Genomic DNA, 72,089 nt, shown 5'->3' with positions numbered 1-72,089 from the left:
CCAACTCCCCAACCTAACTAGGTCAATTTTGGTTGGCCAAACAACCTACAACCAAACCGACCAACCCGTGAGCAATCCTAATTTCAACTAAATTAATAGTGTATCCTCTAATAAATAACAATAGCTTAATCTTCTATAATTATTGAAAATTTATAGCAAAAATACACAATTATTGAAAATATATTGATAATGAAAATACAATAAATAACTAATAAAAATACAATAATTACAAAAATACAATAAATACTAAAATATATATTAAATTAGCCAATAAATAGTGTAACCTCAAAAAATAGTTTAATCTCTAATAAATATTAATCAATAAATTATAACAAAAATACAATAAATTAAATTTAAAAAGATAAATAATGGTAGTTTAATCTCCAATAATTATTAAAAATTTTCTTAACAACAAAACAAAAGTATATTTATATATAATTATTGATATATTTATCAAAAAACAATAAATAATTACTGAAAATACAATAAATATTAATTTTCGTATATATAAATATATAATAAATATAGATTAAGATTTTAAAATTATTATTAATAAATATTATTTTTTGAAAGTTATTTTCTAGAATTATTAATTGATATAAGCGAAATTTGTTATTTACAACATTATTTAGTTATTTAAAAATATCATTATTTAAATTTAAAATATTAATTATTTATTGAATTTAACAATCCATAAAATTATAATTTATAACATTATTACATAATTTCGTTATTAATTTTGTAAAATATTAAATTATTATTAATTCGAGTATTATGTTATAATTGTTTTTCTACTATTAAGATTTTTTTTTAAATTTACTACATAATTTCGTTGTTTTAACTATTGAAAATCTAGTAATGTTAAATATTTTGTTATTTAAAATATTTAGTTATTTAAATAATATGTAAAATATTTAAAATTTTTCATTATTTGAATTTTATTTATTTTAAAGTTATTACATAATATTAAATATTTTGTTATATAATTATTTATATCTTCTTAATATTTTTTTATTTAAGATATTTAGTTATTGAAATATTTAAATAATATTTGGTTTTTTAATGTCATTTTTTTATTATTTGAATAGTATTTCCTGTTGAATTTTTTAAAATATAAAATTATTAATAAAATGAATATTATGAAATCTATTATAATTCTTTTTTTGTGTTTTTAATAAATATATTAAGTTATTATATAATTTTGTTAGAATATTTAAATAATTTTTTAATTTTTTAATTTAAACGTTCTTTCAATAGATATAGATAAAAAGTGGGGGTGGGGATAAATAGGAATTATAGCTAATTTGGGAGATAAATTGGAATTAGAGATAATTTAGAAGAAAGTAGGGGAGGTAGTTTAGGAGAAGAGACTATTTTGGTTAGGAAGGTGGGAGAGAGAGAGAGAGAGAGAGAGAGAGAGAGAGAGATTTTAGGTAATTCTGTATGGGAAAGGAGAGCATCTTATTGGTTGTTTAAAAAATGACATGAGATAAAAAATAAAAAAAGAAAAAAAAGAAAAAAAATTTCTAAACTACCTGATTTAATAATTTTATTTTTCATTTAATGTTGATTTATAAAAAATAATTATTGTTAATTGAATATGAACAAATATTTTTTAATAAATTTAGTTTTATTAATAATTTGTTGTAATTTTAATAATTTTTATTCTTTTTATTATTTTTAAATAAAATTTTGATTAATTTTAAATAAATAAAAATAATTATAAAAGCTAACATTTTTATTAATTCCATTAATAAATAACAATTATATATGAACGATAACTGGAGAGGGGGGGTTCAACGCAGGCCATCCCATCCCTTTCCTTGCCCCATAGTCAAGACACTCTACCCCATCCCCACCCCGTCCCTAGTGTCAGGTGGGTTCAAGGCAAGGTAACCACTCAATGTTAGGTGAGTTCAGGGGCAAGGCACCCCATTTCTCATCAAGGATGGAGAATCCTTGAATTTCCCTGCCCCATCCCCAGTATTGGGCGTGTTCAAGTAGAGGTGTAAATTGGGTCATGCTGGGTTGGCACGACACACCCCGAATGTGGCCCGCACAAAGTACAAGTCATGTCGTGTTGGCCCACGAGGCATCCCGAGCTATGCCTCCCTCTAGGATAATTTGGGAGGTTAGTTTGGCACGGCCCACGGCTCGAGCCCGCACGGGCCCGTGTCGTACTATGGGTAAGGCTAGTCCATGGTCCATGGTCCATGGTTTTCCAAAATCTATCAAATATAATAAATTTTCCTAAAATTTCCAAAATATTCTAATTATTTTTAATAATTATTTAATGAATTTTAAATAAACTTTCAAATACTTATATCTTTAATTTTAAAAATGTTATTTTACGAAAATGTACTTTAATGAAAATTTTTCAAAAATTTATTACATTTGTGTAACTATGGGGATTTATTGAAATTTTTTTTAGTTGTTATTAAATATATTTTTGCGATAGTTTACTAACAAAATTACACTAACTTATCTTTTATTTTTCAATATAAATTAATAATTTCATTTTCTAACATTATAATATTTTGTTCCCCCATTTATATTTGGTTATTAATTATAATAATAACAATAACTAAAATGTTAATACTTTTTGATAATTGTTAAATATAATTCTCAATTTTATAGAAATTAGTTAAAGAGTTTTCAATTTCTATAAAATGTTGTTAATGAGTTAATTAATAACAATATTTATTAATTTTTTGTAATAACACTATTTAATACTCATTGAATATGAGAAGGATTAAATATTAACCGTATCTAACTATTTATTAATTAATATGAATATTTTAAATGATAGAGAGTGGATATAGATTGAGGGGATGCATTTTAGGAATTAATTAGGGAGTGGGGCAACATGATACTTTCCTATTGCTTTAAATGAAATATCTTAGGAGAGAGATTATAGGAATATTTTTAGGTAGTTGGGTGACATGGCTTAATGGGAGTTGTGGGAAGGGGAGAGGAGAGAAAGTTAAAGAGAATGCAGAGTGGGGATAATGGAGCAAGGAGAGGCATGGTGATGGGGACCCGTGCTTTGTTAAGTGAAACTTAAACAATAGACCCAAAATCAATACAACCCGAGTTGGTAGGTTTTTGCTAATGGTAAATCGGTTTTGATAGACAAACTACGAACTTTGATCAGATCGATTTGGTTAGCGAAACAACCTGCAACTAAACTGGACCAATCATTGAACATTCCTAATTTCAACTAAATTTATAGTCTAATCTCTAATAAATAACAATAGTTTAATATCCAATAATTATTGAAAATTTATAGCAAACATACACAATCATTGAAAATAAGTTTATAATGAAAATACAATAGATATATAATAAAAATATAATAAATACTGAAAATATACTAAATTAGTCAATAAATAGTGTAATCTTAAATAATAGTTTAATCTCTAATACGTATTAATCTATAAATTATGAAAAATATATAATTACTAAAACTAAATTTATAACAAAAATACAATAAATACGATCAATTAAATTTCAAAAGTTAAATAATACTTGTTTTATCTCCAATAATTATTGATAATTTTATATTAAAAAATAAATAAATTTATAAAAAAATTATTGAAAAATATTTATAAAAAACAATAAATAATTACTGAAAATAAAATAAATATTAATTATAGTATATATAAATATATAATGAATATACACTATTATTGTAAAATTATTACTAATAAATATAATTTTGCTGATAGTTATTTTCTATAATTATTAATTGATATAAGTGAAATTAGTTATTTACAATATTATTTAGTTATTGAAATAAAATTGTTATTTAAATTCTTAAAATATTAATTATTTATTGAATTTAATAACAAATAAAATTATAACTATACTATAATTACATAATTCGTTATTAATTTTGTAAAATATTAAGTTATGATTAGTATGAATATTATGAATTCTATTATAATTATTTTTCTACTTTTAAGATTTTTTTTAATTTATTACATAATTTCTTTATTTTAACTATTTAAAATTTTTCCATTTTAAATATTTAAATAATATGTAAAATATTTAAAAATTTTCATTATTTGAATTTTATTTATTTTAATGTTATTGCATAATATTAAATATTTTATTATATTAATTAGCTATTTTAATGTTTTTTATTTAAGATTTTTTGTTATTGAAATATTTAAATAATGTTTTGTTTTTTAATATTAAGTTTTTATTATTTGAATAACATTTAAATTGAATAGTTCATGAAATTAAGTTATATCGTTACTACATAGTTCATATTTCTTGATGAATTTTGTAAAATATTGAATTATTAATAATATGAATATTATTAAATCTATTAATTTTTTTTGTTTTGAATAAATATTTTAAATTTAATATATAATTTAGTTATAACATTTAAATAGTTCTGAATTTTTTTTTAATTGAAACTTTCTTTAGATAGATATAGATAAAAAGTGGGGGAGAGGATAAATAGGAATTAGAGATAGTTTAGGAGATGATCTCTCTACTAAATTAGAGATAATTTAAGATAAATAGGAGTTAGATGAATGTATCCCCTTTAAGGATAAATTTAAATGATAAACTGAATGGATGTATCTCCCCATTTTTAATAAAAATGTGATCATATTTATAAAAATCCTCCAAATTTGAACCTAAATAGGGGTGTAGTATGTTATAGGATTTGACTATTTTGTTTTATTGGGATACACAATCAATTTAGAATCCAAAATAAGAGTTCACCCAACAAATTAGTTAGTTTATTATTATTTTTTATTTTGTCTAAAATTTTAAATTTTGATTTAACTTGCACTGTCTTTTGGTTTCTCTTTTATGCTTATTTTTTTGGTTAGTTTGTTTTGGGTGTATAGCAGTTTATATGAAGAGAAAGGTGATTATAAAACCCTATAACTTGCAACTGAGATAGTGGTTCGACTCTTCACTTTTAAACAGCCTTGGGAATACTACTATTTCTGTTTTGACATGGTCATTTTGGGCCAATCTATAAGGAATGCTTTCGGATGGAAGGAACACCGCTATTAAATTTATAGATCAAACAAGAAAACAAGAGGAAGAGTTTATTTTATTTTTTTTTTTGTAACAAAGAGGAATTTAAATTAGAGAATGATCCAAAATATTTGAACTTACATTTTCCATTTGTGTTATTCTTTTCATGCTCAATTGTTAGGTGGTGCTGCTGAGTCATTTTCGTTATGTTCATTTGCTAGCTTAGTAGCTTTGATTGATTACTGTTCAAATAATGATTATAACGCTAAAGTTTGATTATAAATTCATAGTGAATTTAGTCATTATTATCGTTGACGGGTTGTTTTTGTGTATTAGTTTTTTTGGTACTTGAAAATCAATTCTTTTTTTCTTTTAAATCACTTCAATTCAAATATGTTATTTTGACTAGCTAGGGGTGTTGATTGTACGGTTCAAATCACAAAATTGAACCAAACCAAACCGAGTTTGTGGTTTGGTTTAGTTTGAGAATTTTCTAAATTACGATTTACAGTTTTGGTTTGTTTTATAAATAAAAGTTTTTTAGTTTTACATTTTAGGGGAGCTATTTGGGCTTTTCTAATTGGATTAAGGCCAAAAAGAACATAGAATGGTCCAAAGTCTCCATACCGTATTAGAAACCGCACCAAATTGTAATAAAACAGTTTGGTTTGGTTTCAATACCAAAACGGTTTGATTCAATTTAGAAAATTCTCAAACTATAATTTACCAATTTGGTCTGAGATTTTCTCTAAATCGCACTGAATTGGACCATGAATACCCTAATTTTGGCAACTGAAACATACACGTGCAACGTACATGCACCCCCACTAGTATATAGTAAAAATAGATTTGGGATCTGCAATGTATTTTGGTCAGTTATACTTTACATCACCGATATTCCTGATGTATGGCTAGATGAGTGGCCAGCAATGTATTGCAGTCAACAGATCCAGATTCGTAAGAATAAGCATTCATGTGATGTGACTAGTAAACAATGGGTTACGTCAATGCATCCATGTGGAGCATCTACCTACCTTATTATCACCCAACAATTGTGGTGAAAGGAATGAAGGATAATCAGTGTTGAGTTATGGAAAAGTGATTTTAAAATATACTTTGGCAATGTTGAAATTAAGCAAAATTCTACAAATCAGCTAGCCACAAACAAGCAAAATATCACAACGTATCGGTTCATATTGGTCGATAGATATCGTTTTGAAAAGAACCCGATATGCAGAACGTGTATAAATCATTTGTTTCGTTTCTTTTCGTATGTATTGGCCAATATGAGCTCCTATTGAGCTGTTTCGGATCTGTATCGACCGATACGGGCTTGAAATAGTCTGATACAGTTCGGATATGTATCCTTAATCTATATTTAATACCAAATCTCTCATTAATGTCATTTATTTAAGTCTAATTTCTCTTTCATTAATTAGCAAATTACTCAATGGGAAATCTAATATATATATAGGTTTTCAGGCTACAACCCCCCACCATTCAGACACGTGGCTTTTTCAAATTTAGGCACATTGCATTTTTTGAGAAGTTGCTGTTAAAACCCACAACCCACTACCACCATTCAAACAAGTAGCTTTCTCATTTTCTAGAAAGCTAGACATGTTGCAATTTTTGAGAAATTCTTGCTAAAGCCCACAACCCACTACCAAGCTACAACCCCCCACCATTCAGGCACATGGCCTTCTCATTTTTCTAGAAAGCTAGATACGTGGCATTTTCTGAGGAGTTGCAACACCCACAACTCACTACCACCATTTTCAATCCATTCCTAAAAAATGCAAAAAATGCAAAAGTGGTTGTTAAAATATTAATAAATTTAATATTATTGATTCCATAATGTAAATTTAATATTATTGATTCCTAATACTTAGTATGGGGTCATTCATTAGTTTAAATTTAAATTTGAATTTTAGCGCCTAATTCAAATTCTCTCATTAATTCTTGTAATTAATGATCCCCTATCATTAATTTCGTTTTGTTAGTGTAAAAGCTACAAATTTTAGCTATAGCAAGATTTGAACCTTAGGTGGCGTTTGATAAATCTGAAATCTGAAAAGTTAAAAAGAGGCATTGATTTTACTATTTTACACCTAGAATAGACTGTTTGGTGAATTTGAGCTCAATTTGTACTATTTCATATAAATAAATTATTAAATTCAAAAATAATATAAAAAATATGAATAAATTATAAAAATAAAAAATAATCTATTAAAGTAAGAATAAAATTGAAAAATACATATAAACTTATAAATTAAAAATAAATAGTTAAAAATTAAAATAAAAATTAAAATATTTAATAATTAATAATTAATACAAATAAAAATTATAAAAAATAATAAATAATTTATTAAAATAAGAATAAAATTAGAAAGTATGTATAAATTTATAAATTAAAAATAAATTATTAAGAATTAAAATAATAATAAAATTAGTAATAAAGTCTATGAAACAATTTAAAAATATTTAATAATTAGAAAATTAATATCTTAAAAACTATTAAAATATTTAATAATTACTTAAAATTAAAATAATTAATAATTAATTTTACATATTTTGGCTTACATTAGTTGTAGAGGTAGTGAATGGGGCGGAGAAAATAGTGGTTGGGAGTGGAGAAGAGATGGAGAGGGAGAGAGAGAGAGAGAGAGAGAGAGGGAGGGAGGGTGTTAACCGCCGTTGCTAAGAGTTGCAATGGCCGTGGTGGGATTTCATAGCGAGGCCTCTTGCAATAGAGATCGATGGTGAACTCGAACCCAAATGGGGAGGAGAAGACAGAGGTCGGGAGTGGAGAAGAGATGGAGAGGGAGAGAGAGAGAGAGAGAGGGAGGGAGGGTGTTAACTGCCGCTGCTGAGAGTTACAGCGGCGGTGGTGGGATTTCACAGCAAGGCCTCTTGCATTAGAGATTGACGGCGAACTCGAAGCCAAATGGGGCAAAGAACTCAAAGCAAACTCGAAGGCATCAAAGTCAAATTTCCCCCAGAGATCGACGACAAAGAACATTCCAACAGAGGTGGAGATCGATGACTTTTTTCTCTGTACCAGAGAAACTTCAATAGAAATGATCGTGAAGGACTGGAACCCTTTCTTTGAGTTCTCAGAGAAATTTGAACAGAGGCGGAGATTGAAGCTACCGAAACCCCTTTCTTCGAGTTCTCAAAGAGAGAGAGAGAGAGGGAGAGAGAGGGAGGGAAGAATGGGATTTGAGAGATTTCCGGTGACATCTCCATGGTAGGGTTTCTTCAAGTTCTCCATTGTCGTCTCCCTTCTAGTTCGATGGCAATAAAATATGAAGGATATGATTTGCCATTATTAAAAATATAAAGGATATTTTAGACTTTTGGCCAGGTCTAAAATGCATCTGACCACATTCAGTGCCTGGCCTTGGTCTTAAAGTTTAAGATCTGAAAGTGGCATTCAAATCAACTTTTAAGACATGACCCCAAACACTTATTACCTCTAAAAAGTAATTTTTTGAGAGTTAAGAGGCAAATTCAGCGTTATCAAACATGGCCTTAGCCACTTGATTTTAGCAACTACAAGTTCGCCAATGAGTCACACATATTTGTTACTATGATTATATGTATTTTTAATTTTAAGTAAATTTTCACTTTTCTTAATGAGTGACAAAGTTTTTATTAATAAATGCTAGAATTAATTATTAAAATTTATATACTAATAAATATTAAGATTAATTATATTGATTTTTGAAAATTGACATTCACATTTTAATTTTTTTTGTTTTTTTTACATTTTAGTTATACCATCATTTTTCAATGGTTACTAACTGTGTCCCGATATGTCACACTTTGTATAAACCATTATATTATGGTTTTTTTAGATTTAAATGACTTATTTACAATTATATAAAATATGTAAATATAGCTAGTAATATATTTTTAAGATTTATTTAAAATTTTTATCATATTTATGCGTATCTTGATTTTTCGTCCATATTCATACATTTAAAAATGTATTCTGATATGTCTCTTAAAATTGTCTTTCCGATACTTTAAACCTTGACCAATTTTCTCAATTTCATAAGTTCAAGATAACTTGTATGATGCATGAAAGATATCGGAAGAACTTTAGACCAATTGGTATCATAGTGGGTCAAAATTCAAAAGACAGAGGTGGTTCTCAAGGAAGTATTTTCAATGAAAATCATGTTGTTTTCATAATCTGGTTTCAGAATTCTTCAATTGCTGTGGAAGTTTTATTGTTGTTGCTTCCACTGTATATAAAATCCGAACAGGCACAATCATATTGATATGGACGCTGCACCATAACACCACATCAACCCCTCTTGGTGATCTTAAATCTTCATGAGAATAAAAATCTATTCAGGACAGGACTGGATCTAGTAGGCACATCAAATTAAGCACGTTAAATGAGCATTTGATAAATATTTTGACAACTATCAAAAGTGGGTATAAATCTTTTTCAAGGGTGGGGTGAGGGTATTTTAAGGGACATGTGTCAAAAAAATTTTCAAGTGCTCATTGAACGTGCCTACAACTTCGTGCCTACCTCATCTCAGCCCAATTCTAACTACCAATTCCCATTCTTGAGGGAATGGGATTGATTCCCCATATGGGGGAATGACCATTCCAAGACAACCTAGGGAGTCAGATTCCAATTCCTTTGTCAAGAACTCATGGCAAAAACTCCCAAACCTAATAATAATAATAATAATAATAAACATTGATATTAATTTTTAAATATAATAAAATATAATACAATTAAAGTAATAATAATACAATATTAATAACTAAAATATTAATTATTAAATAATAATAAATTAATTTTAAAATAAAAATAATAATAGAATACTAATAAAATATAATAATAGTGTTGCTGCCAAGGATGGGCCGAGGGCAACAAGGTAAATCCGCTTACTTAGCCAAGGCCGATGTGTCCAAACTGAGAACAAGAGATCACACATCAGAGGCTCTAGGTGTTATCCCAGGGGTGGAGACTCTGACAATCAAGTTAGTCAAGTGTGTAAGAGGGGTTGGACGAGGTCACTCGAGAGCAAGAGAGCTAGAGGGCATGAGTGAGTACGATGGTTTACTTGGAGGGGGACATTGTTATTAATACTTGACCTTAACTTGGGAGTGGTTGGAGGTGGTTGGTAGTGGACGACCAGGATTGCATCCAGCTGATGCCAAGTAGCGCCATCTTGGGCCTTTCCACATGCGCCTACATCAAATAGAAATATTAATAGTGATAATAAAATAATAATATATTAATAAAATCTTCATAAATTAGTTATAAATATTAAGATATTAATTTTTAAACACTAATAAAATAATAAAAAATACTAAAAATTAAAGATATATTTATAAAATATTAATAAGATAATAAATAGACTAATACAAAATTAAAAAATTTCAATTGATTTTAATTCCAATTTCAAATGAACCAAACAATTAATAATAATTGAAATATGATTCTAATTTTAGACCAAATCAAATATTTGATAAGAATAAATGATTCGATTCCGATTCAGATTCCAATTCTATATGCGAACGACGAACCAAATTGATCCCAAGTCATCCCTTCTTTGGATTGAGATACACCAAATGACAAATTAAACCAAACAATGTTTGATAATGGTTATTGTTATTGCTTGGAATGGGTCGAGGGCAACAATGTTAGTTTACATCTGAGACGGGGGCTGGCTGGAGAGTCTGAGGGCTGGTAAAGCCAAAGGCCTATAAGTACGACCTATGAAGGAAGAAATACGTCAGAGGCCCCAGGTGTTATTCAAGGGGCGGGGACTCCGACGATCAACTTAAAAAAGGTGTAGTGCAAAAGGCAAGACGAGACTAAGTAAGATAATTCAAACGAGGTCATTAGAAAGATAGAGGGCTGAGAGAAATAAATATCAAAACAGCTTACTTAGGGAATGACGCCACTTATTTATATTTGAGCCTGTATGGCCATTTGAAAATGCCACGTGTCGGCATATCATTAAGCCTGCCATGTGCGCCTTGATCAGCTATAATCAGGTGCCGTATATCATACGTTGAACTAAAGCATGATAGCCGTCTTTCCATAATTAGAGATTACAGGTCTGTCGTTCCAGCAATCAAGTCAAATAAACATCTTTTCTTATCCAAAGGCAAATTATCTCCGTTGAACGAGTGGCTTTTGAGTTTTGATTTGACCATTATCTTATCCAGCAATCAAGTCACATTGTAAATGCATGCGTTCCAGACGGAGAGAAAGAATACTCGTGATAAAGATACAAAAAGAAATCCAGGATCTAAACAACTATAGATATGGATATGCATGTAGTTCTATAAACTTGGATTTTTCATTAATTAGCATTAATTAATACAAATGCAAGTTGGAGAATTTGTTATTCCTTATTTTCAATATTTTGATGTGTTCAATTGTGGTGTTGAAGCTTTTTAGATGATGTTTGGCATTGATAATATATATATATATATATATATATATATATATATATATATATATTAGGGATTCGTCTCATGCATTAACTTTTTTAAGTGAAAGTTAAATAATAGAAATACATAATAAGTATATAATTATTTTATATTTTAATTTTTAATAATTAAATTGATCAAATTTAATCCGAGTTGGTCCGTTTTCTAGTATTTTTATTAGTTTTGGTTTAGTAATTTTCTATATTTCTTACTATAAAATATTTTATATCATAAATTTAATCTTTTTAAATAATACCACCATAATTTATTAAATTTACATTTAATTGTTAAGTTTAAATCTTTTGAACAAACAAACCAAACAGAAAATAGACCCAAACTGATACGACCTGAGTTGGTAGGTTTTCGATAATGGTCAATTGTTTCGGATGACAAACTTCCAACCTAACCAAGTCAAGTAGGTTGGCAAAATAGCCTACAACCAAATTGAACCAATCTTTGAACACTCCTAATTTCGACTAAATTAATAGTCTAATCTCTAATAAATAACAATAGTTTAGATTCCTATAATTACTAAAAATTTATAGAAAAACTATACAATTATTGAAAATAAATTTATAACAAAAATACAACAGATATAGAATAAAAATACAATAATTACAATAATACAATAAATACTGACAACATATTAAATTAGTCAATAAATAGTGTAATATAAAATAATAGTTTAATCAATAAATTATAAAAAATACATAAATACTAAAAATAAATTTATAACAAAAATACAATAGATACGATAAATTAAATTTCAAAATTTAAATAATAGTTGTTTAATCTCCAATAATTAATGACAATTTACTGTTAAATAACAAAACAAAAATGGATTTATAAATAATTATGAAAACATATTTATCAAAAATACAATAAATAATTACTGAAAATAAAATAACCATTAATTTTAGTATGTATATATGTATAATGAATGTACACCATTATTGTAAAATTATTATTAATAATTATTATTTTTTTGAAAGTTATTTTCTATAATTATTAATTGATATAAGTGAAATTAATTATTTACAATATTATTTAGTTATTTAAATTTTTAAAATATTAATTATTTATTAAATTTAATCATCCATAAAATTATAATTAGTACTATTATTACATAATTCATCATTAATTTTGTAAAATAGTAAATCATTATTAATATTAGTATTATGAAATATATTATAACTATTTTTCTACTTTTAGAATTTTTTTTAATTTATTACATAATTTTGTCATTTTAACTATTTAAAAATTAGTCATGTTATATTTTTATTTAAATATTTAAATAATATGTAAAATATTTAAAATTTTTCATTATTTGATTTTTTTTTCTATTTTAATGTTATTAAGTAATATTAAATATTTTGTTATATAATTATTTATCTATTTTTAGTGTTTTTTATTTAAGATATTTAGTTATTAAAAATAATGTTTTATTTTTTAGTGTTATTTTTATTATTTGAATAACATTTAAATTGAATAATTCATAAAATCATAATTTATATTGTTACTACATAATTTCATGATGAATTTTGTAAAAATATAGAATTATCAATAATAGGAAAATTATTAAATCTATTATAATTATTTTTTGTGTTTTGAATAAATATTTTAAATTTATTATATAATTTTGTTATAATATTTAAATAATTCTGAAATTTTTTAATTGAAACTAGGGCTGTTCACGGGTCGGGTTGGGTCGGTTTACTAGTATTTTTTCAACAGACCTGACCTGGTCGGGTTACCTATAGATCAAATCGAAACCGACCCTCTATTAAGTAAAACGGACTTGGTCGGTTTGAATCGGTTTGGGTTTCAACCAACTCCAAGCTTGCACAATGCACATGAAGTCAAAGTGCTAATAATATATATAATATTTCAAGATATATTTTTTGGAAATATATATTTAAAACCAAAACATATATACAAATATATCAAAATATATATTTTCTAATTTCTAGAAATATATATTTTGGAAATATATATCTGATATATTTCAGAATATATATTTTTTTAGATATATATTTATTATTTAAAACTAAAATAGCTATATTTAACAGATATTTTTTCACATAACTCGGTTTGGTTTCGGTTTTCACATATGAAAACCGAAACCAAACCAAATTATCGGTTTCGTTTATCTTTGCAACCCGAAACCGATCGGTAGTGAAGAAAAACTGGTCAACTCGGGTTGGGTCGGGTCAGGTCGGTTGGTTTGGATTTATTTGTGAAAAACCCTAATTGAAACTTTCTTTAGATAGATATAGATAAAAAATGGGAGAGAGGATAAATTGGAATTAGAGATAGTTTAGGAGAGAATCTCTCTACTAAATTAGAGATAATTTAAGAGATAAATAGGAGTTAGAGATAATTTAGGAGAATAATGGGAATTAGAGTCAATTTAGGAGAAAGTGGGGAAAATTGGTGCCACTCGACTAAACATTAGAAAAGCAAATCCCTGTTTCTTTATAGTTGTTAGAAATAGTTAAGTCTATATGATTTTTTTATTGGATTAATGGATAATTATATAAAATTAAAAAAATAGAAAATTCAAAGAAAAAAACAAAAAAATTAAGAAAGAGGATCGTGGATTGTAGTGATATATATACCGGAGGATGTGGGGCTTAAGACATATCTGGCAAATGGCAATACAATAGCCACAATCAGGCTTTATTATATTTGTTTCTGGGTATGCCATGCACCACTTGGGGCTTTGAGATATAAATTGGTAACTAAGTTTTGTCAGATATTGTCAGATACTTTTTTGGGCATATTGTCAGATACATTGGATGCATTCTAAAGGATTAATAAACTGAAGAAATAGCGCAAATTCTCAACTAGGAGTGTCGGATACAAATCCTAATCAGTTGTATATTGTGGACCTCCTAACTAGAGCTGGCTATATCAACCAAGCAGGTGATTGGGTAATTGTTTTTATAGGGGCAAAAAATAAAATAAAATAAAATTTCTTGGTCGGATAAGTAGGGAGCTTCCCAGTTCCCACTAGGGCTTGAAGATATAATTGATAGCTAATGCATGTTAGATGCATTGGATACATGATAATGGACAATTGGAAATGGCAATTCTTCAACAGTATTCCAATCAATGAACTGGGCCAGCCCTAATTAGCTGTTGATATATGGATTTCAACAGTTTAAGTTTACTACTTGGTGGGTGTCATTTTAGACGGATTGAACAGACTAATAAGACATTAAAGTGTACCATTCCAAACTTGATGGTCGAAAGTATTTTTTGAATTAGATTAGACATGGTAAGTTTCTAATGAATTTATATCGGATTAAATCAATATGTGATCCATTGATAAAAGAAAAGAATAGGATGTCAATGGATCATATTTGGGTTAACATCAATCTAAATTAAAACCAAATTGAAACAGATTAGATGTTTCATATATTAAATTGGACTGGTCCAAAATGATCCAGAGTATTTGTCGGATTGGATTGGACCTAATCTATATGAGTATATGATACTCCTACAGCTGGGTTCCCTTAATTACTGTCTTGATATTCAGTTGGGAGAGTCCGGATGTAGTAGGCATGTTAGGTAAGTACAATGAATGAACACGTAATAGCTGTGTGATACATGTTCTAGTTAATGCGCCTTTCATCCAAATGTTTTTACTCTGTTAAACAGAAATTATCCATTATTTTATTATCTTTGTCAAAATAATTAAAAATAAAAAACAATGAAAAGGGAATACGTAAATGAGTCCCAACTCCCAATACGTTTAAGTTTTCCTTTTTCATTGCTTTTATTTTTAATTATTTTAACAAAAATAATAAAATAATGAATAATTTCTGTCTAACGGAACAAAAGCGTCTGAATGAAAGGCACATTAATTGGGATATATATCACGTAGCTATTACATGTTCACTCATTGTGCTTACCTAACGTGCCTACTACATCTGGACCCCTCGGTTGGACTATATAAAATAGAGTCAAGAAAAACCCTAATTATTGTCTTATACTCGGTTGGGCTATATAAAATATAGCCAAGGAAAACTCCAAAGTTATGGTTTTGTGGAAATTAAAGAGGTGTTGGTCTTTCATTTTCTACTGATCACTGATTAGATGGAGATTGGAAGTGTAGGATGTATCTCACTTTCCATTATTTCCAGTTCCCAAAATCCAAAAACAGCCTAAACATGACTGTGGGAAGAAGAACATCTAACAAAATCACCTGCAAATAATTAAACACCAGAAAAATCAAGAATAAGATTTATTTTCCTATTATAAATATCGTTTTCTAACAAAATCATTCATTTTTGTCAACCAAAAGCAGCCTCACAAAAATGTTTTAAAAAATCCAAAGGCGAGGCATGCATGAATTTTAATGTCTTGTTCTTTAATTTGAGATTCAAAATAGAGAAGAGGCGGCATTCAAAGGTGCAAAGGTTGATGTTAATAGGATATGTACAACCTATGACCTATCCCATTGAATAAATCCCATATATCTAGAGATTGCAGCCCAAAATGGGCCCCATGATTTCCCACGTCACCAGCTACCCATGTGTCAAGTTGCACCCAATAATCCTCTACTATTTGTCAGCAAAAAAAAAATGATGGTTCACAATTTATCGATTCAGAAATTGATGGAAAATCCAAGGATGCCATCGTAGGAAGTTAGCGACACTCAAATTACATGGTGCAGTGGTGGAATACTGATTAAGAATGGGACACCTTGCAAGCCTAGAGGGCCCCCTCCAATCAGACGGCCTAGATTTGCCATATCAGTCCTTTACGTGTGGCAGAAACAGAAACAGATTTCATTAAATGGAATGCCACCAAAAGCTTACATAATGGAACGTGTGGACGAGTCTTGTTGGCCACCGCCCTGCCCTGGTAATGGACAAACCTTCTTTCAGACTTCAGATATATATGGTGTGTTGGATGTGTAACAGGACAGAATGCAAGTTGGGCCGGGAGGGGACGACAGGCTGCACAGTTTGCCAGTTGGACTATTTAGGTGAGATTATATTGGATTCAATTCGAGTTCAAATCAGCCCCCACAACGCCCCACAGCACATCCCCGCCATGTATTGTGAACATCTCCGGATAATGACATCATCATTTCTGGGAGATATTCTTAATACACGGCTTGAATGTGCTGTGGGACGTTGTAGGGGACAATCTTGTGCGGGATTTATTTGCTCAATTCAAATCAATGTTCAGAGAGCCGGACTGGGCATCGACCCAGTAAAGGCAGAGGTTCAGCTATTTTAGCATCACATTATCATTATCACTATTCTAAATTTAATTCCAATTTTCAGCTATTTCAATATCAATATCACCTAAATTCAAAATATGAAATCAATTTATTCAAGTTTAAATTTCAATTTCAAGATTTTAAGAGGGCTTAGGCTAACTTGCAACATTGAACAATTAGTTGTGTATCTTGGCCGAATTTGGTGGATTAAAAGCCTGAAGCAATGATCGAATTCCAAGCCTGAAGCAAAAATCAAACCTGTAACAATACTATCAATAATTGTTTAGGTCATGGCTGAGCTGGTTCAGAGAGACATGGCCGCCCAATCATCACCTGGTCAGCCCACCTGCATCAACATAGCTTGGCTACCTCCGCAGTATGCACTCATTTCGTGGCTTAGGTCGAGCTACACTATTACTGTGGCCCCCCATCTTATCTCCTCAGCCACGCTAGCTACCCATGGCATGGATAAGTGTAACTATGGACAAAGAGTGGGGAAGACAACTCCGTCGGGGTAGGACTCTGCCCCGAATACCTCGGTGGGTAACCTCATCCCAACAACCCCGAAAGCCAATCTGACTAGGAGATGGATTTTCGGCTATAAAAAGGTATTCCATGCTCAAGGTAAGGGATTCCAACTTCTGACACCTATATTGCTATTTTGCTCAGACTAGCATCCCTATAGCTCGGCCCATCCATCCATCACCTCCAACTGACTGGAGCGTCGAAGTACCTACCCGAGGATAACTCCGTAGGCCTCTGACTTTTCCTTTCTTGATCACAGGTCTTGAAGCACGGCCTCGTCCTTATAGCTCGGCACTACCCTATTGACAAGGACTATTTGGTTGCTCTCCTCAATTCGTGCACCACCTTGGATTGAGTAGCATCAGATTGGCACCGCCTATGGGAATCGCACAAAAAGCCTTTTCCGAAAATCTTTCCTTACCTCACAATCAAGAAAGCAATCAAGATGACAAAGAACCAATCCGAACGATCAACAGGCTGATCCCCTCATGCCCCGACGCATACAAAGGATGATCCTTACCTTGAGGACCCCAAAGCATACGGGGTAGACAAGGGTGTAGCGTGGTCCAACCAAGAAAAGCAAGATACAACAAGAAGGTCGGCCCCCTCCGTCCACTCTCATAGCAGGACACACCAAACCACACGAATCCCCACCAAAGAAAGGCTCGGTAGATGAACGCTGCCCCGCATGGTCTTCGTTGCCCAGTCCAGCTTTGTGAAAGACCGCACCAAACGCCCTAAGAAGGAAAGGGCAACGCACACCGCAGCCCCGGACCATAGGGATAACGAGATTCAGGAACTTCGGCAGCGCTTGGGAGAGTTGGAGCGCAACCAAGGCCAGAGAAGCACGACGCCGATTGTAGATCAGCCTGCGCAACCTGTTGCACCAACCGCCAAGGAACCACCTTTCACTCAGGAGATTGTGGACGAGGTGCATCCCATAGGATGGCGGGCACCTCAGCTAGACAAGTACGATGGGAATACTGATCCCGCCGGTCACATCGAGGCACTGAAGGCTCAGCTAATGTTGTACAAATCTTTCGAGGGCCTGATGTGCAAAGCCCTAGTGGCCACCCTCATAGGTCCTACCCTAACCTGGTATTCCTCTCTGCCTCCACATTCCATAGTGTCGTGGGAGTAGTTGGAAAGTTAATTCCATGCGCAGTTCATAGCGAGTCAAAAGCACAAGAAGACCTCGGCCAACCTTATGTAGATACGCCAGAGGAAAGCCAAATCTCTCAAGGACAACCTGGCGAGATTCAACAAAGAGGCACTACAGGTCATAAACCTGAACCAGTCTGTGGCTGTCACCGCTATTCAACATGGCTTCTGCCCATCGCCAATCAATTTCTCCATCTCCAAGAACCCTCCGCAAACCCTGGCCGCACTGATGAGCTATGCGCAGAAATACATCAACATAGAAGAAGCGCAAAAACAACTGCGAGACGAGGATGAGAGGCCTGACAAGAAGATGAGAGATACTGAAGAGTGGAAGTCAGAAAGATCAAACCGAGACCATAAGAGGTAGGACTACCGACCCAATCATAGACCACATACACCTCCGCCGACCTATTGGAACTTCACGCCGCTGAACACGCCGTGGTCTAAGGTTTTGATGCAATTCCATGACCGCAACTATGTCTAGTGGCCTGAGAAGATGAAGACACAAGCCAACAAGAGGAATCGTGACAAGTATTGCGAATTCCACAGGGACCATGGCAATGACACGAATAATTGCTTCGACCTATGCAACCACATCGAGGGCCTAATCAGCCACGGACACCTCGGTGGGTTCGTCGACAAGAACGAGAAGCCTGCACAAGAGGAACATTGTGCAGAGAATGCTCGGCCACCACCCCGAGTCCCTCTTGCTAGTGTGATCCACATCATATCGGGAGGAATCGCCGTAGGAGGGGAGAGCAGCTCGGGGCACAAGAAGTATGCGTGAGTATGAGAAATCGACAACCGCGGGCACAAAAAGAAGCATGACCTGCCTATCACCTTCACTGACAATGATCTCCAGGGAGTCCAAACCCCACACGATGATGCCTTGCTTGTCACAGCCAAGGTTGCCAACTTTGAGATGCAGCGAATCGTGGTTGATACGGGTAGCTCCGTTGATGTACTATTCGATGACACATTTGAGAAGCTCGGCATAGACAAAGAGTGCCTCACCCCCGTCAACACTCCCCTAATGGGCTTTTCAAGGGAGTCCCTCTTGCCCACTGGAAGGATAACCCTTCCCCTCTTAATCGAAGATGGTGACATTACCACAACGACCATGGTAGACTTCATCGTGGTTCGTTGCCCCTCGTCCTACAATGCCATCCTCGGCAGGCCGACCATTAATGCTCTACAGGCCATGGTATCCACATTCCACCTCGCCATGAAGTTCCCCACCGAGTATGGAGTGGGCGTGGTGTGTGGAGACCAAAGAACTACACGGTAATGCTACTTGCTCTCCTATTGAGGACCACACCTAGCTGCAGAAACATTGATGGCCGAAGCCTATGATCTAAGGGATGAGGTAAGAGCACAGCACGGCCAACCTATCAAAGTCCTCATCCAGGTGCCGCTGAACAAAGAAGACCCCGAGAGGATGGTCCAGATTGGCTCTCTCCTAGAAGACCGCCTTTGAGAAGAGCTTGTGCAGCTGTTGAGGGACCACGCTGAAGTGTTCACCTGGTCGGCGGCAGATATGCCCGGGATCAACCCCGAAGTCATCATACACTACCTGAACGCCGACCCTCGCTACTGACCTATCAAGCAGAAGAAGAGGAGCTTCGCAACAGAATGATGGCAAGTGATCACAGACGAAGTACAAAAGTTGCTTGACACAGGCTTCATTCGGGAAGTCAAATACCTTAATTGGCTGGACAACATGGTAATGGTGAAGAAAGCTAATGGGAAGTGAAGGATATGCATCAACTTCACCAAGCTAAACAAAGCCTGCCCCAAAGACAACTTCCCTCTACCAAGGATCGACCAACTCGTTGACACAACGGCAAGCCATGAACTCCTGAGCTTTATGGATGCCTTCTCGGGGTACAACTAGATCCGAATGCACCCTGATGACTGGGAGAAAATAGCTTTCATCACTGACCGTGGCTTATATTGCTACAAGGTGATGCCCTTTGGCCTCAAAAATGCCAGTGCCACTTACCAACGGTTGGTGAATGAAGTGTTCAAGGATCAGTTCGGCCAAAACGTGGAAGCATACGTCGATGACATGCTTGTGAAGAGCAAAAAGGTCGAGCTCCACCTTGCCAACCTAAAAGAAGTCTTCGGTATCCTCAGGAAGTATAAGATGAAGTTGAACCCAACCAAATGCACTTTCGAGGTCGGCTCGGGTAAATTCCTAGGGTTCATGGTGACATAGGGGGATTGAGGCAAATCCAGAGAAAAGACAAGCCATCCTCGACATGTTATTCCCCTAGTCTCACAAAGAAGTGCAACAACTCACGGATAGAGCAGCTGCCCTCAGCAGATTCATGTCCAAATCTGCAGACCGGTGTCTGCCCTTCTTCAAATCCCTCAATAGACCGAAGGACTTCTAGTGGACCGAGGAATGCGAACGGTCCTTTCAAGAGTTGAAGTAGTACTTGAGCTCACCGCCTCTCCTCACCAAACTGAGCCTAGGGAATGAGCTATTGCTCTACCTCTCAACCGAGAATGAGGTCGTCAGCTCAGTGCTAGTTAAGGAGGAAGACCGAGTACAGAGGCTGATCTACTATACTAGCAAAGTCCTCAGCGACGCGGAAATCCGGTACTCCAACTTGGAGAAAATGGCACTGACATTGGTTACCTCGGCCAGGAAGCTCAGGCGATATTTTCAAGCACACAACATCAAAGTGCTCATTGACCAGCCCTAGCCCCTCAAGCAGGTCCTTCAAAGGCCGGAAGCATTTGGCCGCCTAATCAAGTGGAGCGTAGAGCTTAGTGAATTCGACATCGAATATGCACCCCGTCCCGCAATCAAGGCCCAATCTTTCGCAGACTTCATTGCCGGGTGTACCTTTTCTTCCGAAGACCCGACCCTGCCACCACAAGTATGGACTCTACACATGGACGGTTCATCAAATCGGCAAGGCAGCAAGGCCGGCCTCATTCTACGCGGTCCAGATGACACTGTGCTAGAGTACACTCTCAGATTCGAGGCTGAGTATGAGGCCATGATCGCTGGACTTCACTTTTCCCTAGACCTGGGAGCTCAGAGAATAGAAGCATTTAGTGATTCTCAGCTAGTAGTCAACTAGATCCACGGCCAATTCGAGACGCGAATGCCTACCATGGCAAGTTATCTACAAAAGGTGCAAGAGCTTGTCCACCGGCTTGAGCACTTAAACATCCAACAGATCCCTCGAGCAGAAAGCATACGAGCTGATGCACTGTCCAAGCTAGCTAGCTCTCCAAAAATCGACCTTGACACGATAGTATGGTTGGACACACTAGCAAGCTGAGCATCACACCAACGGCCCTCCTCATTCTCTCGGTACAGCATGGTCCATCCTAGATGGACCGCATTACACAGTAACTTCGGGAAGATTGGACAAAAGCAAAGAGGTTACAACATAGAGCATCCCAGTACTGCCTTATCTAAGGTCAGCTCTATTGCCCCTTGCATACTCTCCCATACCTGAAGGTATCTACGGAGACCACCCCGGTGCATGCACCTTGGCACACAAGACACTTTGGCAAGGTTATTTCTGGCCAACGATGAAGCAAGATGCAGCCCAGCTAGTTCGGAATGCGACAGTTGCCAGCAACATTCCAATCTCCATCACCAACCTGCAGTCCCCTTAAAGCCAATCACTAGCCCATGGCCATTCGCATAGTGGGGTATGGATATCCTCGGTCCCTTCCCCACCGTGGTTGCATAGAAGAAGTTCCTCCTGGTAGCATTGGATTACTTCACCAAATGGGTGGAAGCCGAAGCTTTGGCACTCATTACCACACAAAATGCATGGAACTTTTTCTGGCAAGGTATTATTTTTCGTTTCGGTATTCCATGCATCCTCATTATAGACAACATGACACAGTTTACTGACTGAAAGTTTGGAGCTCTCTGCACCGACCTAAGGATTGAACATCGAACCACTGTCGTACATCGACCCTAGAGCAATGGGTAGACCGAGGTAACCAACCGAACCTTGTTACATAGCCTAAAAACTCGGCTGGATCAGGCCAAGGGAAGGTGGGCCGAGGAACTGCCGAGCATACTCTAGGCATACAGGACTACTCCGTACACGGCTACCAGAGAGACACCCTTCAGCGAAGAACAGAAAGCTCGGCACAGTGTTGTCGAGCATCAAAGAGCTCGACACCCTTCCTTGGCACAACACTACCAAGCACTAGAGAGGCCTAGGCTTCGAAGTCCAACTCAACGCCTCGACACCTTCTTTGGCACGGTGTCGCCAAGCATCAAAGAGCTCGACAACCTTCCCTGGCGCAACGTTGGTGAGCATCAGAGAACTCAGTACTTTCCTCAACGTGGCAGAGCCCTTCCTCGACACAACTCTGTCGAGCATCAGAGAACTTGGTACTTTCCTCGACACAGATGAGTCCTTCCTTGGCATCCGGCTGAGCTAAGCTCCCAACTTCGGAGCTCGACACACCATGGTCGAGCATCATAGTGACCTTAGCACCAAAGCTCGGCCTCCACTGGCATCAGAAAGCCCTTCCTTGACACTCGGCCGAGGTAAGCAACCACACAGCATTTTAGCCGAGGAACGAAGAGCCCTTCCTCTGCTCCACCAGGAAGACGAACCTTGAAGCTCATCTCGACACCTCAGCACCCTACTGAGCTACACGGCCCCGCAACACTTTGGCTGAGCACTCCCCCTCCTTGGCTCCAGAACTGGGGGAGTGGTGTTCGGATTTCGAAGTTAGAACTCGTGGAGCTCTATAGCTGACGATTGAAGGACTCCCTGGCCATAGCCTACATTGCACGGACCTCACATTCTGGCAAATACAGAGGAACATCAAGTGGACACGATGCTCAACCAAACTTCAACTAGACTTTGACTTGGAGTTCCTCAACTGAGGAACAAGGTGTCATGCCGCACTACACCTCGGTCAAACACCTCATGCCTCAACTTCAAAACTGGGGGAGTGGTGTTTTGGTCATGGCTGAGCTGGTCCAGAGAGACACATGGCCGCCCAGTCATCGCCCGGTTAGCCCAACTATGCCGACATAGCTCGACCAGCTCCGCAACACTTACTCATTCTATGGCCTAGGCCGAGCTACCCTATTACTGTGGCCCCTCATCTTATCCCCTCAGCCACGTCAGCTACCCGTGGCATGGATAAGCATAACTATGGAGAAAGAGGAGTGGGGAAGACAACTCCACCGAGGATTAGGACTCTGCCCCGAATACCTTGATGGGTAACCTCATCCCAACAACCCCGGAAGCCCAATCCGACTAGGAGACGGATCTTCGGCTATAAAATGGTATTCCATGCGCAAGGTAAGGGATTCCAACTTCTGACACCTATACTGCTATTATGCTCGAACCGACATCCTTATAGCTCGGCCCGGCCATCCATCACCTCCTACCGACTTAAGCGTCGGAGTACCTACCCAGGGATAACTCCTCGGGCCTCTAACTTCTCATTTCTTGATCACAGGTCTTGAAGTGCGGCCTCGTCCTTGTAGTTCGGCACTGCCCCGTTGGCAAGGACTATCTGGTTGCTCTCCTTAGTTCGTGCACCACCTAGGATTGAGCAGCATCAGTAATTAATTAATTTTAAGTTCAAGAATTAAAAAAATAAATAAATGGTTAAATGTTGCAAAAATCATATTCAAACTTAAAGAAAAAGAAATTAGATTCAGGCAGTGGGAGGAGGAGGAGGAGGAGGAAGAGGAGGAAGAGAAGGAAAGAGGGAAGAATACTAGGAGAGGGTGATGAAGAGAGCACCGCCGCCACTGCCATAGAGGAGGAGGAGGAGGAGGAGGAGAAGAAGAAGAAGAAGAAGAAGAAGAAGAAGAAGAAGAAGAAGAAGAAGAAGAAAGACTGAAAGAGGAGGGGATAGACTACCTGGTGTTGGCGGCGAGGTGCTGGTGGTGGTGGTTGGAGTTGTTGGACTTAGGTTAGGTTTGAAGAGGAAGAAGAGAATCAGAGGTCGATCAAAGAGGGTTTATTTTTGGCTAGGATTGGGATTTTTCGATTGGACCTTAGGGGCTGTTTGGCCCAATTTTATGTTTTTGTGTCCTTTTGTACTAAAAGAGAGAATGTTAAAAACTTGCCGGTTATGCAAAATCAGGACCAGTTCGCCGATTCTCTGGTTGAACCAGCCAGGCAAACAATTTTTCATAATTTTTTGAACATACCAGTATTAGGGGTATGTCTGGACCAGCCAGTGATCAGGTCATAGTTTAACTAGTTCAATCAGCCAGTCTAGTCTGGTTTTCAGAACATTGATTCCAACCCATGATAATGGCTCAATTGGTAAATGTCCAAGACTTGGGAGATAAATTTAGGTGAATGCTTTAGCTGTCCAATAGGTTGTGAGATCAATAATAACACTCTGCACCAGTCATAGAATACATGAAGCCTACAATCATTCAACCTTTCAGTGTGGGTCTTATGTATTTTATCACTAGTGTAAAGCGATATAATTGCTTTCATAGCCTGCTATACAGTTAGAGCGTTTAACACGCTAATCTGATTTTGAGACTTGGAGCTTGTTCGTTTGCTCTGAAGTCTGACACCTGAAAGTGCAATAATTACATTATATTGTATTAGTGAACTTTTCTTTCCTCTGAACTCTGAATGCAGAGAATGTTGTTCTGAACTCTGATTTTGAATTCTGAAAATTATCAAATATCCATTTTGACCTTATATATTAGAGTTTTTGTTTGTCTTTTTGGGGGTATCATTGGAAAACAAAAAGTTGTATGATTGCACTTTAAGAGATAAGAGATAAGAGGAAATGAACAACCATTTTTCTCTTAAAGTTAAAAGATTCCTCTTAAGAGATAAAAGTTGAGAGGAAACAAAAAGGCCCTTGGGGTGGTCAAATGACTCAAATCCCACCATCACCAGTGGTTATGGCCTTATGGGTGTGGAGGATGGGTAATTGCGAAATCTAATTTGCTCCTCACACCAACTTCATAGTACATCACTGCCTGTATATATAAAAACATTTTTCTATGAATGGCAAAATCAAATATGGGAGATGTTCTCAATGCAGGACTGAAAGTGCTGTGAGGTTGGTTTAAGGCGCACTCCATGAGTAGCGTATCCAGTGTGGTTGGTCATGTTTGGGAGTAGGTTTTTTCTTGATCCAAATGGGCCAAAGAAAAAGCTCCTTTTGAAATAAGCTTTTTATAAAATTACATTTTTTAGTGTTTGGCTGGTCACTTTTTTTTTTCTTTTCTAAATAGCTTTTTACATATATAAAAAGCTAAATGGAATTTTTTTCTGTTTTTTTAAACAGGCTTTGTTGATACAAAAAGCCCATTTGAGCTTTTTTGCCAAATGATTTTTTTTGTTGGTTTTTTATTTTTTCCAATGTGAAAAACACATAAAAACATTATTGGAGAAACACTCCCAATTCCCAGAGTTGTGATCCCATGCCAATCAAACATGTTCTAACACCCTCCCAACATCATTCGACACTGCAAATTCACCATAATACTGGGAGCCAATTCAAATACATACATATTCTTACAACATATAATGATTAGTGGAATAAGAAAATAAATGAATAATGATAAACTTGTATTATTATTTTTATTTTTATTGAAATTGGTGGAACACCCCATCTCCTGCTAAATGAGATGTTAAGTACAAAAGAAAAGGTGGAATTTTATAAATAAAATTATAAAATCAATAAAAAATTATGAATTGGAGCAAAATATATATTTCTCAAAAGAAAAACAAAAAGTTATAAGTTCTCTTCTCAGGCAAAAGGGTCGTAGCCATCTCCGGTTTATGGAATATGCATGGAATCATTCTTGCAAGTCGGTTGCCGTGGTTGTCTGGTTGTCTGGTTGTGGACCACGTATAAGGTGGACCAGTTGTCTGGTTGCCGTGGTTGAACGTCAACCCATAATATTGTCTCGTGAATCTTGATATACTCTAATAGCATGAAGTATACATATCAAAGCGCTGTCTAATTCACACAACTCTACAAGCTGGGATCCCATATTCCCATTTTAGAATCCTCGTCTTGATTAAACGATGGTGCAGATATCACTGGATAATGATGGGTGAGATTACAACACATTATCAATACTCCTTTACCGTATAGTATCGAGGTCTCTGTACGTCTGGTCTTTTCGTCAGAACAAAAACCGCCGAGGAAAAAGACGTTCGATGGGAAAAGGCCTACTTAGGGGCATTGTTGTCATTCCCACAGTTCTACGCCTTAGAAGCGAGAGATTTCTTGACCCCCGAGTCACCCAACCCAACGCTTTCAGTGGTTTTAAGGTGACCATTGTATCCCTGTTTCGAGAAAAATTCATACTTGTATCCGAAATGTTAAGCAAACACGTGCTGCTGCCCACATTTTTTCCCCACCTAAAGTGTGAGTATACATATAACCTTTTGCTTTCGATCCAACTTTCTTCCAATTTTTTTGTCGGTTCTTTGGAAGATATGATTTTGTTCTCTTTTGGACATTTTTTTTTATTTATCCAAGAGTATATGTATTTTCTTTTACCTCTCTAATTTTCCCGTTTATACAAGAGTAAATTTATTTATAACTTTGATATTACAAAATTAAAACTATACCCCTAAAGCAAGTAATGTGACAAGCCAGAAAGATAGCATTTTACCCAGATTAAAAAAGAAAAAAAAATCTATCTTTTCTAGAAAACTTATATTTATTTATTTACCTTGAGATATGGTTCTTTATTTCTTATTTTTTTGCAATTTTAATATAACTATACCAATACCATACTATACTATAATATAATATAGTATAATTATACAATATTTATAAATCATATATATTATCAAAAGATTCCAATGTGGAAAATTTGTGTGGTGACTGTTCAGTAATGTTTCATTTATAAAAAACAAATTTAAAAGTTGTAAATAGACCTGATCATAGGTCGGGTAGTTTGATGGACCGGTCTCGCTTGACCCATTCTTAATCGAGTTTGGGCGAAGTTTTAGGTCCATCGGTTTGGGCTTGGGCTTGGGCTATTTCAAATAAGCCTAGCCTAATAATAGTATATACAATAAAAAAATATAATATATCATTAATAACATATAATTAATATTTTATTATATCTCTGTCTATATCTGACTTTAGGCTTGGGCGATTGGGTTTTTTCATTTTCTATTAATAAAGAGATAAACCCCGACACGGTTCATGGTGTAATTGTTAGGTATCAAAAATGGATTTAAGGAACTCTTATTCTTACAAGTGGAAACAAATTGTTAACAGGTTGGTCTCTATAGATGATAAAAATGTAATTAAAAGTTTTAAAGGGCTTGCTTTAGAATTTAGTTTCGTACTAATAGGAGTAGAAGAATAGTAATTGTCGCCATATTTTTGGAGAGAGATTGTAATATGCCCAATATTTCTTTCTAGCTAATATATTTTACTGTCTAATGAGAATTGAATGAGGTTAAGCCACTCCTAAAGCAAAGAGAGAGAGAGAGAATGAGGTTGAACCACAAACTATTCCCACATCTCCACCCACAGGACATTATAGTAACGCATTTAGAATATCCCCTTTATTATTTAAGGGTAGGGATGTGGGAACATTTCGTGGGTAACAAATAAATAATGTATCGGATGCATACCCTAAGGTGGTGTTTGATAATACTTTTCATACTTCTGAAGTCTAAAAATGTTGTTTTTCGGACGCTACCAATGTTTGGGTTGAGTCAGAAAATTCATAGTTAAAATGCATTTTTAGATCTGAATTTGTAAGAGGTAGGCCAATGACTTAATGCGCTCAAACATTTTTTGGACCATGTTAAAAGACAAAAATGCCCATCCTCAATTTTCCTCATCCTCTCCCTTTCTCTCCCCTTGTCTTCTAGCCACCGCCGCTGCAACTCTCAGTAGCGATGTTTCCCTCTCTCTCTCTCTCTCTCTCCCTGTACTCTCGCCACCGCTGCTGCAAAGATCTGTAGCAACATTCGATTTCCCACAACCTCTCTCTCTCTCCCCCCTTGTCTTCCCACCACCGCCATTGTAACTCTTAGCAATGGTGTTTCCCTTCCCTCTCCTTCTCCCTCCCTCTCTTTCCCCTTCTATTCTCGCCATTGTCACTGCAAAGAATCGCAACAGTGTTTGATTTCCACACCCTCTCCCCTCTCTCTCTCTCTCTCTCTCTCTCTCTCTCTCTCTCCCTGTATTCTTGCCACCGCCGCTGCAAAGAGTTGTAGCAACATTCGATTTCCCACAACCTCTCTCTCTCCCCCCTTGTCTTCCCACCACCACCATTGCAACTCTTAGCAACGGCGTTTCCCTCTCCTTCTCTTTCCCCTTATATTCTCGACATTGTCACTACAAAGAATTGCAAAAGTGTTTGATTTCCACACCCTCCCCCCCCCTCTCTCTCTCTCTCTCTCTCTCTCTCTCTTTCTCTCTCTCCTGGCTTCCCATCACTGTCACTGCAACTCTCAATAGTAGCATTTGAGTTCCCTTTCTCTCTCCCCCCTGTCTTCCCACCATTGCCGTTGCAAGTCTCAGTAGCGGCGTTCAAATTTTATTCTTAATAATTTATTATTATATTAATTCTCAATAATTTATTTTTGATTTATAAATCTATATGTATTTCCAATTTTATTCCTATTTTAATAAATTATTTTTTATAATCTTTATTTGAATTAATTATTAATTATTTGAATTTTTAATCATTAAATAATTTAATAGGTTTAACTTAATAATTTGATAATTATTAAATATTTTTTGATTGCGTTTTGGACTTGATTACTATTTTCATCATTATTTTAACTTTAATAATTTATTTTTAATTTATATATATATATTTCAATTTTATTCTTATTTTAATATTTTTACAATTTATCATAATTTGTTCATATTTTTCAATATTATATTGAATTTAATAAATTATATTTTATGAAATAATACAAATTGATGAACTCAAAATTACCAAATCGTATGTTCTAGAGGTAAAATGGTAAAATTAAGGAATTTCAGATATCCAATACAAACAACCTTTTCTATTCAGAACCTCTAAAGAGTCGAAAAACATATATGTCTCTTTAAGCCATTAATATCTTTATAACTTTTCACATTTCACAGGTTTCAGATTTATCAAACGACACCTAGGCCTCCGTGGTACCTTTGATCATTTAAAATATATATAAAACTCAAACCCACACGACTTCATGGTTGGAAAGCAGTACATTTGGTTGCATGTCACGATAGCCATGAAATAGAGGGAATGACAGAGAGAAAGGGATGTAAACTGCGCTATTATAAGAAAAGACATATTCGGCCTTGATTGAAAGCGATACATCTCTAACAGCATTTCAGGCATTTTCATGGAAATATAAGGCTTCCTGGATGCGTTTTCCTTGCAACATCGTCCCAAGATATTACTGCTATTTGCGTTATCTCGGGCTCCTGATATCGTTTGAAACTATGTAAATTGCTAATTGGTTTGATGACAATGACAAAGAAGGGTGCAACATGGGTCGGTCCAATCCAAACCGACCGAACTAAAACTACTCCAACATCTCCACGTGCATAGATAACATGTAAGGGATAAGGGATGAGATGTTTCCATGTGTGACTGCTGCTACGTTATGTGGATAGTGTGGGTAGAGATGTTCTCATATATATGTGACTGCAATGTTATGCGAGTAATATGGGTAAAATTGCCGTGGATAGGAATTCCGGATTTCAAAAGTTAAAGGTTGGAGAACACCGATTTGTTACTGAGCTTAGTTGGGCTAGAGTTAATTTGAGTTCGGATCTCACGATTTGTACCAAATTGTACATTAATCAACGAGAATTCATCAAATTTCACATGGGTGGTTTTGATTGGTGAAATTCTCGATCGATGTGAGAGCAGGTGGATATGATAGGAAAGATCAACGTTTTACAGTTTGACCAACCAAGGTGTAAGAGACCGGATTATACCGATTTATCATATGTATGATAACGTGTATTTACTTGTATTAGGGCTGTGAATGGGTCGTGGCTATTCAATCAAACTGAATTAATTATTTCGGTTTTGGTTTTGGAATTTGTTTCAATTAAGCGTTCATTTGATTCGTAGTCGGAATTGGAATCGAAATCTTTTAGAATCGGAATCGGAATGGTCCATTCTCATAGCCTGTTTAGTTCAAATAAAAATGGAATGGGAATTAAAATCAGCAGGAATGGGATTTCATTCCCAAGAGAGGGGTAGGTAATTGCCATTCTGTCAAATGGGGGAATGCCATTCCAGCAGGAATAAGAATGAGATTCCGATCCGTTCAAACAAACAGTTGGAATCGGAATATCCAATTCCAAACCCCTATTCCTGTGAACCAAACGAGGCCTAATTATTGGGTCTGTTATGGTTTTTTCTTGTTTCGAACTGTTTCAGAGTTTAATTGATTATTTCATTAATAATATATAAAGGTTTCTTAGCAAATTTTTTATAATACTTATCATATTTTATGTTCAGAAGGGCAAATTTGATAGACAATATATATAAGAAAATTTTAGTTAAAATACTTGATTTATTAACATATAAATAATTAATTTACTATTTTATTGTCATTTTTATTGATGTTGTATTATTAAAAAATCTATTATTATTATTATTATTATTATTATTATTATTATTATTATTATTATTATCCTTGGGTCTATCAGGTCAAACCCAATTAGCCAAATTATTAATCGAGACGGTTCTAAATTTATGTTTTTGTCCTGATTAATAATCAGTTTAGAATTGAAACAACCTGTCTCGACTTAGACCCAACCCCTTGACAGAACTACATGCATGAAATTATGTATTTTGTGAGGGGGGAATTTTTAGTATGAAATATTTGTGTGTGTGTGTGTATATTTATATTTATATACTTATACTACTTATATATACTACTTATAAAAGTGCAAATGCGGAGGTATTGGCTTTTTGGATTTTTCTTTACTGAAATACCCTTCCTCTTAAATTTAGTTCATCTCCATTGAAAGGGCAGAAAATATAATTAAAAGAATACCATTAAGTACATTCAATTACCTCTCATTAAGCCTCACATTTAGTCATTAAATAAATCACATTCTCTCTTATTGAATCCAACATTTATACTTTTGTTTATCATCATTAAATTCCACTAATAAATCCATACACAATAATTATTAATAGAAGGAAATTGTATATTTTTAAAATAAGCCTAGAAATGAAATCATATTTTCCATCTAGGTCGTGGATAAGTACTTCAACCATTTAGGCCAAATGGATAATTTCATGATGTCATAAATAAATAATACAAATTTAGAAATATAAAAAATATTAAAAAAAAAGAAATTTTGAAAAAAATTGGACATGTTTCTATTATTATATATTTGTCATATTAAAAAATAACTATGATAAAATAGATAAAATTTTATTAATGATGGACATCAAATATACAACATAAAACTGATGGGAAATTAAACCATCTTCCTATCTAAGGGGTGGATTAGTGGTTCAACCTTTCAAGTCAAATAGGTTAACCCATGATGTATAATTAAAAATAATTTTTTTTAAAATAGAATAGTACAAAAAATATGAAACAATTTTGGGCACATCTACAATATTATATATTAATAATATAAACAAAAATAAGTATGATAAATAGTAATTATTTTATCAATGATATAAATGAAATGCAAAATTTAAAACCACTTTGAAAATGAAACCATTTCCATATCTAGATGGTAGGTAGGTAAATGATCTAACATTTTAGATCAAATGGGTCAATCAATGATGTCATAACTAAGTAACGAATATTAGATACATACATACATACATACATACATACATACATACATACATACATACATACATACATACATACATACATACATACATATATATATATATATATATAAACTCAAAGAAAAATATAAGCTTTGTATAAAGCATTTTGATATAATTCTATTGTTATATATTCACCATGTTAAACAAAAATAAATGTGAAAATAAGAATTACTTTTATCGATAATGAAAATGGAATACATGATTTAAAATCACTCGAAAAAGCAAAATGGTTTTTTAATCCAAGTGGTGAGTTAGTGGTTAAACTATCCATGTCAAATGGATGTTATTATTAAATAATAGAATACATAAAATTCTAGAAAAATGTAGAAATTTGTCGATAACTTTGGGTACATTCTATAATATTATATTTTCATCATATAAAAAAGTGTGATTAATGAGAATTATTTTCATTAATGATAGAAATGGGATAAAAGTTAGGATAAAAAATAAAGAACATTAATATCTAACACATGACCCGACTAATCATGTCAAATGGTTTAATAATTTAATTAGCTAGGTCTTCGTAGGCAAGTAGTCTGGTAGAGATGCAAATAGATTAGATCATATTTAAATTAGGGTATATTCAAATCTGATTTGATACAAAGATTCGACCGGATCTCATAAATATTGCTTTAAATCCGAATCCGATCAAGATGTCAAATATTTGAATTTGATACGATCTGGTTTAATGTTTTTAAAAAGTAATAAGTTATTAAAAGAAAATGAAAAATATAACAGTTGAAAGAAAAAACAAAAAATATAAGTATTTTTCAACTATTTCCATCATATAAAAAGTTTACAAAAATGCAATATAAATAACATATTTATAAATAAATAATAAATAGCATATATATTATATATAAATAATTGATTTGACCACAATATTAAAAACCATGTTCAAACAATATATTGGAATTGCATTTCCTCTTGGTAAATAAGTAATTTTTATTATCTCATAAATTAAAAAATAAATAATAAAAATATAGAATTTTTTATAAATTTTTAAAAAATTGGACATACATTAATATTATATATTCCTCATACTAAACAAAAATATGTTTAACAATGAGAATTATTACTAGTAAAGGTAGAAATGGCTAAAATTCAAAGAAAAAATGAATTAATGTCTTAATCCTAGTCCACTTTCCTAGTTAAATAGGTTAACGGTTCAACCAATAAGGTGCTTTGGTTATTGATTATTATCATCATCACCATTTGATACTGTCACGTGCAAAAATAAATGCGAAAATAAGATTTACTTTTATTAATGATGAAAATGTAATATATGATTTAAAATTAACCGTGAAAAGAAAAAATGGTTTCTCCATCCGAGTGATGGGTTAGTGGTTCAACTATCCATGTCAAATGGATCAACACATGCATGATATTATTATTAAATAATAAAATATATAAAATTTTAGAAAATGTAGAAATTTGTAGATAATTTTGGGTACATTCTATAATATTATATATTTATCATATAAAAAAGTGTGATTAATGAGATTTATTTTCATTAATGATAGAAATGGAATAAAAATTAGGGTAAAAAATAAAAAGCATTAATGTCTAACACATGACCCCACTAACCATGTCAAATGGTTCAATGATTTAATTAACTAGGTCATTGTAGGCAAGTGGTTTGGTAGAGATGCAAACAGATCAAATCGGATTTGAATCAGGGTATATTCGAAAGTGATTTGATCCGAAGATCTGGTCGGGTCCCATAAATATTGATTTGAACCTAAATCCGATCAAGATGTTGGATATCCAAATATGATACAATCCGATTTAATTTAAAAATAATAAATTATTAAAAGAAAAGGAAAATATAATAGTTGAAATAAAGAAAAACAAAAATATAAGTATTTTTTCAACTATTTTCATTATATAAGAAGTTTACAAAAATGCAATATAAATAACATATTTATAAATAATAAATAACATATATATTAAATATAAATGATATATATAACTGATTTGACCACAATATTAAAAACCAATCAAACAATATATTGGAATTGCATTTCCTCTTGGTAAATAAGTAATTTTTAATATCTCACAAATTAAATAGTTATTAATAATAAATAAAAATATAGAATTTTTTATAAATTTTATAGAAAAATTTGAACATGCATTAATATTGTATATTCTTCATATTAAACAAAAATAAGAATTATTATTAGTAAAGATAGAAATGGCTAAAATACAAAGAAAAAAATGAATTAATGTTTTAATCATAGTCTATTTTCCTGGTTAAATAGGTTAATAGTTCAACCAGTAAGATCATTTGGTTGCTGATTATTATCATCATTTGAGATTGCCATGTGCAATGTGCATAAATTTTATTAGTATGTATATATGTATGTGTATATATACATACATATATATATGTATATGTATATGAATATGTATATATATATATATATATGTATATGTATATATGTATGTACTTTTTTTAGAAGGCCCCATAGGGCAAATTCTTTCATCAACAAACTCGGTTTACATCTCTTGTACAGTAGTATTGAGGAGGAAATCAGGAGCTTGAGACAAAGTTTTAACTCTTGTACAAGTAATAGCAAATTTAGCCAATTTATGTGCAACCATGTTAACTATTCTAGGAATGTTGTAGTTGTTTGCAGTAGTCTTAACTCTTGAGAAGCAATGCAGTAGTTGTTTGCAGTCAACAACAAAGACGCTAATAGACCACGGTGGATCCAACGAATCCACCAACAAACATCTGATTAAAGTGAGGACGTCGCTCTCAACCAGAATATGGGAAATACCCACCTCTAAAGCCAATTTCAATCCCTCCACCAAAGCCAGAGTTTTAGCAATCAACGGGCTTTCTTTTTGGAAGGGAGTTGCTGTAGCAAAAGGAAGTTCTCCAGCACTGTTGCGAAGAATCATACCGCCACCAGAAGAGATGGTACCTACAGCACCACCAATGTTGAGTTTCACCGCTCTTGCTAGTGGTTTTGACCACCTAGTTGAGTTGACAATCAAAGGGGAGTGAGGCAAGTTGTGAACACTGGATTCATTGAGTGTATTTTGGATAATCATATTTGCAAATATCTGAGCCCGGTTTATTATTGAACCCTTAAAAACCAACTCATTGCGTGCTGTCCAAATGAACCATAACAGTCTTGCACTTCTCAGGAAAATATAATTTTCACCATTTTGTTCCTTGTCCAACTCCATCCATCATTCTATCCAATTAATGAGGTGGCCTACTTCATTTTTTATACAAATATTCAAGCTGGAACCAAACCAAATACAACAGACCATCTCACAACCAAAAAATAAGTGCTGAATTGTTTCCTCTTGTAAATTGCATATGGGGCATAATTTATCTGATATGCGGTGGAGCTTGAAGGGATTAACTTTAGCGGGTAGGAGATTAGAAACATTCTTCCAAATGAAGAGTAGGATATTTGGTGATAGTAACTTGGTCCTCCAAAATGAATTCCAACTTATGTTTTGAGTCAACAAGTCACTAGTAGAAGATGAAGGAAGTTCATTTAGTAAGGATTCCGGTGGAGTAATTACCGCTAGGCGTAGGTAACCAAATTAATTTATCATCAAAATGAGCTTCTGGAGCAGGCAACCAAATTGAGAGAATTGATTGGATTGTGTTGTGGTTAAAGTAATGGGCCAATTTGTTGTGATCCCATGTTCCCCTCTCGTGATTGATGAATTCAGCTACTTTGATCTTGGAGAGATCTTCACTTACTTTGGTCCAATCAGCTTGGATGCCTGGAATCCAGTTATCCACAAAAACATTTACAACCCATCCTGACCCTATTAACCTAATGCCTTGATGTAAGAATTGTTTGCAAGTCATTAAGCTCTTCCAAGTGGTAGAGGTGCTGGCTTTTGATTTTGCTAGCCAAAAATTTTGATTTTCTAAATATTTGGCATTGAGAATTTTTACCCAAAGTGCATTGTTTTCCTTTAGGAACCTCCAACATAATTTCAATACTAATGCCTTGTTCCTCATTTCAGTATCATGAAGACCAATATCCTTGGGTTTCAACAACCATTTCCACTCCTTTAAGTGAACTTTGTTTTTTCCTTCAGTTGAGCCCCCACCAAAAGTCTTTGCAAAGATTATTGATTGATGAGCATGTAGCTTTTGGTAATAAGAGAGTTTGCATATGATAATTTGGAACAACTTCTATGGTTGATTTTATATGCATCATATGACCAGCTTGGGAAATAGTTTAACTTTTCCACCCACTCAATTTCTTTTGGATTTTCTCCATAATAAGGTTCCAATCTTTGAACTTAGAACTGTTGAAAAATAGCGGCCCGCCTAAATAGCGCTCATTTTTGTTCATCTGTCTCACCCCTAGGAATGAAGCCACTCTCAATCGTAGTCTTCTGTGGGTATTGTTACTAAAATAGATAGTTGATTTATGGAAATTTATCATTTGTCCTGACCATCTGCAGAAAATATCAAGAATCTCCTTAAGACGATGTATTTCAGTCCAAGAGGTCTTACCAAACAGAAGCAAATCATCCACGAAACAAAGATGGTTGATCTTGATGCTCGATCTTCCGAATTTAATTCCATGAAGAGTACGATGCTCTAAGTTATCACGAAGGAGAGAGGATAGAGCCTCAATGCACATTATAAATAAATATGGAGGCAATGGACAACCTTAACGGAGTCCTCTCGATGGCCTGAATGTTTGCCCAGAAGTGCCATTGACCAGCACTTCCAAGCTAGGAGTGGAGATGCAAGCTGAGATAAGAGAGCGAAAACTATCCCGAAAACCCAATGACTGCAAAACTTTCAAGAGGAAGGACCATTCAATCCTATCACAGGCCTTAGAGAGGTCCACCTTTAGCATGAAGTACCCTGTTTTGCCCTTCTGTTTCTTCATTGTATGGACAACCTCATGTATTATTATGGTATTATCAATTATTTTCCTCCTAGGAGTGAAAGCACTTTGAAAAAGAGATATGATCCGAGGGAGAATCTTTTTGAGTCTGAGAGTGATGATTTTGGCAATTATTTTATAAGTTACAGAGTCCAATGGGTCTGAAATCATTTGCTTCCTCAACACTATCTGATTTTGGAATTAAACATATTGAAGTTTGATTTACGTTCTGCGATTCGAGAAGGATCTCGGAAACACTCTTGGCTCCATTGGTCCATGACACGAGCTCCATTTTTATTTCAATTCGATGGAGTTCTACGTTTGGAGGGAAGGTCTAGCTATTGTTCAGGTGCAGGGAGGAACTATCAGAGTCTTTGTTGATGAGGAAGGGATTCGTGATCGTGAAGTCTTCCTCCGAAGGTGCCTGGTTCTTTGATTTACAGGTGGCAATCCTTCCTATGAAGAGGTCGAAAGTTGGGCGTTCCTTCATTGGCGAAATCTGCAGAAACCAATGATAAGAAGACTAGAAGGGAATAAGTGGCTTCTAGTATTTGCATCAAAGGAAGAAGCGTGTGGAGCACTTCACTCTCGCCTGTCCATCCTCAACGGCATTTTCTGTTCACTGTCCCGTTGGTCCTAGTTCGGTTGTTCGGAAAGACATAGGTCTGGTTATGATAAGTGGTGGATCAAGATTTTTGGCGTCCCACTTTCAACCTGGTGTCCCGTAGTGTTCGAGGAGAGAGAAATGCAATTGGAGGTTTCATCTGTACAATGGTTGGGACATGAACACGGGGACCCCTGTTTCGTGTCCACACCCACCACCTGGTTTCAATCCATCATCTTCCTTAGTAAAAGGAAGAGTAGCGGGGGCTATTCCTGGTTGTGGTGGTGTTGGTCTCTCTGGGCTTAGACAACCTTCTACTTGGATTTCAGTGAAACGTCGAAGAAGATGGAGGAAGAAGAAAAAGCCAGAGCAGCCACCTGTACAGGTGGATGAAGGAGAGGCAGTTTGTCTCTCAAAGTCCCAGCTCTCTCTAGAGGAAGGGTTTCGGGATGGTCTTCCAATGGTGGTGGGAATGGTGGCACACAGAGTACCGACGGGAGCCTCCGTCTCAGGGCTCTCGAGTACAACAGAAGCCCCTGTTCGCAGATCGATCAAATGAGCGGGAACTTCGAATTTCAAACCTATTTTTCCGCTAGGAGTCATTGGAATCTTTAGGCTCGGAGCTTGCTCGTTTCGGGTTTGGATCGTCTGTTGCATGTAAATCCAATTACTTTCATTGTTATGAAGTGTAGTGCCATGGATCTCAACGGTGGCTTAGGCTATGTTTAGTGAATAAGAGGTTTAGAAAAAGAAGTATTTGTTGTATAAGTACTTTTTAGAAGAATTTCTTTTAATAGGGCTTGAAGGTTATTTGCTGATCCATTTGCCAATCATTTATTGTGTTTTTTAAGCACTTATTGGGGTGGTGATGTTTAGTGACCTTCTTTCCCCACAGGTGCTTATATTGGTTTAAATGATACTTGTAATTTTCACTCCAAACATACTTATAAATAATGTTTTCCATATCATTATAATATACATTTCAATAAAAAATCGCCACATCACTATACCATGACACATGAGAACTCATATAGGCCCACACATGAAGTGCCACATGAATAATAATAAATGCCCAAAAGAGTTTTGGATTTCTCATATGAATACAAAAAATCGAATCAGAGAAATAATCATCCAAACAATCTAAAAAAAAAAAAACAAATATGGAGGGGAGGAGTTTAGGCAAATTCACCTTCTAGTCATTGGTAGTTGGACGATGGGATATCACCATTGAAGTCGCCCAAATACAGATTTGCAACCAGAGAAAAAAAGAGAGTTTAAACTTTAGAAAAATGCAAAAAATAGCCTCAAAATGATGGAATATTATAGAGAAACAAAGATAAGAGCAAACGACAGGTACAACAACCGTTTTTTGCTCATCGTCAAATGGAGGAGGATGATAACCTCATGTAAGGGTAATTTTGCCATTACGAAAGCAGGGACAAGTTCATCCCATTTGGATGAAGAAACACTTCTTCAAAAAGTGTTGAAAAAAAGAAGCCACATCCAGGTCATTTTTTTAAGTACTTCTTGTTTCCCTAATTTTTCACCAAGCATGTAGAAGTACTTAAAATCCACTTTTAATGTGTGATCCCATATCTTAAAAGAAGTACTTGTTGAAAGAAGTATTTTTTAAAAGTAAAATCAAATAGGCCTCAATTTCCTTAATAACTATTTGGTAGAGGTTTGAGTGTTTGACCAAATCAAAGGTACTTCGTCTTGCCAAGGGAAGAGTCACGTATCACCTGCTCCTCCTCAACAACCCGAGCATTGAGCTTCCTATCAAGAAACCAAGCTTGGCAACAAGCCAAGGCGAGCCCAGTCAGGATTTAGTTTTGGCGGGTGAGCTTCCTGTCGAGAGGCCTGAAGAGGAAAGGAAAGTTCAGATGATCAGGTGGACAAAGCAATTCGATTTGGAAATTTGCTTGGGGTTTCGGGGTTAATTTTGGCTGTTGGGGCCCAACAGCATAGGCTCCAGCACGTTTTAGGCAGTTCGTCTATTTAGTTAAAATAAATTAATTTATTCATTCTTGTGGTAATGTAACATTTACAGAAATTCTCTCAACAGCATACTGTTGACCCCCCAACAGCTAAAGTTTTTCCGGGGTTTCCTACCCGGTTGATCACTCTTACGATCCTTCGGCAGTTCCTGTTGGGAGCAGAAAGTCCAAGCGTTTAAGGGACTGCCACGATGTGAAGCCGGCTGATCCCCCTCCCCGATAGTATGTATTTCAGGTCTTTTTTAAGTCGCTTGTTTTTTGCTGTTGGGTGAGAGCTGGTGGCACTCGCATTACCAGTGGGTGCGATGCTTTGTAGTGTGCGAGCTCAGTTTAGCGTTAATTCAGTTTCATCGTTGGGTTGGGTTAGGCAGGGTCGGTTTGGGGTTGACCTCAACTCGAACCACCCAGGCCAAAGTTGTACATCCAAATTGAGATAAATGTAAATCTCAAGCACAAAGGTAACTCATCAATCCACCATTGACAATTTGAAAAGAAGAATGTTGCGCTGACTTGTAACCATCAACGTTTATATTGCAAGGAAACTGCTTTTGGTATTCGACTCTGCTGGATACAGGTGCTGGGCTTTCGTTTTCTGAAAGAGCCTAGGACAACGAGTATATGCAACTCTTGGACTCCTCGCCCATACAGACACGGTGGGTTACCACTTACCAAACTACCAAAGAGTTACATAAATCGTTGCTTACCACCATTCCTCAAGGGCAAATCTTCTATAGTAAAAAACCGTTACTCAGGGCAGGGCCCTGCAAAGTACGCAAATGGGTAAAAAGAGTAGAAGCAAGGATGCATCTGACATTAATGGAAATGACAAGGTCATTTAATAAAACAAAATAGGATTGTAGAATAAATAGAAGTAGCAGCTCATGAATACAGCCCTGCAATCTGACAACAATCTGGAGCTTCTCCCCTCTCCTTCCCACCCTTCTCCCCTCCCTCCGAAATCCGAATACCAAAAACTCTCTGCAATATATATATATATATATATATTATAAAAGCTCACGAGCCCCTCTCAGATTTTCTGAATCTTCAAAAAAAAAGCCGTCCACAAACCTAAAATATATTAAAAAAGGAAGGCACACCCAAACAAAAACATAAAAACAAATCTGAGAAATCAATTCAAGTTGTGGCTGAGATCCCACCTCCCAAAAACTCCTACACAGCGACAGCCAAACCAGACCGAAGCATAAAGGCAAAAGCTAGGAATTCTCTCTCATTTCCTCTTCAGGCTTCCCAGTAATGACCCATCGGAAAGCCGACTAGTCTTCTAGTTTTCCATCAAGCTTAATTTAGTTGCACCTCCAGACTCCACGAAATATATTATATAGCTGCACCGCATCCCATATATGTATATATATATATGTTAGTGTGATACAGTGGGTGGTGTTTAGTGGGTACGTTTTATTTCCCATATTAATTGCAAATCTGGAATGCTTGCCGTGTCACCTTTGAGAAGCTCCAACGATGAGAGACAAGGAGAGATGGAGAGTTTTCCGGTCGGGATCGATGACTTCTCGGACGCCTTTTCTGGTGTGGATTTGCTTGAAGGTATAGATTTCGATGATCTTTTCGTCGGCATCGAGGATGGAGACTTGTTGCCTGATTTGGAGATGGACCCAGAATTGCTGGCCGAGTTTTCGGTCAGTGGCAGTGGGGGTGAGGAATCATCGGAGATGAATGCATCAGTATCAGTTGGGAAAGTCGAGGAACAGAATAGTAGAAGTGAAGAAGCAAGAGACAAGAGTTCGGCTTCGGGTTTGGTCTCGAGTTCAAGTCGAACAGAACAAAATCAAGAAATTGTAAGAAAGAGAGAGGAACCGGTTGCTGTGAATCCATCGCCAAGAGAAGCTGATAAAGGCCATAAACCACCGACGCAAGCTAAAGGCTCCCAAGGGAAGCGCAAAGTGAAGGTATAGTAATGGGCCTGTGTCAATAAGGTGGTAGGCTGTTGTTGCTTCACATGAACCAGCGATTAGGTGTAACCGTTACTATCAAGGACTTAAAGTTCATGTATACAGATTTACAGTTTCATTTAGGAAGACAATCTCTCTCTCTCTCTCTCTTTCTCTCTCTCTCTCTCTCTCTCTCTGTGAAACATTTATGAACTGTCCGTCACATGGTTCATGGGATGGAAAGAGATAATGGAAGTCATGGGTAGATCTGAGTCATCTCAAAGAGTGGAATGGCTCCTAGAGTTTGGGCAGCACAGCCCTCCGGGGCATGCTAGCTTTTAGTCGCAGAGCAGAGAAGAGTGGAGAAGAGAGGATTGAGATTCCTTTTCTGATTTTTATTACTACCATCGTGATTATTATTAGTATTGTTTTCTGAGTTTGTTTTGTTGAATTGGGTGTAGGTAGATTGGACTCCAGAGCTGCACAGGCGATTCGTTCAAGCAGTGGAGCAGCTAGGAGTGGATAAGGCAGTCCCTTCCAGGATTTTAGAGCTTATGGGAATCGATTGTCTCACTCGCCACAACATTGCTAGTCACCTTCAAGTACATATCTCCCAGAGTTCTTGAAACAATGAAACTACTTCCCTTCTTTTCTTTTCTTATTTGAAAATAGAGGTGATTTGGATTTTGTGAGATTGTATCATTCTGTTTTTTCTTTTTCTTTTTATTATTTTTTTCTTGGGAGGGTGTGAGAAGAAAGGTGAATCTTGAAACTTAGTATATGACTGAAGCCACGCGTGAGGAGTATAGTATTTTTACTATGTAAAGAGATTCTAAATCTGGAATCTCTTCTTGAATATTTTTATCTTTTCTCTTTTTTTTTTGGGTACAATCTCTATCTACTTGAGCTTTATGATATGAAGCCGAAACTAATTAAGAACTGTGGAGTGGTTTGTGAAGTTAATGAGAAATATATTAAGGGATAGAATTGTGGGATTTTGCAGAAATATCGGTCACATCGGAAACACTTGCTAGCACGGGAGGCGGAGGCGGCAAGCTGGAACCAAAGACGGCAAATATATGGTGGTGCCGGAGGTGGAGCAAAGAGAGAGCTGAACTCTTGGCTTGCACCCACCATTGGCTTTCCTCCTCCTACTCCCATACAGCCTTTCCGGCCTTTGCATGTCTGGGGACATCCAACCGTTGATCAGTCCTTAATGCACATGTGGCCCAAACATCTCGTTCATTCAGCCTCTCCGCCACCGCCTCCTTGGATGCAACCACCTCTTCCTCCACCGCCGGATCCTTATTGGCACCCCAACCACCAAAGGGTACTCTCTCTCTCTCTCTCTCTAGATCTCTCTTCTCTTCTCTTCTCTTGGTTTCCTTTTTGTCGATTACTGATCTTTTCTTTTTCTTTTGATTTCCTCTAGGTTCCAACTGCTCTTGCACCAGGGACTCCTTGCTTCCCACATCCACTACCTACAACGGTAACTACTCGCTCGGTCGCTCCGCCCTTGCTTTATTAGAGTAACTGAGTTTTGGACTACGACTGTAGTTTGTACAGTAGTCTGTTTTTTTAATTTTGTCAGATCGAATAATCTATCATGGGTATGTAAATTCATAAGCTTATTTAGTGAATGAAAATGAATGCAGAGGTTCCCAACTCCACCTGTCCGAAGCATCCCTCCCCAGGGAGGCATTGGCTTCGTCCCCAGTGGCCAATCAGAGTCCTATCCTCCATTTGATCACTTTCATCCGGTAAGAACAATATTGATCGATCCCCTCTTAATTTGATCAAGTAGTTGCAGAAAAGAGAACTGAATAATCCAGAGCCAGTTTCTCGTTTTATTCAGGGTTTGAAGGGTAGTTCTGTTACTACCTTTTAACATTCTTGTTAGGTCGCTTCTGTGAAATAAATTGGTTTGGATGGTTTTGGGGAGAGAGAGAGAGAGAGAAGCATGCATGCATGTATTAAGGGTTTCCATGAAAATGTAGCATCTAAACAATTTGTCTTTGTGATGGTAACTACAGTCAAAGGAGAGCATAGATGCAGCTATTGGAGATGTTCTATCAAAACCATGGCAGCCGCTTCCTCTTGGGCTAAAGCCTCCATCTCTTGAGAGTGTGTTGGTGGAACTACAACGTCAAGGAGTTCCCAAAGTACCACCCAATTGTGCTTGATGATCTCATGGTATTTTTGGCCCAAACCCAAATTCGACGACATGTCTTATTTGTAGATGTAGCTTCCTGATGAAATTAGAGCCTTTTTCTTTTTCATTCTCTATTCTTCACTAAATCATGGAGCACTGTTAAATTTCCTTGTTCATGTCAATATTGTGCAAGAACTGATTTTCCATTAACATGATTGTGGATGCATGAACTGAATAAGCCAATATTTTTGTAATGGTTATATATGATTTTATAATAACGGTGAACTGATCTTTTGCCCTACAGATCACAAGGTGTAATCCATGGAATATATGCATGTTAATTTACTCTCTCTCTCTCTCTCCCTAGGCTTGTTTCAACTTAAAATGGAGAGGAAATTTTTGTCTGAAATATTTGAGCTACATATATCTTCACTCTTTGTATGATGAAAACTTTCGACTTAAAATAAAGCCTATTGCTACAGAAAGGGTGGAAAGAAAAGCTGAAATACTTTAGGCTTTGTTTGTTTTGTAGTACAATTTCATTTACACTAGTACAAATGCTAAGAAAGTTGCAAATTTTATTATTTTTTTTTATGGGTTTTACTTTATTCTGGTTCGTGTTTCATTTTACCTCGCCTGCACTGCAAATAAACAAAACAAAGTAGAACACTAAAACCTATAAGAAATAAAACTAAAATCTGGACTTAACTAATTTGCATTCCCATACTTTTACGGTAATTGAAATGAAAATACATTGCAAACAAACAAGGCCTTAGTCCTAAAGCTTTCACATTCATTTTAAGTAAAAAAAAAAAAAAAAGGTTAAAAAACAGCTTATGTAAATAAATGTTTTACATGAAATGAAAAGTAGAGAAATAATAATTTCACATCTGTAACTATTCTATTTATGTTCAGTTCTAGCCAATTAGATCTTGGTGCTTATGTCTCTACAGTTCTATATATGATATCCTACTAGGATACATAGATTTTATGGATTTTTTAAACTTCAGGTATCTATTTGTTTATTATATAGGGCCTTTTTGCCACTTGTCACATAACCAGAGGATCAGGACTGTTATCCAATGGGTCCCACCAATGCTCCAATGTAGACGGTGAAAATGTGCGACTGCCCTCATGTTTCAAGCTGATTTTTAAGCCAACTAATCTAAGTACGATCCATTCAATGGTCGATCCATAGCCTCAAGAAAAAGGAATGAGTCGAATCGAAGCTATAGATCTTTTATAAAATTTTGTTGCACATTCAAAGTATATATATGGCGGTTGATTATTTGATTAAATTAGCCTTGAATGCATTTATGACTACTTAATTAAAATTCAAAACTAGCTTCTAATGAATGCACCAAATTAAGAATACTCCGTTTGGTTGAATATAAAATGAAGTTAAACATTTTCAACAAAAAAAAAAAAAAAAAAATTCTATTTTATGATGTTTGATTGCACCTAAAAGATATAATTCTGGAAAATGTTTTTTAAAAAGTAAATAGTAGTTATGACAAAATTACACTCATTCTAATTTTCCTAATGTCACTTTCTGGACAGAATTAGGGTCGTTCTCTCAATTCAAATTTAATTTTCAACCTGAATAATGATTCATTCATTTCTAAAGAAATTGATTTGTTTTCCTTCATTTTATGTGCAAACCAACTCAGCCTTCAGATATATTTGGCTTGAACATTTAATTGGGATAATTAAATGAAATAGTACTTTCTTTTACCATTCATCCAATGTTCATTCAATATTTCTTGCTAATAGAAATTTAATTGCAAAAGAACTTTACCAAATAAAACGAAATAGTAATGCGATGATATTTATTCTTTAGTAAATGGTAAAATATATGAGAAAATTGTTAATATTTATCGTTAATAAGATATATGATTGAAACCAAAATTCACAATAAATTAAACTAAAAACTTTAACACATGACCAAGTAATATATAAAAACCACCTGATTTGTTATCACTTTTATGATATTGGTTGATTGGTTAGTAATTTCTCCTTCATAGTTGAACCCTTTTTAGCATGCCAGCTCCTTTTATTGGGTATTTAAGTCGAGGTCAAAAGTATCAATACACCCAATATGCATGATCATGCACATCTAGTTATTTAGACATGTCAACAGGTCTGATTTGGTATGGATTTGCCTCAACTTTAACCAAACAATCTATCATCCCAACCTGGACCTAACCTGACTTACTGATATGTAATTCTCAAACCCGACCCAACCCTATAGGGTTCAACCGGATACGTACTCGACTTGAGCTGCATCCTTTCCATTGTACTTTTTATAACACATTTTGAAGACCTAAGAGTCATTAAATTTAAGTTGAGAATTGATTTATAGGTTCTAATTAAGATGTCATTTTATTCTCTATCGATCATTAATGAAAGAAGAAAAATCAAAATAGACATGAAAAGAAATCCTAAAATTTGAAATTATGGAATTAGAAGTTAACAAATTATAAAATTGCCCAACTTGTGTGTCAAAGAATCAAAGTCCTAACTGACCCTATAGGAACAGGTCAACCTGGATTTATCGTTTAACCCAACCCATTGACATCCCTAGTCTATGAGGTGTTTCAATACTAGACAAGACATTTGTTTTCAATACGCTCGGTATTGAATCTTTGATCCTTGTTTAAGTGTTTAACGAATTCTACAAATTCTCATTTAGTACAAAAAGTTACAAAAGTTCATCTTAAAATGATAAGTTTCAAGAAGAGAAGCCCAATAAATAAGATACGTGAGAATAATTAATATGGATTAAAACATTCAACATACACAAGGCAAGCCTAACGAATCGTACATCAGATGGGCAAAATAACTCCATCAGATGGATGAAACAGTGGTCATCCATCCAGAAAAGAATGCATCCACGCATATATATTCAGTACCATCGTTCACCTGATGAATATTCACCATTCAACACTTCCTTATTTCAGATCAAATGGTGAACTTAACAAACAAGCAGGGCTGGTGGCTGGTGCGTTATGGAGAGAAGATCTATGCAGAGTAGGAACAGCCCCAAATACTAATTGCTTGGAAACTTTCACGGGTCCCCCGCTCCGTACCCGACAATAGGTCCAGCAGGTAATTTTGGTGGCGAGTGCCAGTGGCCACGTGTGGATACAAAACTACTAGTTCATGTTTATCATTATGTTTTTCTGTTTTATTTATTAATTAACGGGGATCCGTGTGATGTACGGGTTTTGTTAATAAAAAATGAAATAATTAAGACTTACAAATAAATTAAAAGAATTAAAATAATGGTCCAATCAATTTAACAAAAAAAATTAAAATAAACTATAATAAAAATGCTCAAAACAAAGCCAATTGTATAGTTTATGGAAATAAACTATAATGGCAATTAACAGTATTTATTAAAATACTGTAATTTTAAAAAATATTGTTAATTAATAATGTTATTGAAAATACTGTTAATTAATAAATACATTATTAAAAATACTGTAATCATTTTTAATACTGTTTTTACTAAAAACTGTATTATTAAAGTACTTTTAATTATTAAAATGGCATAAAACATGTAAGTAATACTTCTAATTAATAAATACTGTTAATTATTACTACTAATTGATAAATACTGTTAATTAATACCGCTAATTAATAAATACTGTATTACTAAAATAATGTTAACAATACTGTATTTATTAAAAATTGGTGTTTTCTAAAATACTGTTAATTAATAAATACTGTAATTATTAAAATAATGTATTTATTGAAAATATGTTTAATTAATACTGTTAACTAATAAATACTATATTTATTAAAATACTGTTAATTATTAAAAATACTGTAATTATGACAATCTCAAAAATATTGCTACTTTAATTTTTGTTATTTTTTTACCTAAAACTAATTTATGACAATTTTTGGTAATTAAATGTAATTTTCTGATATTCATTGTTTAAATTATTAATGTTAAAATGTAATTACTGTTAAATATAAAATAACCATTATTTGAAAAAATAATCATGGTTAATTATATTATTTTTAATTAGATTACTGTTAATTAATTACTGTTAATTATAAAATAACCATTATTTTATAAATATAATTACTGTTAATTAGATTATTATTAACTATTGTTACAGTTTAAAAAAGTAATTATTATTAGTTATAAAATAATCATTATTTTATAATAATTAGTATATAAAAAAGAATGTACCATATCATATCAGTATGTCTTTTTTATATTTTAATTTTAAAATTGAACAAAATAATTCAAGTGAAAAATCATATAGATGCACGGTTTTTTATACTGTATTCGAACATATTTACTACAATGCCCATATTTCACGCCGGCCCGGACATAGTCTTTAAGGCGTTCATCTAGATCTAGCAAAGAAAAAGGTCACGACATATTATGCTTTATGTCCAGTACGGCCACGGCTTCCCAAGAAAGTCCTCTACAAGTCTACAACTACAATGTACGTGGGAATGGGATCCGTTTGGGTGGAGTGGAGACACGGAGAGCTGGGACCGCTAAGTCCGCTGGAGCATGAGCATCTCTGAGTCTCTGACAGCGACGAAGACATTTGGCCGTGTACCGGTTGCTGCGAAAATTTGTTCCTCAGAGATGCTGCCTACAGGTCTGGCTACTGCGGTCGTGTACTGGACTTTACTGATTTTTTACAGGTGTACTACTACTGTCTGGAATTCACATTTGCTCTCCACAAATGCGTCCCGAAAACATTCCACAGCATACCTCAATCGTGTATTGAGAATATCTCCCAACGATAAACACGAGAGATGTTCTCAATGCACGCTGAGATGTGTATGTGGAGCGTCTTTGAGTCGCGTCTGTGGGGGCAGATGTGAACTCGTCCGTCTGATCTCTGAACAATTTTATTTGCTTAATTACTAAAATACCCTTCCCACTTCCCTAATCCTAGCACCACTTGGGGTTGGAGTTGGGCCCGTTGGGTTGGGGAGGCCTGTGAATGGGTCGGGTCGTTTCTCAACATATCGTGCATGTCTTTGGAAAATTGACAATTTTAGACATTTCGTCAAGCCATCATAATTACACCGTAAGAAAATACGTAGGATATTCTTTTTTTCTGGTATTCTACGTAGGATATTCGGGGAGGGCTTCTTTTTGTCATGTACTAAATGCTAACGTTTATATGTGAAAATTACCTAAATTGTCCATAATTGGCCATTAACTTTTAAGTATTTCTCTTGAATTCATCATAACTTTTTAAAACGTTCGAGGAACCCATTTCATTAATTTAACGTTAAATAGGTTAACCGATGTTAATAGATTATTATTTTACCCTTTGTTTTGTTGTAAATGAAAAATAAAACAAAACTTAGATAAAAAAAATGAAACAAAAATATATCTTAAATGCAACAAGAACGGAGAGCAAGAAAAGATCTATGATCAAGAAGAAGACATGTGGCTGTGTAAGATTCAATGTTCACTTCTATCAAATGTCATTTAGAACAAAGATGTATTAAATAAAAATTAGGCTAATATGTTATTCAAGGGCAATTTGGTCATAAAAATCGCATTTATGTTGATATGGACAACTTCTGTCAATGAATACTAAGGATACTCTAAGGGATGGTGAGTTTTGGAAAACAAAAAATCACTGACATAGGGTTTCTTGGACGATTTGAAAAGTTATGGTAAGTTTAAAGAAATGCTGAAAAGTTGACGATGAGTTTTAGACAATTTCTCACTTGTTACTTATATTTTTTTATTCTTTTTTAAATATTTACTAAAATCTCTCTAATTAATTGACACGGCATTTGATGGTGTTTCGTATGGTTTCTGTTTGGGGTTCATGTTTTTCGAGCATAAACGTGGATGCGATGTTAATTAACAAAAAACATTTTCAGATCGTTTTTTTTTTTTTTTTGACTATTTGGCATCGTTTATTCAAAAGCATGCCACCTGTTCATGGGTCGGGCCGGCCCGGGCTTTGTATATGTATCAACAGAATACACTTAGGCCCAAGCCCGAGCCCGACCCAACCATTGGGCCTAAGTCTTGAGTCTGAGTCTGAGCCTGACCCTCATATAAACCCCGAAGCTTGGGCCTGAGCCTGAGCCCGACCAAAATTTTTTTTTATTCAATAAAAAAGTGTTTTATTTATATTAAAAACCTTCAAACTCAAAAATAACAAACATCTCACTATTACTTGAAAAAAAAAGAGAAGAAGAATAAAGAAAAAAATATTATATATATATATATATATATTATTAATTAAAATATATTTTTATTATTTAATATATAGTATCAAGTCGGGCTCAGGCCGAGCTTTTTTGAGAAATCCCAAAAAAAGTCAGGCCCGATGCTTTAGGCCTGAGCCCGAGCCCGTGGGCCTAAAATTATGACCAAACCCGACTTAATAACAAGTCAGGCTGGGCCAACCCATCGGGCTACCCGGTCCATGAACAAGTCTACCTATGCATGCAAATAGTGTTTCCTCCAACACCGGCTGCTCGGCACCACTTTTTCGTTTAGGTTTTCAATTGTTGAAAACTGAAATGGGTGTGTGACATATACTCATAAACTCCACTCACCTGATTGACAATCGGATGGCCAAAATTGTATTGATGCATTTTCCATACTAATCGATGAGGGGCATTTTGGTCCTCCCACACAAATAGTAGCACGTGGATGTTATCGACAACATAGCGCCAAGTCAGCAGACCAGCTCAATGGGTCAACCTGGAGCACCTCACACAGATCAACTAGGAGGATAGTTGAGCTGGGGCGAGCTTCAGTAGCCAACGAGGTGAGCTTGCTTAAACCGTTGCGCACGCCCACCCTCGAAGGCACCAATATCGCAGCTGTGAGAACAACTCGTCGAACCGTAAACCACAATTTAAGCGAGCGACCTGTAATCGCTGCATGAATCTAGTAACTGACACAGTAACACTCCTTATATTGCGGAAACAGCTCCGCCAAAGGTTGAGAGACGTTGCCCAAGGCATCTGAACCCAAGATAAACTATAAAAGGACTCCGAATCCACCCAGAAAGGTATGCTCACTGATATACTCAAGCTCTCTCACACTCTCAAGTGATTTCCATACAACCCTTCTGACTTAGCATCGGAGTGTTCTCCCTAAGTAAAAGCTATGACCGACCCCGCAGCAGCCCCGAACAACTCAAGTCCTGGGAAAATAGATTCGCCTTCATGGTTGGACAGCAACAACAACAATGATTTCCATAGGTACCCTTCCAACAGGTACCTCGAAACAATCAAAAGTACCTCCGAACACTCAACAAGTACCTTGGAATAGCCAACAAGAACCTCAAAATAGCCAGTAGGTACCTCCCCAGAATGTCGACTTGAACCAGCCCAAACATGAAGATCCAGCTTGCCCACAAGTTCATAGCCAGGTTCAGGTCCCCAAAAGAGATGATAACTGAGATCATGTTGATGGTGCAGCCCGAGTTGATCAGTTCCCAGTAGAGAGCCGAGCTGAGGTTCCTACTAGGACTGATGCCGCTAGCTCGACCAGAGGTACCAGGAAGAAGCACAAAAAACGCACGCACCACGTCGGGAAAAAGAGTCAACTCACCTTGGCAAGCAGTGAAGCCCAGCATGGAAAAAATAGTGTTGCCACTAGCAGGATGGTTTCCCTCTCCGAACCCCCTGCTTAACTCGAGAAACCCCACTGGCCCCTGAGATCCTTAAGGCTCCAAGGCCAAAGAACTTCAGGGCACTAGCCCTTGAATCTTACAAAGGCAAGACGGACCCAGTAGAGCATGCCAACAGTTTCTAGGCTCTCATGCTACTTCATGGAGAAAACGATGCAAGTATGTGTATTGCTTTTCCAACGACATTAAAAGAAGAAGCTTGGCTCTAGTACTCCAGACTAGCCGCTGGTGCCATTAAGAACTAGGACCAATTCGCTAGACTTTTCATCAACCAGTTCACCACAAGCAAGAGGCATTCCAAGTCGTGACCTGTTTGCTAAATGTGATCCAGAAGCCAAATGAAATGCTGAGGGACTACATCAGAAGGTTCAGCATAAAACGACTCCAGATCCCAGACTTAGATCCTGTCGTATAGCTTATTGCGGCAAAGAATGGGGTACAACATCTTGAGCTAAAATGGGAAATTGAATTACACTTTTCGGCTACCATGGAAGAATTTCTCGAAGTAGCACACCAATTTATCAAGGCTGAGGAAGCTGTAGGATCAAAGTCTGACTTGGTAGGAAAAAGGAAGTGAGTTGAGGATAAAGAAAATAACAACAAGATTAAGGAAAGGAGTAAATCCCCCAAACGGAGAAAATCACTGAAAGGCCAGCGAAGTAGCTCGCCACACAGAAAGAGTAAGTCACCGGCCAGAGGTTCAAACAAGCGGTCTGCAACACCACCAACATACACCAGGACTTTCACCCTCTTGAACACCAAGAGAAAGGAGATTCTAATTCAGATCAAGTTCAACGACTATGTGAAATGGCCATCCAAGATGAGGGGGGACCCCAGCACCAGGAATCCAAATAAATATTGTCATTTCCACAAGGCTACCTGAGGCACTTCATTAAGGATGAACGGTGACCTAAAGAAGGAACCAGTAGAGAAGCGCCCCAGGCCAACAGGGAGCAAGAGCCAGCTCCCCATAACCAGCAGCAGCAAGAAAGACAGGTCCGAGGGACCATTAACGTGATCACAGGAGGTTCAATCGTTGCTGGCTGCACCACATCAGCATGTAAGAATTCGGTAAGGGAACTAGAACAAGAAGACAGCAACCCGTCCAAGCACCCCCGGAAAGAAGAAGTGATCTACTTCACTGATGATGTTATTGCATGGGATCCAGTAACCACACGACGATGCCTTGGTAGTTAAACTATTGATTACTGACTTCAGGGTGAAGAGAATTTTGGTCGACTTTGGCAGCTCGGCAGATATTCTATTTTTGGAGGCCTTCAAGCGGATGGAGCTCGACAAGGCAGATTTACAACCAGCCGACATCCCGCTAGTAGGCTTTAGCGGAGAAGTGGTCCGCCCCATGGGCAAGGTAAGAGTGTCGGTCGAGGCGGGCTCCCCTCCTCATACAGTACGTTTTGAACATGACTTCCTGGTAGTTGCCACCTCGTCCCCCTATAATGTGATATTGGGACGACCTACCCTACACACTTTACAAGCTGTTGTTTTGACATATCACGTAGCATTGAAGTTTCCGATAGATACTGGCATAGGGGTGTTGCGTGGAGATCAGCTGGAATCCAAAAAGTGCTATGTAGCAACTTTAAAGACAAAGGGCAAGATAGCCACCGACATAGACATAGAGCCACCACCAGAAAAAATTGAAGAGCAAGCTCGTTTGACAAAGGAGACCATTATGGTCCCCATCTCTAAAGCAGAACCTAGGAAAACACTACAAATTGGAGCTCGCCTGACAGAACCTATGCGCTCCGAACTGGTAAGTTTTTTGTTAAATAACTTAGAAGTTTTCATCTGGTTGGTTGTAGAAATGCCCGACATAGACCCTGGACTAATAACTCATAAACTCAACGTTGACCCTACAGTTAGACCCGTCTGGTAGAGGAAGAGAAATCTTGCCCCAAAAAGATGGCACATAGTAGACGAAGAGGTGGGAAAGCTTCGTGAAGAAAGTCAAATACCCAAGTTGGATAGTGATGAAGGGAAATTTGGCCCGACCTCGGGATCGCCCGACACGTGGCAAAGGCAAGCAGCTCGGGACAGTAGAGCACCCAAAGCGAACATCGGAAGCAAGTCCAAACTCACTACCGAGCCCGAACTCCAGACCGCTGTACTTAGTCCGAGCTCCTTGTTAAGAGCGAGCTCCCTGTCAAAGGTCCGAGCTCCCTAAAACCCGAGCTCCCTAAGTCCGAGCTCTGTACTAGGAGCCCAAGCTCCCTAAGAACCCGAGCTCCCTACTAGGAGCCCGAGCTCCCTGATTAAGAGCGAGCTCCCTATCAAAGGTCCGAGCTCCCTAAAACCTGAGCTCCCCAAGTCCGAGCTCGCTATTAAGAGCGAGCGCCCTACTGAGAACCCGAGCTCCCTGCAAGGAGCACGAACTATACTGGGCCCCAAGCCTCACAAAGCTGACCTGAGCTGACCCGTGGCAGCTCAGAACACTCCAAACCGAACTCAAGGCACCTCGCTCGCCACTCCAACACTTCACTTCCAAAGCACCAGGCCAGCCAAACGTACCCGACACCAAGGACGTCTTTATCCAAGGGTGACGTACCTGACTGATTTGGGATCTGACGCCTGACAGCCGCATTTCAAACGGCTTCCTGCCACCGCCACCTGCAACCGTCGTCACTAGCCGCAGAGACGGCTCCGACAAAAGGAACAGTGGCGGTTCTGTTCAACCAGAGGAAATGACACCCGAACTGGCAGGAGTTCAGAAGTAATCATGCCCGACCTGACGGAGGCCTGGAAGTGAGTGCGCGAGGTGGTTATAAAAGGCTTCTACCCCCCCAGGGACGAGGTATGCTAACTTTCGCGCTATCTGGTTATTCTTGCCTTTGAAGGATTCTAACTTGAGCTTCGGAGCCCTTACACCGGGTTCTCCCCGAAGCTTCTCTTCTCCTCCCGTTTCAGGTCCCTGTTACTCAGTTCAGAGGCAAGATCATCGACAGCCAAGACCGGCCAAATTGTGCATCATCAATTGGCGCCGTCTGTGGGAAACGCTTCAAAAAGCCTCCCTCTAAAACACGAGCAGAGAGGTACCCGAATGCTACTGCCACCGAGAATGCTGCTGCCGAGAATGCTGCTGCCGACCTCAAATACCTCACCAGTCCATGGCCCTTCGCCCAATGGGGCATCAACCTCCTGGGGCCGTTCCCACCAGCGACAGACGGGAGAAAATTCCTAGTGGTGGCAGTAGATTATTTCACAAAGTGGATAGAAGCCGAACCCCTGGCAATAGTTACGGCCCGAAACATACAAAACTTCTTTTGAAAGAACATCGTATGTCGCTTCGGGCTACCTCGGGTACTGATCTCCGACAATGGCAAACAGTTCGAAGACATCAAGTTCCAAGAATGGTGCCAAAGTATGGGAATTAGTCAGAACTTCACATCGGTCGCACACCCGCAGGCAAATGGCCAAACAGAAGTAATGAACAGAGCCATCCTCCGCGGACTGAAAGGGCGATTGGACCGAGCCAAAGGTTTGTGGGCGGACGAACTACCAAGTGTTTTATGGGCACACCGAACCACGGAAAAAGACCACCACGGGTGAGACCCCCTTTAACCTCACCTATGGCACCGAAGCAGTGATCCCGGCGGAAATCGAAGTGCCTACGTTGCGACTAGAAGCGTACGACGAATGGACAAACGAGGGCGAGTTACGCACCAACCTCGACCTACTGGACGAAGTGAGAGACCTCGCGCACATCCGAACTGCGGCTTACCAACAAAAGGTAGCCCAAACCCGGCGACCTGGTTCTCCGTAAGGTCATGGTGCCCAAACCCGGCGTAGGGAAACTTGGACCAAACTAGGAAGGACCCTACAGAGTAATGAAAACACTCGGTGGGGGAGCGTACGAGCTCGGAACCCTAGAAGGGAAACAAGTACCCCGAGCATGGAACGTTGTCAACTTGAGAAGGTACTATCTATAGGCCACCAAGGCAAGTATGCCGAAGTCATTTCATAAAACGAACTGAAGGACCGAAATGGTCAGTTCGGCAAAAAATATAGCTCGAAGACACCAGTACATGAACAAAAAGACATTTCATTTCAAAACAGATGTGTACATATAAAAAAAAAGAGAGAGACATTTCATTTCATTTCATTTCACAAGCCCGGGGCTACTTCATCGTTATCAGAAGCCTCTCCGACAACGTCCGAAGGACCTGCCTCCCCCTCGGAGTCTGGTTCGGCATCCGCAGCATTAGCCATCTCCGGAGTGATGCGCGAAGTGGATATGGCGCTGGTATCGAGGTCGGGGTACGTATTCCGGATCATCCACCGACTTAGCTTGAAACCCCTCCTGTAGGAGTCTACCATCAGGTCATCGAAATCCGGCGAAGCAATGTAATCGTTGACAGCCTTCTTCTTCGCGTCTTCGATGCCTTGAGAGAAGATCTGAGTCCTCTACCTGATATCCTCCTGAAGATACTCGACCTGGTGCTCCAGGTCCAGCTTCATTTCCGCCATGCGCTGCACCACCACTCCCATGGCCTCGGCATCCCTCTAAGACCTCGCCTGCCTAGACCGTGCACGGCGAGCAGCAGCATCAGCAGCACGAGCATTCTCCTCGGCAGCTCGCGCCTGCCGCGAGCATTTCTCTACCTGGTTCGCCAAGGCGTGAATGGAGGAGTTCACCTATCAAAGGAAAACGAGATCAGAGAAACGAATAAAAGAATAGAAGCCGAGCTCTAAAGAAGGGATCACTTACAACCATGGCATGAGTAACGGCAAGGCAGGCCACTTGGTGAAGAGGGAGCTCGGTCCACGCCGCAACTTCCTCAGGAAACATCGCCTCCTTACTCCGTTGAAGAGCATGCACAGGCGACAGCACACTCCTGAAGTCCCCCGGGGCCTCCGAGCCTGACGGCCCAGCTCGCATATGAGCGGACTCGGAATAGGCGGGAGCCTCCGTGTGTGTGGTTTCGGCATAAGGAGCCCCCGCCGTCCCCTGCATAGGAGGAACCATCTCGGGCTCCTCTGCCGGATAATCCGGCACCTTGGGCTCCACAGCTCGGGATGGCTCGGCGCGAGCTTGCTTGACCACCCGTTTTCTCCTCTTCATCCCCTCGAACAAGTGCGCACCTCGGGACCCTCGAGAATCCATTGTACCTGCGAAAAGGAGTTCGGCATCAGTAAGACGTAAAAGAAGAGCAAGACAAGATCACCAGGGAAAGAACCTACCCGAACTCAGGCCCGCAGCAATAAGCTTGGCCTCCGTCAGATACCATTGGCAATCCAGCCAAAGCCGCGCCCATTGCTGGAGGCCCTTCGCCGTCTCCTCATCAAGTGTGATGCCGGAATCAGGAGCGGCCACCCCCCAGCCGATCTGAAACGGCCACCCCATCACACTTCGCACCCCGAAATAGTCCCGCTTCCACGCTGGGACCTTATTGGGGAGTCCGTGTAAGAGCTTGAAGCCCGGGCGAGGGGACAGGTAGTATGCCCGCCTACGCCCAGGAAGGGGACCCACTTGCTTTTTCAACATTAAGATAGAAGAAAAAATCTCCAAATCCAGAGGGAAGTTCTCGTCGCAAAATAAAGAGATCGTTCCCACTAAGTTCCTAATAGAGTTCGGGTGAAGCTGACCAACCGTCACACCGAAGTGGTTTAGGACCTCGACAAGAAGAGGGTGGAAGGGCAGTCGCAGCCCCGCGACGAGCTGTTCCCGGAAAATCACCATCTCATCAGGACCGTGTTCCCAAGGAAAGCTCCCCGTAGGGATAAAGTAACCGTACTCACTGGGCAAATTATAGTAGTCTACGAGGGTTTGAAGTTCCTCAAGCGTCATAGTCGAAGGGCCGAACTAATCTACAACCCGGCCACGACGGGAGGTGGATGCTGACCTACCCGAAGCACCTCGGGTGGTAGGCCCGACCCCTTCCTCAGGACCTACATCGGGCTCACTTGAACTACCGTGGGACACAAACTGGTTCGTAGAACCCACATCAGACCCGCTTGAACAGTCTGAACCCTCCAAACCAGACATCGTGAAACGGAACGGGATTCCAAAAACACTCACTCGGGAAGAAGACTGAAGCAGACCGCGAGAACTCGAACAAGTAAGAAGACTTGGGACGCGAGCTGAAAAGCCTGGACGCGAGCTGAAACTTAAGGCGCGAGCTCAAGATGTACAACAGTAGCAAGGACGGGTCCCCCCCCCCCCCGTGCACTATTTATATCCACAGCGTACGGAAAGCGACGGCCCAAATCGAAGCCAATCCAACGGCCCACAGCCGCGCTAAGCCGCACGTCTTCCAAGACCAATCGACGCACGTCTTCCCGAAACTGACGGAACATCGCGCACGTCTTGTCAGAGGACAGGTGTCGGCACGCGTCTTCCCGAAATTGACGGGGTAACGGTGCACGTATCCTCGCAATAAAAGCATCTGCAGCGCAACTCCCGAACAACTGCCGTCACGACTCCCAAACGCGCGCCCTTTTTTGAAAATCAAATTAGAGCAAGCGCGCTCAGCACGGACCAAAACCCTCCTGCTACCTTGCAAACTCCCCGCGCCAAGACGGAACCGTTGTCGCAGGGAGTGGGGGGCAATTGATGAAGGGAAATTTGGCCCGACCTCATGATCGCCCGACACGTGGCAAAGGCAAGCAGCTCGGGACAGTAGAGCACCCAAAGCGAACATCGGAAGCAAGTCCAAACTCACTACCGAGCCCGAACTCCAAACCGTTGTACTTAGTCCGAGCTCCTTGTTAAGAGCGAGCTCCCTGTCAAAGGTCCGAGCTCCCTAAGTCCGAGCTCGGTACTAGGAGCCCGAGCTCCCTAAGAACCCGAGCTCCCTAAATCCGAGCTCCCTACTAGGAGCCCGAGCTCCCTGATTAAGAGCGAGCTCCCTATCAAAGGTCCGAGCTCCCTAAAACCTGAGCTCCCCAAGTCCGAGCTCGCTATTAAGAGCGAGCTCCCTACTGAGAACCCGAGCTCCCTGCAAGGAGCACGAACTATACTGGGCCCCAAGCCTCACAAAGCTGACCCGAGCTGACCCGTGGCAGCTCGGAACACTCCAAACCGAACTCAAGGCACCTCGCTCGCCACTCCAACACTTCACTTCCAAAGCACCAGGCCAGCCAAACGTACCCGACACCAAGGACGTCTTTATCCAAGGGCGACGTACCTGACTGATTTGGGATCAGACACCTGACAGCCGCATTTCAAACGGCTTCCTGCCACCGCCACCTGCAACCGTCGTCACTAGCCGCAGAGACGGCTCCGACAAAAGGAACAGTGGCGGTTCTGTCCAACCAGAGGAAATGACACCCGAACTGGCAGGAGTTCAGAAGTAATCATGCCCGACCTGACGGAGGCCTGGAAGTGAGTGCGCGAGGTGGTTATAAAAGGCTTCTACCCCCCCAGGGACGAGGTATGCTAACTTTCGCGCTATCTGGTTATTCTTGCCTTTGAAGGATTCTAACTTGAGCTTCGGAGCCCTTACGCCGGGTTCTCCCCGGAGCTTCTCTTCTCCTCCCGTTTCAGGTCCCTGTTACTCAGTTCAGAGGCAAGATCATCGACAGCCAAGACCGGCCAGATTGTGCATCATCAGATAGCAAATCCAGTTCTAGTGAAGAAGGCAAATGACAAGTGGTGTATGTGTGTAGACTATATAGACCTGAACTGAACTTGCCCAAAAGACAGCTTTCCCTTAGCCTGCATAGATCGCCTGGTGGATGCGACCTCAGGGTTCGAGCCGCTCAGCTTCATTGATGTCTATTCAAGCTATAACTAGACCCTGATGGACCCATAAGACCAGGAAAAGACTACCTTTGTGACAGAAACAGGCTTGTACTGCTACAAGGCCATGCCCTTTGGTTTGAAAAATGTTGGAGCGACCTTCCAACGCCTTGTAAATTCTGTTATTTTTTTATTTGACTGGAGACAAAGTAGAATGTTATGTTGATGACATGGTAGTGAAAACTCTTTTTTCAAAAGATTTGATTGCTAATTTGAATCTTGTCTTTAACATTTTAAGAAAACATAATCTGAAATTAAACCCAAATAAGTGTGCTTTCGATGTGACTTCGGGTAAGTTCTTGGGTTACATTGTCAGCCAACGTAGTATAGAGGCAAACCCTGAGAAAATCCAGGCTATCTTAGATATGAGACCACCTAGCTTGGTTAAGGAGACCCAAAGACAAACCAAACGAGTAGCAACCTTGAACCAATTTATGTCCAAATTGGTTGAGAAGTGCCTTCCCTTTTTCAAGGCTATAAAGAAAAATCAAGCCTTTGAGTGGACTGAGGAGTCTCAGCTCACCTTCGACGAGCTAAAGCGGTACCTTAGTTTGCCTCCCCTGCTAACCAGACCAGAGATTGGGGACAAGCTCAAAATCTACCTCTCCGCGGGTGATGAGGTCGTTAGCTCAGTCCTGATAAGAGAGGTTGGCAAAATACAACAACTAGTGTACTACATAATCAAAGTCCTGCATGCTGCAGAAACAAGATACCCCAACATAGAGAAGCTCTCCTTTGCACTAGTGCTAGCCGCCCGAAAGCTAAGACCATATTTCCAAGCCCATACCATTATAGTTTTGACCAATTGACCCCTGAAGCAGGTCCTTCAGAAACCTGAGGTCTCGGGGAAATTGATAAAATGGGCAATAGAGCTCAGCAAATACGATATTCGGTATAAGCCATGGTCAACAATAAAAGCACAGGTCCTAGCAGACTCAATTGTCGAGTGCACCTTCAGCTCGCCACCCTTCGAAATGACAGAGCTAGAAATAGAAGCTTCATCCAGTGTGGCACCACCCCTAGCTCGCAAGATAGCAGGCTAGGATGAGGAGCCATGGATACTTCATGTGGATGGCTCATCTAACCAGAGCGGAAGCGGAGCTGGGTTAATACTCTATGGACCTAGCAACATAAAGTTGGAGTACGCACTCCGATTTCAATTCTAAGTTTTGAATAATGAGGCCGAATATGAGGCATTGTTGGTTGGCTTGACACTAGCAAAGGAAGTAGGAGCTAAGCACCTGATAGTTTGCAGCAACTCACAGCTCATCGTAAATCAAGTGAATGGAGAATACTAGGCACGAGAACCCTCCATGGAAGCTACCTGACCAAAGTAAGAGAACTACCTGATTTTGACTCCTGGTATCTCCAACAAATTTCGAGATCAGAAAATACAGAGGCCGATGCCCTTTCCAGACTTGCGAACACAATTGACTCGGCAAAATGAACAGTCTACATAGAAGAACTACTTCACCCATTAATAGAAAAAGGGGCAGAAGAGGTCGCCCATATAATTGACACAAAGCTGAGCTGGATAGACCCAATCTTTAACTACCTGAAACACGGAACATTACCGACCTAAAGAAATGCAGCACGGTGGATAAAATGACAGTCAACTCACTACGTGATAGTGGGTGAGCTGCTCTATAGAAGATCCTTCATGCTACCCTACCTACGGTGCCTACAACGAGCAAAAGCAAACCAAGTCCTACATGAGATTGACAAAGGCCTTTGTAGAAGACACATGGGGGGCAAGGCCCTCGCTTAAAAAGCTTTGCAATAAGGGTACTACTGGCCCACCATGAAAGCAGATGCAACCGAGCTGGTCCAACGGTGCGACAAATGTCAATGACATGCCAACATCTTACACCAACCCGCTACTAATCTAAGTTGTTATTGTGACTAGAGGCTCGGCTTCTACCCACTAGGTGAAATAATCCACTGCCACTACCAAGCTAACGAGCAAGCTAAAGTTACCAATAAGGCCATTCTACGCGGCCTTAAAGCTCGGCTCTCCCGAGCTAAAGGTTTGTTGGTGGACGAGCTACCTAGCGTACTGTGGGCCTACAAAACTACTGTCAAGACAGCAATAGGCGAGACACCTTTCAACTTAACCTACGACACCGAAGCAGTGATACCAACTGAAATGGAAATACCTACTTTGCTATTTGAAGCATTTGCTGAAGAACCAAATGAAGAAGATTTGCGAGCAAACCTCGACCTGGTGGAAGAAGTCAGAGATCTGGCCTACATTCGGACCGCAGCATATCAATAGCGCGTAGCTTGGTACTATAATACCCGGGTTAAGAAACACCACTTCAAGATCGGTGACCTGGTACTCAAGAAGGCTATAGTACCCAAGCCTAGTGTGGGAAAGCTCGACCCGAATTGGGAAGGCCCCTATAGGGTTTCTAGGATCACAAGTGGAAACGCGTATGAGCTCGAAACACTTGAGGGGAAGGCAGTGCCCCAAGCTTGGAATGTAGACAACCTGCATAGGTACTATTTTTTAAAATGAAGTGTTTCAAGCTACATCTGCGAGCTCGCTAGAGATCAACTAATAGCTCGCCAGAGGTCAACTAACAGCTCGATCAAAAATTATGGAAAGAAAATCGACAAAGTTAAAGAATACAGAAATACGTTCTACGACTGAACTAAGATAATCAACGTGAAAGCAACCGGGTAAACAAAAGATGGTATAAGAAACAACAGCTTCTATTAGTAGCAGAAAGGCCAAATGGCCACATAAAGAGCAGGCCAAATGGTTGCAAAAAAAATGACAAAAAAATACAAAGAAAAGGAAAGTGTTTGCAGGTTTGGACATAACAGGGCACACAGGCCCCAGAAAGCTTACAGGAGCATTCAAGCCCCCGGAACAACGAAGAAACCATCATCACCACCAAACCACTAGCCTAGCAATAAGACCGAGCTACTCATCACCACCATCATCCTGGGCCTCCTCGCCACCTCCTCCCTCAACCCCAACTTTGCCATCCTCCTCCTCCTCTTCTGGGGTCAAGAGCTCTTTATCCACCTGTGTGACAAGCTTGCCTAGAACCCTGCACGCAGTGACTGAATTGACATCAAGGTCGGGATACAAGGACTTTAGATAACAATGGCATAATTTGAAACCCTTCTTCATTGAGGGGATACCGTCCACCGCCCTCTATTTTTCATACATAGGGGACTGCAAATAAGAAGCGATAGCCTCCTCCCTAGCTCAGTGTAAGTCCTGAGCATACTTCGACCGCCTCTCCTCCAGCTCGCGACATACCTCGCTCAGTTCGCACTGTGACTGGGGTAAGTCCCAAAAATTTTCCACCCTCGCTCAGCTCATGACCGCCACTCCTCTAGCTCGCGCTGCAGATTCTGGTTCACATGGTAGAGGCACTGGAGATCCTGGCACTTCCCCTCCAAATCAACTTAGAGTTTCTGCATCTCAGCATTAAGAAAGTCGATGTTCACCTGCATGCTAGCCCTCTCCTACTGCCCTAAGTGAGTGCGGTCTAGTAAAATCTAGCTATAGGTGTTCACCTACAAGAATCAAAACCAGAATGAGATATCTCATAGAAAGGGATCAAGAAATTTAAAAAAGAACATACATGGATGATACACTGGGTCATCCGAGCTCCTATCTCGATGAGGTCCAGCTCGTCGTACTACCGCATGTCCTCGGGAAGGAGTATTACCCTGGCCAATTGGAAAGCCATGTGCATGTTGTTCAACCGATCGATCACTGACACATCAGGTACACTAGGGATAAAAGGGGGGATGTTAGGTGTATAGGAGCCGGCCTCTCGTTCCTACTGGCCGACTTGAGGCTTAGGCAAGTGCTGCTTAGTACACATCGGATCCTCTTCGCCCACCAGGTCGATGATAGGAGGGGTTCCAGACGAAGTCCTTCCCCTAGAAGATCGACGCTCAGCTCAGTGCTTTTTCCAATAAGACCTTAGCTCCTCATCAGCCAACATCATTGAAGTTAAGCTCGCAATACCTGCAGATAAGAACAGAGTCATTAGTCAAGCTGATAAGAAAAGAAAATATGCAGATGCATGACCTGACAACTGACCCAACTATACAGCTCAATCCTGCCTGAAAAAGCATGGGCTTGGCCAGAAACTCCTCTATCATAATCCGTTCCTGGAGGAGCTGCTGAACTACAGCCTGTAGCTTGGCATCTATACTCTCAGCAACCTTCTAGCAAGTACTATACCCGGCAGTATCAACATCCCAACTTCCATCCTTTTCAAGAAAGAAGAACCTCTTCTTCCACCCTCTAACCTTGTTGGGAAAGTCGAATATCTTCCTCCCGCTGTGGAAGGGAAGGTAAAAGCAAAATGGGCCTGAAATCCCTTTCATCTGGACTAAGGTAGAGAAGGCCTCAAGGCTAAACGGGAAGCCCTGGTGGTGGCACAAACTAATCAGCCCAACCAAAGTCCGGACCCCAATTGGGGCGAGCTGACCCAATGACACCCGGTAGTACCTTAAGACAGTACTAATAAATTGATGGAGAGGGAAGCGAAGACCAGCTGCTAGCGATTCCTTATAGACACACAACCCATCTCGGTCGTGGTCCCAAGGATAGTGGGCGGCAGCAGGCTCGATCCAACGGTATTCATTGGGAATTCCGTATCTTTGACATATGCTGATTATTTCCTCCCCAGTTAGCTGGGTCAGCTCAAACATGTTCATTACAGTCTAAACATCCTCTCTCTTGCCCACCAAAGCACCATCAAAATAAACCCTATACGATCCCTCCCAGAGGAGCTTGACTCCTTGTCTGACCTATCGCCAGATGGCCTATCTTCAGGAGAGCAATGCGGCATGCCAAAAAATCAGAAATATTCACTGGAAAGACAGAGAGAGACCAGAGACGACAACAAAAATACTCAGGACAAAAGGAAAATGGAGCTCACCTCGGTAGACCGGCTCTAGACACCAACTCGCAGACCACCAACCTTCTCCAGAAAATTCAAGAATCAACAGTGAATGAATGGGGACCTCTGTAGGGGCTCCATACTTATAGCTCGTAGGAGGCGAAATCAACGGCATGGATGAAAGATACAGCTGGCAGAGGTGCGCTAGCCAGAGATCCGATGGCGCAGGTACGAGACAACCTGACGACAGCAAGAAGGCAGTGCACGGGCTCAACACTTGAGAGCACAAATTTGAGTTTTCAAATATGTGCGTGCTCAAATTTGAATTCGAACACATGCCCAAAATTGGAGCGCCCGCCAAAAGTTTTCCCAAGTGCGCGTGAAAAATTTCCCACCCCTTTTTCAAAAAATTCAAAAGATTCCAAAAGGAATGGTCCATATTGCGAGCCCAAACCGGGAGAGTTGAACCGCTGATGAAACAAGCGGACCAAAAATGCCCTAGAAGATCCTACTCTCTTCGCTAGCTAGACATCGGCTCGAGAGGGGGGTAATTGCAGAGGGGCATTTTGGTCCTCCCACACAAATAGTGACACGTGGACATTATCGACAACACAACGCCAAGTCAGCAGACCAGCTCGACGGATCAACCTGTCTGGAAAAATGGCGGTTAACGTGACTTTGCTTCTACTGTCCGTCGCTGCAGCTCTGTCTGGAAGTACACCTCTGGCTTCTCAACTTGACTCAGAGACTGTTTGCGGAGATCAGAATAACGACTTGATCTGCGAACTGCAGCGGACAAAGCTCAAGATCTCACGATTAGGTGGCTATTTTATTCTTCTGAAGTTTCTAAAACGAGAATTCTTGACATTTGCTTCAGTTGTTTGATTGTATCGTTCGCATTGGGTCAATTCTTAGTTTTTGGTGCTTCTTACTGATTAGAACTTGCCTATTTACTTCATTTCTTCTGCATTTGTGCAATTACTTAATTTTTGGTGCTTCTTACTGATTAGAACTTGCCTATTTACTTCATTTCTTCTGCATTTCGCAATTTGGTTGAGACTGAATATTTTCTTGAATTCAATTTGTCTGTTGTTTGTTTCTTGAGCAATTAAGCTTAATTTGAATCAAAGAAGCTCTTCAGTTGTTCATAGAGAAAGCTTTACCCCTTTCTTACTGTCACTTTCGGTGCTACAATATCATTATCTGGGATTATTGTATCCCTATAGTTCTTATCAAATTTTTCGTTTATTGGTTATCGTTATGTTAGGTCTTGGTTGGTTAGTAGGGTGGTTTTAACTTAAGATCAAATTTTCAAGCTATCCCAATAATTTGAATCCCAAGAACTGGCATGAAAGCTGGGTTCCAACTTGTTGTCAATGGATCAAAGTGCCGGAGGAGCATTTCTTATTTATGTATTATCGCTTATTATTTTTATGTGAACTTTGGTTCTTAATTACTTAATTGAACAATTTGTGTAGTGACCACAGTTCCAATACCCTACCCTTCTTCTAATCAAAATTTTGAGTTTTTTCACGTATGCAAATTTCAAGTTATCTACCAAGAAAAACATTAATAATTTAGTCACAGTTACTTTTGGCTCCATATCATGGTTTTTGGAAAGCGTGATTATTGATGGAGTATGAAGAACTTATTTTTCTTGTGTTTTCGCCTTTCCCCCAAATTTCTTTGTTGTCTTTTTCTTTATAACAATTAGAGGTCATTAAGTTATGACTCTTTCTAAATCTGTGTTCTAGAAGTGTCTTTTCTATGTTTTTCCCCTGCTTTGTAGATAGGTTTGATTAACGTTTGGACTTTTCTTCCTAATTCTAATGCATACTCTCTCAAATAAGGCATACATTTGCACTTATATACTTCACAAAAGAATCCTGATTTGCAGAATTTACAATAGCATCATCATCATCCTCATCCAAGCCTTATCCCAACTATATGAGGTTGGCTACATGAATCCTGTTTAGCAGTTCATTCTGTTTAATGCCATATCCATTGTTAAATTATTGGCGCTTAATTTATTTCTTACTACTTCTACCCATGCCCTTTTTGGTCCACCCCTTGCCTTTCTATCTCCTTCAACTTGTAACAAATTACTGCTTCTTATGGGTGTTGTTGATGGTCTTCTATGCAAATTACTAAACCATCTTAGTCTACTTTCTCTCATTTTATCACCTATTGGACCCACTCCTAAGTTCTTACGAATGACTTCATTTCTGAATTTACACTTTTAAAGTGTTATCATATCTTTCTTTTAATTGATTTATCTAGGAGGAATGATCCTAGTATTTTTTTTTCTTTGTTCTTTTTGGTAAGAGAAAATTATTCACAAACACCAGCTCGGCCATACAGCTTGACATTGCCAGATTGGAACGTTTGATCCAAGTCACAATACACGAGGGAGTGACCAGATCATGCATCATCACTAATAACAAACAAAACTTAAATCCAATGACTTTAAGTGTACAAATGAACAAATCCAACGGTTCAAAATTGTTTTTCCCTATCCAACATATCACCTAGGAAAAATAATACACATAGAAATACTTTTACGTTCTTAACTTATATTTTGGAATGCATTTTCAACCGCTATGGACTAAATGCACAAAATTTTCAATAATATGATTCCTTGGTTGTGTTTGCATTTTTTTTTTATTAGTAAGGAAAATGTTCACCGTTTGTTCAGCAATGTACGGTTATGTACTAGATTGGTTAACAATAGCGTCATGTGCCCTAGGGCGGATTCCAACATATTGATCTACCCAAATGAAGGAACCATTATGACCACCCCTAACTGAGCAACGAAAAAACCACCGCCCATAGTTAAAATCAGTTATTGCCATGTGCAATGGCATCTCCCTTTGCCGTAGGAACAAGTTGGTATGAACATTTCATCAGACATTTCTGCATGAAGAATTTAATATAATAAACATTCAAAGTTGGCAAATGAAATTAATACCATAATAAAGTGTCGTAGTCAACAAGGAATAATACAAGCTCAGAAACATGTAAAAGCTAAATTGAAATATGTAAATGGCCAATATATATTAACACAAACACATTTCCCTTTCTTCCATAACTTTGAAAACCAGAAAAAAAAAATACCACATAAATTATGAGAGGAGCTGGTTAAACCTTTAGTGTAGTTCCCATAGATTAGTAGCAATCTGATCTCTAATTATGTCCATAACCGTACGAGAACCTAATGCAACATTAAGAAGCTCCTCAACATCACCATCCGAGTTGTTATCATCATGATCGTCACTGATGATGCACGATCTGATAGCTCCCCTGCTAGTTAATGACACAAAAGCTGATTTGGATGGTTCCCTTGTCTAGGCCAAACTGTGCATGGCCGAGCTGGAGATGTCCGAGCTATATAACGGAGAGCTGTGTAATTTTCTGAAAGACCTGTAGGGACACAATATTAGCAGAGCTATGCTGGGCTGAGATGTTTTGTTCTACAAGAGAGACAGAGTTAGAGTGCCCGGGTGTCTTTACCTAGGGGCACTCTGATGCTTAAGTCAGAGAGTGTTTTAAAAGTATTTTAGAAAGTGAGAGAGCTTGAGAGCTTGTAATCGTGCATACCTTCTCTCAGGAAATAAGTGCATTTTATAGGCCTCAGTGTTTAGGGTCTCCTTGGAAACAGGCATGAGCTCTTTGAGGAGTCGTTTCCTTCTTTTCTAGCGCATTAATGTGTCAGTTGCGAGATCCTCGCGGTGGTTACGATCTGTCTAAGTAAAGTCGAGGCGCACGACACGATGAGCCATTCTAACGGTCGTGCTATTGGCACTCTTGGTGGTAAACTGCAGGGGGTGGTTAGCGAGCTCTCCTTAGCAGGTCGCCTTGATTCCCTATAGCTCGACTGATTCCTAGGACAACTCGCCGTAATCTTACGGGGTCAACTAGTTCGGTCTTTCCGATGTAGACGTTAACCTGGGTGAGATGCTCCGAGCTAATTTTACTGAGCTAGCTCGTTGACTTGGCATCGAGGTGTTGACCGGAGGCCACATGTCGCTATTTGGTTGGGAGGACCAAATTACGCCTCATTAGTTGCCCCCCACTCTCGAGCTCGCGTTAGCTCGGCGAAGAGAGTAGTTCTCAATGGGGGTAATTGGTCGGGCCAATTCACATGTCACTTGCTTTATTAGCTTGGTCTGAGGCTGGTGTAGAATGTTGGCATGTTGCTGGCACTTATCACATTGTTGTATCAGCTTTCGTGGTGGGCCAGTAGTACCCTTGTCGTAAGGCTTTCTAAGCTAGGGCCTGCCCCCCAAGTGTCCTCCACAAAGTCCCTTGTGGATCTCATGCAATACCCAATCTACCTTAGTTCGACATAAGCATCGGAGATATGGCAACGTGAAGGACCTTCTGTAGAATTGCACGCCTACTATCACATAACGAGCTGCTTGTCGTTCTATCCGCCAAGTTGCATTTTGTTCTTTTGGCAATATGCCTTGCCTTAGGTAGTTGAAGATTGGATCTATCTAGCTCGATTCTATAGTTGTTATATGGGCAACCTCTTCTGCCCCTTTTTCTATCGATGGGTGAGGTAGCTCTTCTATGTGAATTGTTCTTTTTGTCGAGTCTATCGTACTCGCCAACCTGGAGAGGGCGTCAACATCTATGTTTTCTGATCTTGTAATTTGTTAGAGATACCAATAATGGAAGCTAGGCAGGAGTTCCCTCACCTTGGTTAGACAAGCCGTCATGGCAGGTTCTCGAGCTTCATACTCACCATTTACTTGGTTTACCATGAGTTGGGAGTCACTACAAACCACGAGATGCTTGTCCCTGACCTCTTTCGCTAGTGCCAACCCGGCTATTAGTGCCTCGTACTCGGACTCGTTTGAAGCTCGAAACATAAACCAGAGCACGTATTCTAGTTTCACCTCGCTAGGTCTATAGAGTATCAACCCAACTCCGTTCCCACTCTGGTTAGACGAGTCATCCACATGAAGTATCCAGGGCTCCACGTCCTAGCTCGCGATCTCTTGAGATCGCGGCTGGTGCCACACTGGTTGAAGCCTCATATGTGGTTACAAGCTCGGTTGCTCCAAGGGTAGGCAAGCTGAAGGTGCGCTCGACAATAAAGTCTTCTAGAACCTATGCTTTTATCACTGGTCACAGCTCATAACAGATGTCGTATTCACTGAGCTCTATTGCCCACTTCGTCAATCTCCCCGAGACCTCGGGTTTCTAAAGGATTTGCCTCGGAGGTCGATCGGTCAGGACTACAATGGTATGGGACAAGAAGTAGGACCTTAGTTTTTGAGCTACCAACACTAGCGCAAAAGTGAGCTTCTCTATGTCTAGGTACCTCGTCTCAGTAGCGTGCAGGACTTTGCTCACGTAGTAGACAGGTCGTTGTATCTTGCTGGTTTCTGGAAGCTACATCTTACTCTCGACTTGCTTGGGGTACTTCTTTGCATTGATCTTCATGTTGTCATTCATCTTTGATGAACTGTTTAAGATAACCCTGTGTGATTAGGTCTTCCATCTCGTTTTTAAGGTTCCAGCAATTTTTAGTGTCGTGGCCAACATTCGAGGTGGAGTAGCTTATCTTTGAGTTGAGCTCTGAGGTGGCGATCTGCTTTTCTTCCCACAGCGAGCTGTTGCATCTTCTCCTTGGCTTGCTTTCTCTTCCCAGTCAGGTCGAACATCGACCCCACAGCTTCTTCTGCTTTCATAAACTAATTTGCAATGGTGAAGAACCTTTCCATGGTTGTCGGGGGTTTAACTCCATTTCCCAATGTAGTTCGGGGTGGCATAAACCATTTTTTGTTGCTGTCAACTACACGTTGGAGTGGCATAAACCAAATCTAGAATCTACAGGCATTCCACGTTGAATATTCGTACATATTCCCGTAGTGTCTTGTTTGGTTTCTGGACTACATTGAGCAGGCAAGTTGCGGACTTTGAGTGCCTTATGCTGCTTGCGAATTGGCTAGTAAACATGTTGGCGAACTGGTCCCAGTTTTTTATGGAACCTGGGGCCAACCTCGAGTACTAGAGCTAGGCTACTTCTTTTAATGTGCTCGGGAAGGTGATGCACATACTCGCGTCGTTGGCCCCGTGAAGCAACATAAGGGCTTGAAAATTGTCTGCATGTTCATTCGGATATATGGTTCCCTTGTATGTTTCAAGGGATGGTGCCCTGAAGTTTTTGGGTCTTAGCGCCTTAAGAATCTCTAGCGCTAAGGGGGATGCTCAAGTCAACTGTGGCTGTTCGAGTAGCGTACCATCCTGACTTACCGCTTTGCTGCTTACTTTACTTTCTTCCTTATTGTTCACTTTGCTTCCTAATGCCTCCTTGGTTGGAGCGGGCTGGCTTTTCTTCCCAGCGTTATGAGCACGCCTTCCGCACTTCTTCTTGGTCCCTACGGACGAGCTGGCGGCCTCGGTCCCGATGGGAGCCACAGCTCGGCTCTCCATCAGTAGTTGGTTGTTATTGAGGACTGCGTTGTCGATGGGAGGCTGGTTGTTGGTGTTCCCTGGTACTCCATTAGATCCTTGGATCTGGCTACAAACCTGAGATGGGGCTAGGTTGAATTTGTTTTCCCAAGATTTGAGTTGCTCGCTCATTCCCTGCATGCAACGTACTAGATTGTAGAACTAGCGTGCGTCTACTACTACAAGACGGGGTGCAGAGGAACGGGGTGCAGAGGAACATCAATCTGTCCAATAGTAATAGTGGGGATTCGGCCATTATCATTGTTGTTGTTGTTGTTGTTACTGGCAAGCAGGTTGCTTTTGGAGGCCATTTCTTAACTTTCAAAGACAGTAATAGAGAACTTAGCTTTTGTAGCGTATTCCCACAGACGGCGCCAATTGATGATGCGCGATCTAGCAGCTCCCCTGCTAGCTGATGACTCAAAAGCTGATTTGGATGGTTCCCTTGTGTGGATCGAGTTGTAGGGGGCTGAGCTAGAAATGTCCGAGCTATATAGCAGAGAGTTGTGTACTTTTCTTAGAGACCTGTAGGGAAACAATATTAGCCGAGTTGTGTTGGGCCATGTTGGATATGTCCGAGCTATTTTGTTTTGCAAGAGAGACAGAGTTAGAGTGTTCGGGTGTCTTTACCTGGGGAGGGCACTCCGATGCTTAAGTCAGAGAATGTTTTGAAAGTATTTTAGAAAGTGAGGGAGCTTGAGAGCTTGTAAATCGTGCACACCTTCTCTCAAGAAAGCAATGCCTTTTATAGGCCTCAGTGCTTAGGGCCTCCTTGGAAATGGGCATGAGCTCTTTAAGGAGTTGTTTCCTTCTTTGCTAGTGCGTTAATGTGTCAGTTGCGAGATCCTCGTAGGGGTTACAATCTATCTAAGTAAAGGCTAGGCACACAACATAGTGAGTTGTTCTAACGATCGCGTTGTTAGTGCTCTTGGCGGCGAACTATAGGGGGTGGTTAGTGAGCTCTCCTTAGCAGGTCGCCTTGAGTCCCTACAGCTTGACCAATTCCTAGGACAAATCACCGTAATCTTTCGGGGTCAACTAGTTCAGTCTTGCCGAGGTGGAGGTCGGCCTGGGTGAGATGCTCTGAGCTAATTTTACTAAGCTAGCTCGCTAACTTGGCGCCAAGGTGTTGATTGGAGGCCACGTGTCGCTATTTGGTTGGGAGGACCAAATTACCCCTCATCAATTGCCCTCCACTATCAAGTCGGCGTCAGTTCGGCGAAGAGAGTAGTTCTTAGTGGGGGTAAATGGTCTGGTCAGTTCACAGGTTGCTTGCTTTATTAGTTCGATCTGAGGCTGGTGTAAAATGTTGGCATGTCGTTGGCACTTATCGCATCGCTGTACCATCTTTCATGGTGGGCCAGTAGTATCCTTGTCGTAAGGCTTTCTGAGATAGGGCCATGCCTCCCCCAGGTGTCCTCCACAAAGTCAGCGAGCTAGAGATTTTTTAGAGAGCTGAAAGCGAGAGAGATAGAGAGCTGCGAGATCTAAATTGCGCATAACTTCTGAGGTTGGAGGTAAGGCTCTTATATAGGCATTGTTTGGCATGGGCTTCACGCACCACGTCCGAGATCTCTGGTCGCGCACGTAGACCAGTCTTTGCGTCT

At 38.7% G+C, this 72,089-nt stretch overlaps 1 protein-coding gene across 3 annotated transcripts; it reads left to right on the top strand.

Annotated features, from left to right (window-relative positions):
- The first annotated feature begins 40,568 nt into the window (after window positions 1-40,568).
- Window positions 40,569-44,897, top strand: LOC104599471 (putative transcription factor GLK1). Of its 3 annotated transcripts, none has more exons than XM_088886928.1 (7): window positions 40,575-41,598; window positions 42,042-42,182; window positions 42,584-42,910; window positions 43,013-43,069; window positions 43,236-43,340; window positions 43,614-43,773; window positions 44,766-44,897. In XM_088886928.1, exons 1-6 carry the CDS (start codon window positions 41,119-41,121, stop codon window positions 43,761-43,763), a joined length of 1,260 nt encoding a protein of 419 aa, XP_088743054.1. In that variant the 5' UTR covers window positions 40,575-41,118; the 3' UTR covers window positions 43,764-43,773; window positions 44,766-44,897. The 3 variants fall into 3 exon arrangements, with proteins under 3 accessions (XP_010260326.1, XP_088743054.1, XP_088743055.1); XM_088886929.1 differs by lacking the exon at window positions 44,766-44,897 and adding an exon at window positions 44,037-44,217; XM_010262024.3 differs by lacking the exon at window positions 44,766-44,897 and having other exon boundaries at window positions 40,569-41,598; window positions 43,614-44,035.
- The last annotated feature ends 27,192 nt before the right edge of the window (window positions 44,898-72,089 follow it).

This window comes from Nelumbo nucifera, chromosome 1, assembly GCF_055504915.1.
Source record: "Nelumbo nucifera cultivar China Antique chromosome 1, China Antique-T2T, whole genome shotgun sequence".
Lineage (NCBI taxonomy): Eukaryota > Viridiplantae > Streptophyta > Magnoliopsida > Proteales > Nelumbonaceae > Nelumbo > Nelumbo nucifera.
The sequence above is the reverse complement of the archived record's forward strand: the minus strand, read 5'-3'. Positions and strand labels throughout refer to the sequence as shown.

Bases quoted from the DNA above. Each gene is read 5' to 3' on its own strand.
- LOC104599471 (XM_088886928.1), top strand. From the start codon at position 41,119: ATGCTTGCCGTGTCACCTTTGAGAAGCTCCAACGATGAGAGACAAGGA. The intron at 42,183-42,583 runs GTACATATCTCC...GGGATTTTGCAG, and splicing joins ACATTGCTAGTCACCTTCAA to AAATATCGGTCACATCGGAA. The intron at 43,341-43,613 runs GTAAGAACAATA...TGGTAACTACAG, and splicing joins CATTTGATCACTTTCATCCG to TCAAAGGAGAGCATAGATGC.